Source organism: Achroia grisella, unplaced genomic scaffold (genome assembly GCF_030625045.1).
Source record: "Achroia grisella isolate CSIRO2021 unplaced genomic scaffold, CSIRO_AGI_Agris_v1 utg2183, whole genome shotgun sequence".
Lineage (NCBI taxonomy): Eukaryota > Metazoa > Arthropoda > Insecta > Lepidoptera > Pyralidae > Achroia > Achroia grisella.
In genome coordinates, this window is record NW_026712719.1 from 709,721 (window position 1) to 781,809 (window position 72,089).

A 72,089-nucleotide genomic window follows, 5' to 3' on the forward strand; every position below is an offset into this window, starting at 1 on the left:
AACACTGAAGTGGCAATAACTCGTAGGACAGATGGCCGTTGGGTCAATAAAGTCAAGGGAAGGCCTTCAACAAGGTGGACCGAGGATCTGGTCAAGATCACTGGATGGCGATGGATGCGAACAGCGCAGGACCGACCATCTTGGAGATCTTTGGGGGAGGCCTATGTCCAGCAGTGGACATTTTCGGGGCTGAGATGATGATGATGAAGACGAACCATCGTTTATGATTACACTATTTATTTATTTTACTTCAATGCATACAATACAAAAGGTAGTAGGTAGTAGGTAGTGGTTGACTGTGTAAATATAATTAATGACAAACAAAATGCAACAAAATACACACAATTCGAAAAGTAAAATATATACCTAAGAGATGCTATAATATGTTTCATAAATATATACTAAGCAGTCTGATAGTCAAAGTACTATAGAGAGTAGAATAGAAAAATGTAAGAAAAATAGACTATACAACTGGTACAGGTAAAGAATTGCATGTGAATTTGCCGCTTTTCACAGCGGACAAGATCTGAGGTGCTACATATTTGGCTAGATTGTCAGCATACACGTAGTCGACATGCCCAAATGTCTTATCTGCTAAGATGCACATCTCGGCGTCAGAGTGAGTTAAAGCTGAAACTAGTGTCTCGACGTCTTTCACATCTGATACATAATCGTTTTCACTCACAATGAATACCCATCTCATCGTCACTGGACTTAGATCTATCAAGGGAGGTTTTTCTTGTCCATACAATTTCAAATTCTCTGTAGCACCGTAGTCATATTCGGCAAAGCCATTTGTCACCATTTGGCCCCATCTTAGGAAGTTTTTCAATGAACTACCTGCTGGAAAATGTCCTACAGCAACGGGTAAAACATCGATTGTGATTTGGAATTCGTTAAAGCCTAGAAGTAAGAAGATAAGAGCAGAACAGGCCGCATATGATATTTTACTTCCACATAACAATTTACCCGTTGTTTGAATAAGTCCACCGTGTGCCAGAATTTCCATGTTAGTTTCATTATTTGCTGTTTTAAGAATTTCACTAGCTGCTCCTTGAACTTTTACATCTATAAATCTAGAGTGTTCTAACCACGCAGTGGGTGACATACCAAAGCCTATTTTAATTTTGCTGTTATACTCTGGCTGTTTAGCACACAGCAGTAGCAGTATGCCAGCACCTTGACTGTGAGACACATAATAAAGTTGTTTCTTATTTGTCTTTTGCAGTACAAAATCTATTATGGCTGGCAAATCGTAGGCAGCCATTTCGTCAATAGAAAAGTTCCAATATTTAGGGTCTTTGTCGGGGTTTAGCGATATATGTTTTCTGCTGTACCTGTTGCCTCTATTATTTGCTACCCACACGTCGTAGCAGGCATCAGCATATATGTAACAATGCGCTTTACCAGGTCCTGGTATAATGCAGTCATCTCCACTTAAATATAGACCATGCACAAAGATGATAGGTTCCAAATTAGTGTTATCCTTGCACGATTCTTTTACTGGTATGCGGAATATGGAGAGTATGTAGCCATCCACAGTAGTAACTGTATAACTCTCGCTAGTGTATCCATCGTAATCCACTAATTCGGTGAAGTTTCTATCTCTTCTTTCCGATATAGAATTATCTCCCAAATTTGTTATTACATCAGGTATATTCAAATCAATAGAGTGTGCATATTGAATGGACGTATAGGCTACTATAACAGCTATTAATATCTGCATCACTGGTGAATCTGTAAGTGAATTAAAATTTTCTCATTATTATTTGAATTGGTGGTTTTTTGAGCTGTAGTTGAGGTTTATAAATTCATCGGACAAAATAGGGGCGAGTGTAAAGGGCATTTATATCTACAGAAAGGCTTATGAACTAACTAGCTAGACTTAAAAGACTTATGGAGCAGTTTAAAATCCTGTTTAAATACAGAGGGGGTGTAGTCAAAGACATTGTTACTATTTACGGTGTGGTAAATGTAATACTAGACTTTTTCATATATTGGTTATACTTGAAAAGACTGCTAATCAGTATATTTATACTTAAAATTTGTATTATTATGGATAACCAACGCAGTCATGGACTACATTAACATAATCTTAATAAATAGCACCTGTTCTTGAAAGACACGGACGGATCTATCATCATTCAGATCCACAACCTTGGTGGTCTTGCGGTTTAGTACCAATAGAAATGTTTGTACCGAGCGAGGAGTCCAACACGGTGTCGGTGTGTGAACGTCGGTGTGTTCTTACGGATGATATGGAATGGTGTACCCTTCTGCACTGACGGATTACGCTGATGCAGCAACAGTGGAGGATGATCAAATGAGCATGAGGTCTGGTCACCTTGACAAATTCTCCAAGAATTAGTTATTATGGTTTTCAGGTGCAATTGAGTAGAGGTCAACCCGAGATGGTACATTGCTAACAATGGTGTCAAAAGTCCATATTACTGACAATCCACTTTTTCCCAATAGTATATACTATTTATTATATGTTATCGCAGCCGTATATGTTATACTTGGTTTTCAATTAAAAGTAGTTAAAATAATAATAACCCGAGTGGATTTTGTCGAAAATCATCAGCAAAGAACTTCGATTTCGTCAATTTCTACTCTAATTTTTCCTCTTTCTACAATCAACTCCTACTTGTTAATAGCAATTTTCCCTCACGTCGATCCCCCGTCCAATTCAAACGGGGATTGAAATTACGACGCCATGAGTCCTGGTTTGAACTCCTAGCGGTGCCTTCAGACTAAAGTCGTATCCGTCAGGCGGGAGTTGGCCTTCAGCCGCTCCATGAGTCCTTCCGCGGGTTCGGAGTGCCATCTGCACTCGCCCCCTATCGTCATGTGAAGCTGTAAAGGCCAACTGTGGCCAACAGCATTATAGTAATAAGAAAAAAAGCTGAAGTTAGCCTTCAGCCGCTCCATAAGTCCTTCCGCGGGTTCGGAGCGCAATCTGCCTCCTACCATCCGGTAAACTGTAAAGGCCAGCTGCGGTCTACAGCATTAGAGTAGTACGAAAAATGTTAATAACAATATTAATTTGCTATACGCATATTTTGAACTAAGAACATTTGCCGGGTACATTAAGTTATAGAGACTTACCAAAATATACTTACATGAATATTACTTTAAAAAAAAATAACTTTATTCGTCACTTGTAGATTAAGTGACATTTGGAAACAGCAGTTGACTGCTATTGACTAACTTTACAAATTTTGTCCAGACGTAAATATTATGTACGTATAGTATATATTTGGAAACACAATATAACACAATAATTACCGTCATAAATGGAAATATAGTGTAAATACAGTATACATTTGCTCATAAGCACTAGAGAAGATCTCCCTTATCGTTGTTGTTCTAATTAATTGCGGCACTGCCACTGCAATGGGGGAATTGCAGTGGCAGTAACTCGCTGCTCGCGCCAGCGTGTGGTGCTGTTAAGTCCATACTTGTTTTATTCATTGCGCTTTGCTTTAAATGCTATTTTTCCAATTATATATAATTTGTAACCGCTCTCCGCTGCTGTTGCTTTTCCATATGAAGAAATTCATATGGACAAATAAACATACAACAAACATAGCAAAATGAATAGCACTGGAGAAGCGGACGGGTTTCCGGGATCGACGCGACGCGCTATAACATTGTATCCATTTGTTGCGATATATTTATGTTTTACTAACATTATATTTAAGAAATTGTAACTAATACAATATAATAATCCGAATAAAACATTATTATTATAACCCCTCACACAGCGCCATCTAGGTATCTTCTCAATTAAGCTGACAGTGATAAAGACTGAGCATTTTCTCTATGAGTATTAAGTACCTGACGCGTCTATGTAGAATTAGTTTCAGACATATTTTGAGCATCAAATATAACAATTGTACATTATTAACATTGTATTTACGTCAATTTCGCACATAAGTAAGTATACATTATTGAATGATCAAATAAGCTATAGACTTTATAAAAAGTCGTCTGTCTGATGAGTCACAGCAAATTCAGCCGGCATCTTGTTTTGTACAATTGAAATAATATTACTAGCTGTCCCGGTAAAATTTTTGCCATATAAATTAATAACGCTATAAAAAATAGGGGTTGATAATAGAAGGTTGAAAATTTAGGGTTACGTGTCTTTTTTTTTGCCACATAATAAAAAAATTAAAATAAAAAAATGTCGAATAGATGAAAAAAAATTTTTGGTAACACTTATGGATATGAAAATTAGTTATAAACATATTCTCAGACCTTTACAATTGTGGAATCACCTTCCAGCAATGATATTTGCGATCTTACGATATTGAAACCTTAAAAAAAAACTTATTCCTTCTTAAAAGACCAGCAAAGCACTTACATTTTCCCTGGTGTTGCCATACGGTGAGCCGCAAGGTCATTTGTACCATATGTATATAAGAAACAATACTTATTGAGATTGTAATTTTTTAAGAAATAGAAATAATCTTTATTCAAATAAACGCATTATAAGCACTTTTGAATAGTTATATTTTTGAATCCACCACTCATTCGGAACGCAGATTCATAACAAGAAGAATGAGCAAGAAACTTGTGTGTTGCTCTTTTGAATAGATCTTTTGTTTTATATAAATAATTACACAATAACAAGAAAGAGGCATGCGATAATCAACATAGAAACCGCTACGCACTCATTCTTAGTGCAAACAAATCATCTCATGGTATTATAATAGAATAGAAAATGATTTATTCAAATAAACTCAATTTAAGCATTTTTGAAAAGTCATAACAATTTTTTTTTATCTACCGCTCGTTCGGAAATAGAAAGAAAGAATAGAATAGAATAGAAAATCATTTATTCAAATAAACTTACATTGAAGCACTTTTGAATAGTCATAACATTTTTTTTTAATCTACCGCTCATTCGGAATGCTGTCTCATCACAAGAAGAACAAGCAAGAAACTTGTGTGTTGCTCTTTTAAATAATTTATTCTTACTTACAATTTAAGTTTAAGTGTGTGAATACAAACCACCGATTAGCACTAATTCAATTAAATACTCAAAAACAAAAAATATTGAATACATAACTAACTGGTTAAACAATTAATAAGAGGAAATCAGTCATAGTGATTAGAGCAGACCAGTCCCTACAAGCAGCACCCGTTCACGAGTATGACGGATGAGCCAGCCATCACTGCGCTCGACCATATTTTAGGGAGCCCAATGACCCGGCCCACCACGCCGCCACAAGTCTGGACATTTTAGTGAGCATGACTACTCAAAACACCAGACCACGTCATAGCTACTCACAATTGCCATCTGATGTTTATAGTATTCACATTTCACATAAGAATGCATGCGGCAATTAATACAAAACCCGCTACGCTTTCATATTTCTAAAATAATTGAATCAAGAAAGCAATGAGATAAACAAATTATAACGTTGTATGCTAATAAACTAATTATTTACTTGATATGTTGTCTTCTATGAATTCGTCTATCCTGTAATAGGCTTTCTTACACAAAAATTGTTTAATATAAGATTTGAATTGCCTCTCTGTCAGATTTAGTGCAGATTCTGGCAGTTTATTATAAAATCTTACGCAATTACCATAAAATCTGTCTCATCACAAGAAGAACGAGCAAGAAACTTGTGTGTTGCTCTTTTAAATAATACTTGTAAGTTTACATTTACAAATCGAAACGTGTGAATACAAACTACCAACCAGCACTGTTTTTTTGGGTCAAATATAAAATACACTAAGATTAAATCAGTAGTAGTGATAAGAGCAGACCAGTCCCTACAAGCAGCACTCGTCCACGAGTATGACGGATTTATTGTAAGCGTTAGATAATCATACAAATATTTCTTTAAAGAGTATTTCAATGTCGCTATTGATTATCTATATGTTGGATTACGAATCCTTAGAAAGTAACATATAAAATAGAGAGTGGACTGTATTTCTTAAAAATAAAATAATTCATGGAAAAGGAAGTAGAAATATGATTTCGATCTGGAAGAACGTCTTCCATACTGATAGAGATATTCAGTGGATTACGTATACAGTTGTAAATATAATTTATTTCGTTCCAATTGCAGTTGCACGTTACACACAAACTGTTACTTAGCAACAATACTTATTTTAAATGTGATGGATTATACTTTTTCTACTTCAATCAATGTGCCTAATACGGTCCCTTAATCCATTACATTTAAGACATTCTACATCTCTACATTTAAATAACATACATAATATAAAACAATATACAGAAGAGTAAACAATAGAACTACTAGCAAAAAACATATCCAAAATTAAATCTGTTAAAATACTAACAATTTCTGTTGGACCTATACCGCCCCCTTGATAGAGATATTCAGTGGATTACGTATACAGTTGTAAATATAATTTACTTCGTTCCGATTGCAGTTGCACGTTACACACAAACTGTTACTTAGCAACAATACTTATTTTAAATGTGATGGATTATACTTTTTCTACTTCAATCAATGTGCCTAATACATACTCCGAACACCCCAAAGTAAGCAATGTAACACCAAACTTTCTCACCTTTGTTCAGGAACGTCCCGATGTGTAGTACTGTTTAGCGGCCATGCGCTCTAGAGTGTATATTTTCATAAAAACAATTATATTATGTTAAATAAATTATTAATTATCTTGTTTTATATAGTTATACGGAGCGTCCATTTTAATTCCAGTTCTTATTTTCAATTGTTTTTATTCTTTTTTCGAAATTTAAGTGGCCACATGTTTTTATATGTGGCCAGTATTACCGAGCGCCATTTGCTCCAGTAAGCAAGCCGGTGATACAATCTGCTTAGTCTAAGGAGGTTCGGAATACGGAACACTATACATATAAATAAAATTGGAATGTCTGTTTGTAATACTGAAATAACATGCATATGAATATAAATACGATACATACACCAAAATAACATTTTTTACAATTTTTCTCTGTCTGTCTGTTCGTTGCGGCTAATCTCTGAAATGACTGGACCGATTTTGACGGGCTTTTTTTGGCAGGAAAATTTCTTTTATTTTATATATTTATTTGTACACATTACATCAATGCTTGTAGACAAGACAATTAACAGCAATCCCTGCACTGAACTCAAGGTTTGTGTTGCAGGAATCAGAAATCCTTAATTACAAAAACATTAACTTAAAACAGGATCCATTTCAACGAGGTAAGAAAAATGGAGAAAGAGGTTTAGAAAAATAAATTTAAATTCTACGCGGAATAAGTCGCGGGAACAGCTAGCGAACAATAAAATACATCTATCTCATTGAACTATACAATTCCTATTCATTAATTCCATAAATGGATACCGCTTATAGAATAAGAGAAGAAATAACTCAACGGTCTAGCAGCTACAGTTCACCCCGAAATGGTGACAGTCAATTTAGATGGCCGACAAGATATAAAGGGGCATTAAAAATCAATTATAATACCGCGCCGCGAGAGAGATGAAACTCCAGATATAACGACGCTCTGTCTTCAGACTTTAGACTTCAGTTTTCAATTTATTTGAAGTACGCAAATGCATCGTGGATTACTTATTTACGTAAATTTATTACTGTGCTAGCTGTACTCGCGACTTCGTGCGCGTCGATTATTAACTTTATTTATCTAAAATAAAGTAGCCTAAGTTACTCTTTACTACATCAGCTACATGCAAAAAAAGTCCCGTCAAAATCGGTCCAGCCATTTCAGAGTTTAGCCGGAACAAACAGACAGAGAAAAATTGTAAAAAAAAATATTTTGGTGTGTACCGTATTTATATTCATATGCATGTAGTCAAAAACGGTTATTTCAATATTACAAACAGACACTCCAATTTTATTTATATGTATAGATTATTTGATGTTTAACGGCTATGATGGGGCCGCTATTCCATTTGTTTATTTTATTTATTTAAATTGAAGTTTAAATAAATAAAATAAATAATAAGCACAAAATTTAAAAATATGGCGGATTTAACACCATGCGGCTTTCTCTACCAGGCAATCATGGATGTACAGAGTAGAGAGGTAAGAGAATAATTATTTGGGGTGGAAATATAAATATATGAAACGATACACATATATAAATTATTTATGTATTGTGTTGTGTGTTCACGATGCAGCAGCACCAGGAAGAGGGAGGAGATGAAATGATGAGTCCAGTGGTAACTATTTACATTATGTATATTGATGAAATATTTTCAATAGATGTCGACCATTAGTTTTGTTTATTTCTAACATTAAAATGTAAGACCACAAATATTCAGCTCAGGACGATACACATATATAAATTATTTATGTATTGTGTTGTGTGTTCACGTTGCAGCAGCACCAAGAAGAGGGAGGAGATGAAATGATGAGTCTAGTGGTAACTATTTACATTATGTATATTGATGAAATATTTTCAATAGATGTCGACCACTAGTTTTGTTTATTTCTGACATTAAAATCTGAGACCACAAATATTCAGCTCGGAAACCTGACCATCGCTGACTGGTCCTGGACGTCGTTGTGTCAAAAATGATTGTCTTAAATTGCAAATGAAATGAATAGGGTTATTACTTTCCTGGAAGATGGATTGCAAGTCAGCGGGAGAAAGGGGAGGTCGTCATGTCGCCCGGTGCTTGGCGGCCGGTAATGAATCTACGTTCTCATAGATATAAATGGAACTAGTTGTATTTTGACCGAAATTTAAATTAGATGTAGATTGACAGTTGTTTTAAATAAAAATAATGTATAAACGATAATATAAAATGTTCCGGACGTCCGGGCGTACCAGCGACTCGGTGCCTGCCGACGCGCCTTCCGACTCCCGGGGGCAGCGGCCAGCACATAAAATAAAAATAATAAATAGTTACATATAAACGTATTAAATAAAAATCGCTAAAAAGGAATTTTAGAAGCCGAGTAAAAATAAAAAGTTTTAAGGAATAGTAAGAATAATCGTAGCTATATCATGTGAAGGCAATGTTATGCAATGGAGGCCGAAGGTGGGTGCCCAACCAGAATCGAGAAATATTATATGTAATGATAGTTCGACAGTTGAAAATGAGAAATAGTTTATTCTGTTTCGTTTATGTATATACTACGAGTGTTATGTACTCCACGGAGTCAGAGTACGCGTACCATCGCATTTAGTACTCTTGCTATTACGCTAATCAGGTGCGGTGGTGAAACTGGAATGGTATACTCTAGAGCATAATGGATTACGTAAAAACTCAAAATAATTAGCTCGAACGATGGTCTCCAGGGTGACTACATGGAGGTTGAACTGAATTTGAACTGAAACTTCTATGTGCTAGAATTTTCGGTATGGAAAAAGCGTTACTGTCACGTGTGTAGAGGGGGGGGGATGATGATATATTGCGTAGTGAAAGAAAGAGACTTGACCGTTGAAGATTCACTTTTACTATGTGACCCAGCAGTCATTCCATTTTTTATGGTTCATCATCATCATAATCATCGCAGCCCGGAAGACGTCCACTGCTGGACATAGGCCTTTTTTTATGGTTGATAATGGAATATCGCCCCTGTCTGGGCTAACTCAGATTTACGCTAACTTGGCACCAATGGGGGATGATAAGATGAACTTGAGGCCAGGTCAGTTGGCCATCGTGGTAAACTGACCAGGAAATTGAGTAATGTCTTTTCTACCAAAATGGTCGCGTTGAAAGTTCAATTAACGAACCTATAAGTCGGGGGAGAGGGGATTGTTAGTAATGTGGACCCATGACCCCATTACCAGCAATGTACACTGTCAGGTTGACCTCCACGCGGTTCCCACTGGAAACCATCGTGATACATTCTTGGTGAATTTGTCACGATGGGCTAACTGACCTGACCTCATGTTCATCTTATCATCCTCCACTGGTGCCCCGCCAGCGTAAACCGTTAGCGCAGGCGGGTGCACCATTCCATTATCATAAAAAAAAACCTATTGGTCGTAGGTATCTACTGCGCAAATGGTTTACCTCAGTTTAATATTGTTTTCACGAAAGGCATTAAAAGTCTGTTGTTTTCCAACCTTGTCCGGAGTTGTTGCGGTCAATAAAAATATGAGGGGTGGTAGAGTAGCTAGCGGCTACGTGACGGGAATGATTCAGGACTGTCCGAACCAGGTGCGGCCACGATACAAGCGGAGACTGTGAATGAAATATTATATACGTATAATTAGTAAAATTCACGGGATCTTACCACGTTTTATGGCGCTCCCAGGCGCCCCTCTGATCGATCCCCCGTCCAATTCAAACGGGGATCGAAATTACGACGGCCTGAGCCGAGGTTCGAACCCCTAGTGGTGCCCTCAGACTAATGTCGTATCCGTCAGGCAGGAGTTGGCCTTCAGCCGCTCCATAAGTCCTTCCGCGGGTTTGGGAGTGCCATCTGCACTCGCCCCCTATCGTCCGGTGAAGCTGTAAAGGCCAGCTGCGGCGAACAGCATTAGAGTAGTCGGAAAAAAAAAATACCACGTTTTATATTTATTTGCTGAGTTCCCGTGATCGTGGTGGTTGAAACGCTGCCGAAATATCGGGAACTCAGCAAATATATATACAACGTGGTAAGATCCCGTGATTTTTACTGATTATACGTATAAATAATGACCGCGTCAAGTTTAAAACAATATTATATACTGTGTTAAGTTTGACGGGATCATTATTTATAAATATCGGTAATATCGGAAACTCAATAAAAAAACGTGGGAACATCCCGTCATTTACTAATTATACTTATGAATGAAATATTAGTTTTACGCTACACAAGTTTTTTACATATTGTGCTATTACTTTACAAATTAAAAACAACGAAATAAAAACTTAATTATTATATTTACTAAAAATACTTTTATTTAAGAAAAACTCTTATTTTGGAAAAATAAAGTTAAATTCCACGTGGACGAAGTCGCGGGAACAGCTAGTGTTTAATATACATAAATCACGTGTGTTAAATACCAGTTTAATACTAAACTAAAAATAAAGGTACAATATTGATTAATCTTAAAGTGGTAAAATTAAATTGTGATAAATCAATTTGTTCAAAAGAAACGAAATTGAGCCTTTAATTTAACATGTATCAGCGAAATATAAAAGCAAAATCGCTTGTGTGTAAAAATGTCATCTATTAAACTCCCTGATCGGTCTACTTCATTTGCTCCATCCCTGTAGATTTCCATTATGAATAAATTTGAAAATTATTGTATGAGCATCTAAGGCTGGATTTCACCAATCGCAGTATAAACAAGTTCAAGGAAACTGAGTTCAGCATAAACTCGAAAAAGATCGACGTTGATCTCGTTTTACTTTAAATGGAATTCACCAGCATTATATAGATTGCGTTTAACAAAACTAAGTTTAGATTTCCATTCGCTGACAGTGTTACACACTCATAATTGTAAATAAACTGGCTTTTAAAAAAAGTAATTCAATTGAGTTTCTTACCAGTTCTTCTCAATTGGATCTCTATACCGAACTGGACGGTAGGGAAAAAAAAAATAATGCAAAAACTTGACGTTCATAAGCGGCTAAAATGCCCTACATGAATCAATGATTTTTGAATTTGAATTTAATTTAATATAATATTTGATGCAATTTAACAAAAATAATTTTAAGAAATATTTGTGATACTGTTATGTGATAATAAGGATAACTTTATTGATAGTTTAACAACAACCTTTAACTGTAAACAAGGTAAAAACAATATTTTATTGGGATTTTTTTTACACTACTGACAATTTTCATTTTATTCCCGATATTACAGTGTCAAAAATTTTATTGATGACTATTTGACAAGTGACAGCTGATTTAAATACGTTTTAAGAGGTAACCGTAGGAAATCAGGCGTTCAGAATTTGTAAACGTGTTTAGCGAAAACTAGTTCAGATTGTAGCGGTGAAATTGCAAAATGAAGCTTTAATAAAGCTGTGTGAGTCTCTTGTATTATCCAAGTTGAATTATGCAGATGGAACTTGGACCTTGTCTTCTTGCAAGATCAGAGTGCTTAATACAGCGTGTACAGAATGCTTGCGCACGTTTTTGCTATCATGTTCCTCCACGTGCATATGTCACACCTTATCTCAACAAAGGAAATATGTCGAAGATGAATTTTAGTAGACAGTTACATTTTATCATGACAGTTAGTTGTCATGGCATATGCTGAGTGTCAGCCATGTTGCCAACCATATATATATAAATAATATAAGATGATTTTTTTGTAATTGTTTTATGGGTATATGTATATGAGTGTGTGTGTGCATATGTATATATAAATATATATATATGTAAAATGTACCGTTGCCAAATGTGTAAATGTAATAATGGTTGTTAATAAATGTTTTTCTTTCTTTGAAATCGTTTAAACGTTTCAACTTTGTTTAGTTCGAACTAAACGCGATTAGTTTCATTGGTGAAACCTGCCTAAATTAGCTTCGCCGAAGAACATTCTCGAGCGTCTCCCATCGTACGATCGCTGTCTTCGGAGACACAGTAAAAGGTTAGTCCATTAGTACGGGGTGGTCGCCTATGTGACATTCCACTTCATTTTTTACGAATCCCATTACTTTATTTCGTTTAATATCGTCATTTTTTTCTTTTATAAGAACCTTTAGATTTATAATTTTACACGCTTTGAAAGGCATGTGTATTATTTGAGGCTACAAGTCAATTTTGATGGTAATATTCTATTCTATTCTATTCTAATAGTTGTTCATGCAGGGGATATTCATTTAATGTTAGACATAGACATCTATATAAATACACATTGTAAATAAACTGGTTAAAAAAAAAGAAACTCAATTGAGTTGTCTTGCCAGTTCTTCTAAATTCAATCTGTATATTGAACTGGACGGTAGGAAAAAAATATTAATTAAAAAAACTCGACGTTCATAAGTGCATAGTGTCCTACGTGAATAAATGATTTTTGATTTGTCTTGATTTGATGATGGAATGCTTTGAAAATCTTTGTAGTAGCGCATATAATATACTATAGAATATGTTTAAAAATCATAATCGAGATATAATCACATGCTGGTTTAAAAAAAAACATTCGATTCTGTATAAAGATAATAACGTAGTTGACAGTAATCTAAAAAAAAAGTACTAATAATAATATCTCAGGATAATTCACACTGCGCCATCTAGTTCCAAGAGAGCTTACGTTATAGGTACTAGACAATTGATACAATAATTTAAATATTGTTTTATATACATAGAAAACACCCAAGCCATTTCAAATAATCATACTCATGAAAAATATTTGTACCGTGCGCGAAATCGAACTCGCGACCAATCGGAAGTAATGCGCAGTGCTAAACCGCTAGACCACCGAGGCTGTCTATTGCACAGACCATTGCTCCGCTAATAATATGTAGACAAATGTTGCGTGCAATTGATTGTAAAAAGCAGGGGGAATGGGATTCTCAGTAATGTGGACTAATAACCTAATGTTGTAATGTACCATATCAGGTTGGCTTTCACGTGGTTCCCCCTCATGGTTAATGGAAATCATGGTGATAAATTAATGGTAAATTTATTACGATGGCTTAACTCACCTGATCTCATGTTCTTGTCATCCTCCACTGGTGCCCCGCCAGAGTAGACCGTTGGCGCAGGCACTACTGGGTGCACTATTCCGTTATCTATACATCTATACATATAAATAAATAACAATATTTAGCTTTAAAAATAACAAATTTCCTTATAATTCTCCTTTAAATTCTTAACAACCCATTTTTCTATATTTATATTTAATCAACAGCCTAAAAATCAGTTTCTGGCTTAGCCTAATTAATTTTTCTACTAAACAATAATAATGTATTATGTTAGTTCGACCTCCACGTCGTGGTTAATTCCTGAGAAACTGACCTGACCTCATACTCATCGTAACATCTTCCACTGGTGCCCTGTTAGAGTAAACCGCTAGTAGAAAAAAATTATCACTAATTACAGTTCAAAAGTTCTACCTGGAAACCATCGTGATAAATTACTGGTGAATTTGTCATCTAACCTCACCAAGTGACCTAACCATGCTCATCTTATTATCTTCCACTGGTGCCCCGCCTGTGTAAACCGTTAGCTTATCGCAGTCGTGAGAGCGGGCCGAGCAGGATGGACACCGCTCAACAAGGGTGGCTCCATCCAAAGCGATCCGAGGTGGAGAGGGGCATGGGCGCCTCAGATCGCCGCAAGGGCCTGAGGTGTGACCGCGGGGGCCCCATCTCCAAGAATAGCCCGAGAAGATGGCGCGCGTATCCCCGCGTGCCTTCTCAAGAGGTGGGGTGGACCCCCAAAATAGCGAAGGAGCTCGTAAACTAAAGCGGACTGACGCCGCCGGAGTTGCGGTGGACTGACATTCGATCACGCGATTCCGGCAATAGGCGCTTCGTCGGGATATCTTGGAGTTTTTAGTGAGTAGGAGTCTCACAGTACCGGCTTGCCACCCCCGGGCGGGCGAGTCTCCATGAGTGATTTTCTCCAAGTAAAAAAAAAATAGGCGGGGAAAAATGTTGGGGCACTTGATACGACACGACGAACTAATTAACAACATTATAGAAAGAAAAATAGATGGAAAGAGAGGAAGGGGAAGACCAAGACACAGCTATATCAAGCAAGTTAAAGAAAAAGCTGGAGTCGTGTCGTATCAACAGCTAAAGGGACTGATAGAAGATCGTGGAAGGTGGCGGGAGCTCCACCGACAAGAGCACAGCTCTTAAATTATGAATGAATGAAAAAAAAAGTACCATTCTACTATCATTCATTGTTAATAGTTAAGAATCTTTTCCAAAAATTCAATCATAAAAAAACAATGCACACCACAATCGCCCAGGTACATTATTTATGTCGTCCACATATACGACAGTTATATAAGTCCTTTCCTGAGACGGCTAGCTGTTTCCCATTTCCTGTACCGAACGTCGTATTCCCGCACGACGGCTCTTATTTCCTTCACTTTCATAAAATAAAATATTTAGTCGAGCCTTAACTAAAGTGTCATATCATATGAAGGTGTTATAACGGTACACGGGAGCGCGGCGTGAACACAATGGCTTCCCCTTATAATCGCTTATAGGAAAAAATTTAAACGAAAATATCATCTATTGAGGGGAAGCAACCGGTGTGAAATAACACATTCATGAGGCGGTTCTAAGTGCCCGTGTACATTGTACACGTCATCTCAATCTATATATACTGTTCAAAATCTACCCTGTACCATCGTAAGCACAGATTATTGTATTAGAGTCCGTTAGTTTCTGTTCCCGCGCTTTTCATTCCCCTCCCTTACCTAGTACAGAACTGACCGTACGGCGGACATGACGCGCGCGCGCCTTTATTGTGAATTAAAATAAATTAGAACTGTGTTAAACCTACTGTGAAACTGGAAAGCTAGCGAAGAGACCTTCGAGACCCTGAAGCCCAAGAAATCCGCAGAACCATACAGGTACGTGACAGACGCTTCCAAATATTTTTCCCTATATATATACATAGTAAATTCCCTAACATTTTGGTAGCAGAGAGTAATTTCCCTAACACATACAAATAAAATTGGAGTGACTGTTTGTAATATTGAAATAACAGTTTTTTACTATTATTTATATTCATATGCATATATGAATATAAATAATATACATAGAAAGATTTCTATGTTCTCTGGTTGGCGTCTTCATCATTGCGACATATAAACCTACCTGCATTTTTAGTTTGTAACATTTATATTTCTGCATTATTAATTTTATAAACTTTATTTCTATTTATAAAACGTATCTCATGTATGCCATATAATTGTTGAATAATGCATTTATCTATCTATCTAAAGGCCCCATGAATCGGGAAATTATATGAATTATTGTCGAATATAGTGGAAGTAAAAGATATGAATCGGAGCATTCGGCGTTCAGCAGTCTCTGCATACCCCAAAACGATATAGGAGTGTGGATATATCCTATCCTTACTATTTCTTTATACAGTTTTCCTTCATAGTTCGCTTATTCGAAGTAGTGTTTAAAATTTTATATTAGTTACTAGCTACTCGCCCCTTTTTCGCCCGGGTGTACATGTATTGTGTATATAAACCTTCCTCTAGAATCACTCTATCTATTAATAAAAGCCGCTTCAAAATCCGTTGCGTAGTTTTAAAGATTTAAGCATACATAGGGACAGACAGCGACAGCGACTTTATTTTACACTATGTAATGATGTACCTACATGTATATCCATTACGCAGGTTCCTTTAGCAGCTGTCCCTTTAAATGATCGTTATACGAGGCAAGAAGCTTTCGCGAAGCTTATACAAAAAGTCGTGAGTCCTCATCGTTGGTCAAGGATACAGCTTTTTACACGAGCACCCTCCATTGTCACTAAAAGCTTAACATTATCTAAATATCTCTAGACCATTGTTTCTCAACCTTTCTAATGACGTTTAATGTCAGCAAAAAGTGGTTGTTGAGTGTTCACCATAATACATTTTTTTATAGCATGGAGGACAAACGAGCTCGCGGATCGCCCATGAACATTTGAAACACCATGGGAATTGCAAGTGTTTTGCCGGCCTTTTAAGAAGGAATAAGCTCTTTTCTTGAAGGTTTCGGAAATACCATTGCTGGAATGTGATTCTACAAGATTCTAGAAAAATGCACGGTAGAGAACCGACATGTTATATACCATCTGGAAATTAAAGGTCCTGAAGTTATAACTATATATTAAACCAGCGGTATGTTCAGCATAGAACATGCCCCTGGTATTTCAGGCGTTCATAGGCTACTGTAACCATTAACCATCAGACGGGCCGTATGCTTGTTTGGCATCTATGTGGTATAAAAAATACAGTATTTATAATATACTATTACACAGTATTTACTGTATTATACAGTATTTATAATACTAGGACATGAGTGATACAAATGATATTCTGATTTATTTTTAATTAAAATACAATTCCGCAGTTAATATAAAATTTTGCACGCCTGTGTAAGATTATAGCCTTGTGTCATGTTATACATTACGTAGATAGTGTCATTCTACGACAACAGACACTGCCAGTCTCCAGTCAATCACGCCGTCAGTATATCTGTCGTGAACAAAGTCTGTTATTGGGAGTTGTTGGTTTTGCCTGACTCGACCACTAGCTGCTAAAGGGAAGTAACGTTTGTTATATTTTAATTATTAAATCATGAATTATCTAGGCTACGGTAATCATTTACCATCAGATGGGCCGTATGCTTGATTGCCACCATCATAGTATAAAAAAAATCAATAAAAAAAGTACCCGATAATGACCTCTAGTCAAAGTTTACTGATCAGTTACTAATGATAGTCCCAACTTTCAATCAGGCGGACAGATATCTTGTTTGTCATTGTACGTAGTATAAGAAATGTTAACTGATCAGCTTGACCTCCATCAATCGGCCGCATGACTGTCTTCCAGATGAAGGTCAACCAGTTGACATCGGTCCATGGAGTAGGTGGATGACGTAGCGATCTTGTAACTAGATAGATAAATAGATAATTGATTTATTTAAAAGTCAATCTTTTTCAAAACAATACTTAATTATAATAACTTAAATAAAAAAAAATCTCCAAGACATATTTAATCATTACAATGATAAATCAGCTTCATGTCAAGCTGACCTTCGTTCCCCCAACAATGGATAATGATTTCTTACTTGATTCTGCAATAGCAATATACTTTTCGGACTCTTATCTAGATAAGATTGACGGCCCCGGTGATCTAGCGGTTTAGACACCACTTTACTTCCGATGGTCGTGGGTTAGATTCCTCGCATAGTACAAACATTTGTATTCTTGAGTATGATTGTTTGTAACGGTCTGGGTATTTTTTTTTTGTGGATGATAATGGAATGGTGCACCCGCCTGCGCTAACGGTTTACGCTGGCGGGGCACCAGTGGAGGATGATAAGATGAGCATGAGGTCAGGTCAGTTAGCTCATCGTGATAAATTCACCAGGAATTTAACACGATGGTTTCCAGGGAAACCGCGTGGAGGTCGTCCTGACAAGGTACATTGCTAGCAATGGGGTTATTAATCCACATTACTAAGAATTTTCTTCCCCCCACGGTCTGGGTATTGTTTTATATATTACGTATGTATTTACAAAAAAAAATATATCAGTTGTCCAGTACCCATAACATAGGCTTTGCTTACCGTGGGACTAGATGGCGCTGTGTTAATTGTCCAGGGTTATTTATTTATTACTAGCAGACCCACGCGTTGCAGTGGTTAAGGTTCTTGAATAAAATAATATTGCGACTATAAATTGAGATGTAAGCTTTCCTTGCTTTCAAGTTGGCTTAAATTGCACACAATATCCAAATCAAATTCGCAATCGGTTCTGTAGTTTAGGAGACCATCGCGGACAATCAACGTGAAACGAAATTTTTATATAAAAATTATATATATAACTAGCTACTCGCTGCTTCGCACCGGTGTACATGTATTATATATATAAACCTTCCGCTTGAATCACTCTATCTATAAAATAACCGCTTCAAAATCCGTTGCGTAGTTTTAAAGATTTGAGCATACATTGGGACGGACAGACAGCGACAGCGACTAACAAAGTCGCTGTTATACTATGTAATGAAGGTTTCCATCAGTCGTCTAGTACCCATAACACAAGCTCAGCTTAACTTGGGACTAGATGGCGCTGTGTTAATAGTGCAGGGTAACAACCCTAATGTATATATAATAATGTAACAACATTATTAATAATTATTATTAATGTGTTTGTTCCTTTTTACTATAAGTCGTTGTAACTGTGAGCGTTGTGTTTCTAAGTATCCACCGAATAAATACTACTTCGTTTCATTAAAAACAATTGAAGAGTGCTTACATTAAGTTTACTTGAATAAAAATGATTTCTATTCTGGAAATTAGATGTTGTCTGAAGTGAGATAAGTCATCGTTATAATGAAGCTTGTCTGTTACAGATAATACACGTCAAAATTTTCATTTTTATGACATTATAATAATATACTTATTTAGTACTAGTAACTTTAATTTTCTAAAATGAAAGTAGCTTAAATTACTTCTCGTTACATCAGCTGTCTGCCAATAAAAGTCCCGTCAAAATCGGTCTAGCCATTTCAGAGATTAGCCGGAACAAACAGACAGAGAGACAAAAATTGTAAAAAATGTAAATTTGGTGTAAATACTGTATTTATATTCATAGTAAAAAATGGTTGTGTCAATATTACAAACAGACACTCCAATTTTATTTATATGTATAGATTAGAGAGCAGAGGTTTAGTGGTTTTTTTACTCCGATTTGGACCTAGAGATATTTAGTTCGAATCTGGATGAAACCAAACACGTTGGATGAACGAATGATAAGGCATCCGCATCTCCCTAAGAGTGGAAATCGGATCTAACATCGGTCAAGTGATACCATTAATCTATGCATATAAAGTATATACTGAAAATTGGTTAAATATACAACAGTTTTCAAGTTTCTATATCGGTACCTACAAGAGATAAACATTTTTGAAATAGAATAATCTAAAAAAAAATTTGTTAAATTGGGTTTTTCAAGTTACGATAATTTCGCTTTCTTCCGTCGATATGTACGTGTGTATATACGTATACATGCTGCCAATTTAATCTAAATATATATAACTCAAAGGTGACTGACATAGTCATCTATCAACGCACATCCCAAACCACGGGACGGATCGGGCTGGAATTTGGCATGCACGTAGATGTTATGACGTAGGCATCCGCTAAGAAAGGATTTTAATTAATTCTACCCCCAAGGGGACAAAATAGGGGATGAAAGTTTGTATGAAACTTTGTCAATTTTAAACCTGAGACTTTGCATAAAGCTACTATGACGTAGGCATCCCCTAAGAAAGGATTTTGATAAATTCCACCCCTAAGGGGATAAATTAACGAGTGAAGCCGCGGGAAAAAGCTAGTTTAATATATATTTACATGCATGTTATTGGCAATAATAGTTGAATAGATTAGACTTATTTCATATTTCATATTATTTCATATTACTTTATTCACAAATGTAACAAATCTCGTTACACAACAGCATGTCAATAGTTTACATTTTCAAGATAATTATGTCACAATTACAATTTTAAGTATACAAAATAATAAATTAAATAATATATAACATAGTAATAAAAGTTACTTAATGGAAAATGTCAGAATTGTACATTGGAATTCAGATATTCCGTCACATTGTAAAAAGGATGTTGTTCGAAAAATGATTTTATTTTGTTCTTAAATTCTGTTGATGTTAATTGCATTGTTTTATTTGATAGTTTATTGTACATTTTTATTTTTAAGTAAACTTTTAAGTAGACTTCTGTTTTTAACAAAATTGCAATAGCACAGGCTTTATTGCCATATGCCATATTTTTTCTCCCCAATTAGAATTAAAAAATTAATCTGTATTATAATAAATATATAAAACTTTATTTAAAAAGAATACGAGCTGTGTTTCTTGTCAGTTTTTCTCAGTTCGAAATCATTCCGAACTGACGGTACCATAAGACTCTGTAATAGACCTACATGAATTAAGATATTTTAATTTTGATTTAGAAAATAAACGTATGTTACTATTATTATTATATTTGAATATAGTAATAATAATAATTCATTTATTATCAGGCTTACTTTCCCATTTTGTTAGTATTACAGATTTCTTATAATTAACGTTAGTACATACAAACACAAAATACACACACACAAATAAAATACAAATAATATCAATAATTAATATTAAATTAAATACACTCACATTTTTTTTATAACACAGGGGACAAACGAGCATGCGGCTCACCTGATGGTATGTAAGTGATTACCGCCGCCCATGAGCACCCGCAACACCAGGGGAATAGCAAGTACGTTGTCGGCCTTTTAAAAAGGAATAAGCTCTTTTATTGAAGGTTTCGATATCGTATTGGTTCAGAAATACCATTGCTGGAAGGTGATTCCATAATGTGGTTGTGCGAGGCAAGAAGTTTCTAGAAAACTGCACTGTGGAAGACCGCCATTCACCCAGATGATCAGGATGGTATTTCAGTTTCTGGCGGGTGGTACGGTGATGAAACTCAGCAGCTGGTATTAATCCGAACAATTCCTCAGAACACTCCCCGTATATATGCGGTAGAAAATGCACAGAGATGCAATATCTCGCCGCAAAGCCAATGGGTCGAGTCTGTCACATAGACGTTGATTACCAATGATTCATACATATAATAAAAAATATTTTTCTTTAAAGCGTAAATTGTGGTAATTCTATTCCAGCATGTAACTCTTCTATTATGTAGAATAATTTTCCATTTTATATTTTTGTGAGACTCATTGTTATTTGTACATCTTTTCTATGTTATAGTTGCTGAATTTGTTTTTTTTTGTTATGTTCTATCTGCTGTTGCTATTTCATTGTCAGACTATTAAGTATGTTATATGATATGTATATGGTATATTTAGGTATGTATTTTATTCATATTCATCTATAGCTTTATATATATTGTATGTATTTGTATATGTATGTTTACATGTACTTACGTTTAGTAAATATATATTATTTATTACATAGGTATTAGTTTTCTTATTGATTACATTTGCACCGCCTACAGTTTCTCTGCACATCCTGTGGTTGACTGGTAGAAAATGCCGTAAGGCGTTAAGTCTGCCATATGTACTTTTACCTTTTTTTTTATTGGATTGTTTGGGCTATTGTCAGATGTGTAGCACCTGTAGCACTGCGACCTACATAGATCTATTGTGCTCGCTACTTTTACCTTGGTATTTTGTGCATTGAAGTTATATAAATAAATAATATAATATAATACCCATATTTTAATTTACCAACTTATATAAGACAAACTAATATAAATGTTAGATCAAATATCATATTTACCTTAGCAGTATATAGGCAGCACTGCCGACGACATGAAGTCGAAAACCGATATATGCAACAACTTGTTGCAAATTTAAATAGTCAACAGACCTCATAAAAACAACCTTACGTATACGGAATAAGGTTATCATACATGCACGTATAAATTAGTTTAGCTTTAATGGATTTAGTTGAACCGAGCGCATAGATCTCGTCGGATAAATTAAGCTTATTACCACGGGAAAGTTTTTCAGATGGAAATATAATGCGAGTGAAATAAACGGTGCATAGTTATTAATTATTTTCGTGACTCTACAAACAAAAGATTTATATTGAATTGGAAAACAACTCTGAGCCAACTGCCCTGTACAAATAAATAGAACTGAAATGACTTTTGTATTTACAAATTAATAGTTATAAAAGTCTACAGCCGAAGGGCGCAAAAAAAAAAACAAAAAATACTCGTATTATACATTAAATTCGCTCGCGTTAATTTGTTTTGATTGATAAATTCCACCCCTTTTGGGGTGCAATTTATCAGTCCCGAACTCCCGACCGACCCGATCGGTTTAAAAATTATTCATTATAATTTTTAAACCGATCGGGCTGAGATTTTGCTTGCATAAAGCTACTACGTACACTAAGAAAAGATTTTGATAAATTCCACCCCACATAAAGGGGATAAATTAACGTGAGCAAAGCCGCGGGCAAAAGCTAGTTTGAAAGTTAGTATTAATATTATAAACGTGAAAGTTTGTGAGTATAGATGGATGTTTGTCACACACAAAGACTAGTGAACGGATTTTTATGAAACTTTACAGTAATGTAGCTTATACATCAGAATAACATATAGGCTATAAATTTCACGCGGAAAACCGCAGGCAGAGCTAGTGTACTATATAAAGAAAATCTTTGTATCTTTTCATATTAAGTGTTTTACTGTACAATACAAAAAATACAAAACAACTACATAACTAAGCAAACAAGTAGCATATTTTTTTATGTATAAGTATAGTTTAAAAACGACCGACGGTAGGGAAACAAAATTATAATGTAAAAACTTGACGTTCATAAGCGGCTAAAATGACCTACATGAATAAATGATATTTGAATATTTTTTTTTTAAAGTATAAGTAGGGCCACAAGGACAAGCTAAGTAAGCAAAAAATAGTATATTTTTAATGTAATTAACATAAGTAGGGCCACAAGGACAAGCTAAGTAAGCAAAAAATAGTATATTTTTAATGTAATTAACATAAGTAGGGCCACAAGGACAAACTAAGTAAGCAAAAAATAGTATATTTTTAATGTAATTAGCACAAGTAGGGCCACAAGGACAAACTAAATAAGAAAAAAATAGCATATTTTTTAATGTAATTAGCACAAGTAGGGCCACAAGGACAAACTAAATAAGAAAAAAATAGCATATTTTTTAATGTAATTAGCACAAGTAGGGCCACAAGAGTACAGCTCTTGCCGTAGGGCGGTAGTATTATTTATTAGTTGTACAGCGTTACGGAATTCGAGATCACACGTTATATCGGCAAGAGGAGCCTGCAACTATTCGTCCCGGAGGTACAGTATATCATTATTAATTGAGCCGGCCGCTCCGTTGCGACCATCCGCCTCGATATTTCATCGTTTGCTACTAACGTATAAGGTTGCGCAACGAATCGTAAAAGTTGGTTGTTAACTTTTATAGTTCTGGGTTCTTACAGCTTATTTTCCACTAGTTTTTTACTCTGGCATACCACGGGTGATATTATTATGTGTTCACTATTCACAATAATACGCACGGCAACATTATCGCGATATCCAATGCCGTAAATAATAAAAAAAAGTAAAAAAATAAAAAGAGATTACGAGGGTGGGAGTCGTTTTCGCTTTTTGTCGTTGTCGAAAAGAGTGTTCTGATGATCGCTGTCGTAATTGTCGTAATTGTCGATATTTTATATAGATTTCTTAACTAAATTATTTTATATAGATTTCTTAACTAAATATTCTTAACGAAATAATAAAGGAACGCAAGTTGATACTGGAAAACACCTATTGTCGGTTTTGGCGGTAAACAGGTAACCCGTTCAAAAGGTAAGTTCGGACAAGCCCGGAGTTCTGGGAAGCCTTGCTGAAACCGAACCGGCAATCCTCGCAGTACAAGGTGAGTGCCTTCCAAATTATCAATCTTGCTCAAATCCAATTGTCATAAATACAGTCCACTAAAGACAGCTGAATTCAAAATTTTACGTTAGCTGTTTTCATAACATTTTTTGGCCCTTCAGCCGGATAGTTTTGATAGGCGACATAATAATTATTGTTGTTAATTTGTTTTACACATTTTGTCGAGTAAAATAAATTATTATTGCGTTCGTTTTAATATAATTCAATAAAAGTCATTGTAGTTGAAGGTAGATAATTTATTATAGTGTAACTTAACTTTTTTTAATAATTTGAATTTTCGTGAGGCATAGACCAGCCACATACAGCCATATCGATTATATTAAATTTAAATCGATCGATTTTGTTTTCGTTGCGTATTATTGGGTAAAAATATCTAATTGTAAATTATTTCACGTAATTATCGTTTTATTGATTTTAATTAATTTTTTTTTATTAATTTGGAGTATTTATACCATGGCAACTAATAAAGACATTGAATCTGATACTGGTGATATAAACCGAATTTCTCGTGATTATGCGGTAATGAGATTGGAAATTATGGAGCAATCTGATTTGTTAGGGCTCTCTGAAGTAGATTTTAGGGATTTATCTAACGAATTTCACTCATCGCAGCGAAAATTGTTGTTATCGTTGAACCGTTTAGAGCGTACCAATGAACTTGAAATTACAGTTAAGTTTGATACAAAGATGAAACAAATTAAACAAAGATTTGTAGAAATGAATTCTATAGATAAAAAATCTATTTCTAATATAAATGTTAATAACAGTGAACCACAAGTTTCCGTAAAATTACCCAAAATCAATATAAAACCGTTTGATAGTAATTTGGATAATTGGATTTCCTTTATTCAATTATATAATTCGATTATTCATAATAGGACGAATATATCAAATGTGGAGAAGTTACATTATTTATTGTCAAGTGTACAGGGTAAAGCTTACGATTTGATTAAGAATTATCCTCTCACTAATGAAAATTATCTAAATGCTTATGAAACTCTTTTGAAATATTATAACAGACAGCGACAAATCGCTCCAGCTTATTATGAGAAGTTGCTATATTGTGAACCCATTAAATTTAAGACCAGTTCAGAACTTGAACGCATTTATCGTACATTTTCAGAAAATTTGGCTATTCTAGATAAATATAAATTGCCAGATAAGAATTTTATGTTGTTCCATTTGTTGTGGTCAAAATTGGATAAATCTACAAGGGAAGCATTCCAACTTGAACAGAATACAGAAGATGTTCACAGTATACCTAAGTTTGAACATCTACAAAATTTTATTGAAAAACACTATAGGGCTTTAGAGTTAAGTAGTGTTAATTCGTTGTCATTGGGTTCAAAGTTTAATCCGAATTTGTACAAAGTTGGTAATCAATTAAAATTTAAGGCAAAATCATCTCTTTTAGTGTCTAATACAGCTTGTGTATTTTGTAAAGGACAGCATGTTCTGGCTAAATGTGAAAATTTTATAAGCTTGAGTGTTAAATCACGTTTCGATTTTGTTAAAGAAAATCGTTTATGTTTATTGTGTTTCTCGAATAATCACACCCTAAAACAGTGTCGTGCTACTTATCGTTGTGAAGCCTGTAATTATTCTCACCATACATTGTTGCATTTTGATAAACCTAAGCCTGAAGCTCCTGTTGTCGATGAAAAAGCCTCAAGTAGTACTGTTTTGACTTCAATAGCAAATATTAGTCATAGCAAAACAGTTTTATTCTCTACAGCTAAAGTTTTAATAAAAGATGGACAGGGTAATTATCAAACCGTTCGTGTATTATTAGACTGCGCAAGTGCTTGTAATTTTATTTCGGAGTCCTGTGCCAAGAGGTTACAATTGCCTATAACTAAAACAAATCAGTCAATCAGTGGTATTGGTCATTCTTTAGCAAAACCACTTGGATCATCTGTTTGTGAAATAAAGCCGACGAATTCCTTCTCATCAAGTGAACTTAAATTCAAAGCTTTGGTGTTGTCGTCAATTTGTGCCGATCAACCAAGTCAGCATATTAATGCCTCAAATTGGTACCATATAAAAAAATTGCCACTTGCTGACCCTGATTTCGATTGCCCAGGACCAATTGATATTTTATTGAACGCTAGTATTTTTGTATCATCTTTACTACCTGGTTTGAAAAGAGGTGTCGCAGGGCAGCCGTGTGCATTGCAGACGGTCTTCGGCTGGATTTTAATGGGTGAATGTAACGGCACTGATAGTTTTCACCATACACGTGGGGATTGTTTCCTTATAACAGATACTTCCCAATGTAATATATCGAATTTGTCATTAGATAATTGTATTAGAAGGTTTTGGGAGATGGAAAGTATCGCATCGTTACCAAAGATTTTATCTAGGGAAGACAATCGATGCGAGAAATATTTTGTTGAAAAGTCTTGTCGTAATCGGGAAGGTAGGTTTGTTGTTCCATTACCTTTTGTCGATCCTAATAGCAAACCTATATTTTCTAATTCTCGAGATATAGCCCTGAAAAGGTTTTTGTCGTTGCAAAATAAATTAAAGAGAAATTGTGAGTTTCGCCAGCAATATAGTTCTTTCATGCAAGATTATAAAGATTGTGGGCATCTTTTGGAAGTGAAACCTCCATCTGAAAATCTTGGTAAGTTTTACTACATTCCCCACCATGGTATATTGCGGCCTGAATCCGTGACTACTCCTCTTCGTGTTGTATTTGACGCCAGCGCTAAGGATACTAATGGTATCTCCTTAAATGACACTCTTTTATCTGGTCCTAAGCTTCAGTTAAATATTACTGATTTATTGTTGCGTTTCCGTTGTCACGCTGTAGTGTTTACAGGTGACATTAAACAAATGTATCGTCAAATTTTGATTTCTGATGAGGATTCGGAGTATCAACGTGTGTTGTGGCGATCGTCTCCTGATGAGCCTATTCGTGACTATAAACTCCTTACAGTCACATATGGCGTATCTTCTGCTCCTTATCAAGCACTCCGCACTATTGCTCAAATCGCTGAGGATGCCGCTGCTGAGTTTCCAACGGGATCAGCTGTGCTTAGCCGTGATATTTATGTTGACGATGTTGTGTCAGGAGCTGATTCCATCGAAAAGTGTTTAGTCATAAGATCAGAACTAACTAAAATATTGTCGTTGAATGGGTTCCATTTACGAAAATGGACTTCTAATCACAAAGCTTTCTTGAATGATCTCGATTCATCTGATTTGTATTCAGAGGAATTTAAGAGCTTCGAAGAGACTTCGGATATCACACTTAAAATTTTAGGGCTTTTGTGGATACCAAATTTAGATTGTTTTACTTTTAGGGTTGCTGAATTTGAAGAGAGGCGGCTCACGAAACGTGTCATACTATCAGATATTGCGCGTATTTATGATCCGTTGGGTTTTCTCGGTCCTGTAACATTTTATGCTAAGTTTCTTATGCAATTACTCTGGACTTCAGGTGTTTCTTGGGACAGCGATGTGCCACTGGAAATAGCTAAGCAGTGGTCGAAATTTAAATCACAACTTTCGTCTTTGTCGTCTATTTCAATTACCCGTCGTATGATAGGTTCTTTCGTCTCCGTACAACTCCATGGATTCTGTGATGCTTCAGAACGTGGATATTGTGCTGTTATTTACTGTCGGTCTGTCGATACAAATGGTCATTATTCTGTTGAATTTTGTTGTGCAAAAACTAAGGTCGCACCACTTCGTAAATTATCGTTACCTCGGCTGGAATTGCAAGCTGCAGTTTTGTTAGCAGATTTAATGAGTTCGGTGTTAAGTGCTTTAAAACCTCTGTGTGAAATAAAAGATATCGTTGCTTGGTCTGACTCTAGTGTTGCTTTGTCGTGGATAAAATCCTGCCCGTCCAGATGGCATACATTTGTTGCTAATAGAGTTAGTCACATTCAGGAACTTATCTCTCCTGATTGTTGGCGACATGTCAGTACCTATTTTAATCCTGCGGATGTCGGATCACGTGGCATTTATCCAGCTGAGCTAGCTAAAAATGGGAATTGGTGGAATGGACCTAAATGGCTTTCGGAACCAGACGAAAACTGGCCGGAGTCTACATTAATTCCATCTTCTGCTGATGTGCAAGCAGAGCAGAAGATTATGTGTCTTCATACTTCTTCTGAAGTCCATTTTATTGACTGCTTAATAAATAGATTCTCGTCGTTATCAAAGTGAAACGTGTATTGTCGTTTACTTTTCGATTCCTTCATAATTCTCGTAAAAACAATTTTGATAAAATTTTTGTTGGTCCTTTATTGTCGTTAGAAATAAACAAATCTTTAATGTTTTTGATTAAACACGTGCAGTTACATACATTTTCTAAGGAAATTGATATGATTAGGAATGGTCGGTTAAATTCTCTACCCAAAAACTTTCGTAAGTTGTCGCCATTTCTGGATGATGCGGGTTTCGTCAGGGTGGGCGGACGCTTGGCAAATGCTAAAGTAGATTATAGTATCAAACATCCCCTTCTATTACCTCGCAATCATCGTCTCACACAACTTATAATTGAAGATTGTCACCAGAGATTTATGCACCCTGGTGCACAGACTCTCCTTAATATTCTCGCGCAAAGTTTTTGGATTTTGTCGCCGAAGAGAGCGATTCGTTCTGTGATCGCTAATTGTGTAAATTGTTTTCGTGTTAAACCTCAACCAGCTCCAACTCCTCTTATGGGAAATCTGCCTACATATCGTGTTAATCAGTTAAAACCCTTTTCGAACGTTGTGGTTGATTACGGGGGTCCTTTTGATATTGCATTAGGTCGGGGTCGTGGCGTAAAAACGTATAAAGGTTACATTTGTGTTTTTATTTGTGCTGCCACAAAAGCTATCCACATCGAGTTGGCGTCGGAACTTTCTACTGAAGCCTTTTTAGCTGTGTTGAAGCGGTTTATCGCGCGAAGAGGTCGTTGTAGCCATATTGTGTCGGATCAGGGGAGAAATTTCGTTGGGGCTAGCAATTATCTTGACTCGGTTATGAAAAAGGTAACAGAAACTCAGGAAATTAAATTCTCGTTAAGCCCTCCTGGTAGTCCACACTTTAATGGGTTAGCAGAAGCGGGTATAAAATCGGTGAAAACTCATCTAGCTCGAGTTATTGGTCTTCAAAGATTAACCTTTGAAGAGTTCTATACAGTTTTAACACAAATAGAATCTATGTTGAATTCTCGACCTCTATCGCCTATTAGCTGTGACGCTAATGATCTGTCGGTTTTGACACCAGGTCACTTTCTGACATTAGAACCCTTGTCGTCCCTTCCAGAAGAGAATATTACTAATCAATCTATTAGCGTTCTCCAACGATGGAAGTTAGTTCAGAAAATGCATCAGGACTTTTGGCGCCGTTATCAACGTGAATATATTCATACGCTTAATCAAAGAGCTAAATGGAACAAAAATTACACTAATATAACTATTGGCACATTAGTACTAATCATAAATGAACAATCGAGTCCTTTAAAATGGACTATGGGTCGCATTGTCGCTCTACACCCAGGAATTGATGGTGTTTGTAGGGTAGTGACAGTTAAAACTGCGACTTGTCAATACAAACGACCAGTTGTTAAAATTTGTCCTTTACCTATGGCTAATTAAAATGTGTAATTCTTTTTTTTGTTTGTTATTATTGTTTTTCTTTTCCCGCACTAGTTAGTTAAAATTAGTTTAAAAATATGTCAATCAATATTAGGATCCATAGTTTTTATTTTGTTGTCACATTTAATTTTTGTTTATTTCGCTTTAAATACGTTGCATTTAGGTGGGCGGAATGTTCACTATTCACAATAATACGCACGGCAACATTATCGCGATATCCAATGCCGTAAATAATAAAAAAAAGTAAAAAAATAAAAAGAGATTACGAGGGTGGGAGTCGTTTTCGCTTTTTGTCGTTGTCGAAAAGAGTGTTCTGATGATCGCTGTCGTAATTGTCGTAATTGTCGATATTTTATATAGATTTCTTAACTAAATTATTTTATATAGATTTCTTAACTAAATATTCTTAACGAAATAATAAAGGAACGCAAGTTGATACTGGAAAACACCTATTGTCGGTTTTGGCGGTAAACAGGTAACCCGTTCAAAAGGTAAGTTCGGACAAGCCCGGAGTTCTGGGAAGCCTTGCTGAAACCGAACCGGCAATCCTCGCAGTACAAGGTGAGTGCCTTCCAAATTATCAATCTTGCTCAAATCCAATTGTCATAAATACAGTCCACTAAAGACAGCTGAATTCAAAATTTTACGTTAGCTGTTTTCATAACATTATGGTTCTCTCATTTTTATACAAAACTAGCTGTTGTCTGCGAATTCTTACTATACTATTACTTAATTTTTCTAAAATAAAAGTAGCCTAAATTACTCCTTATTACATTAGCTTATTACGTCGAGAATAAAAGTTCCGTCAAAATCGGTCTAGCCATTTCAGAGATTAGCCGGAACAAACAAACAGAGAGACAAAAATTGTAAAAATGTTTTAAAGATTTAAGCATACATAGGGACAGACAGGGACAGTGACTTTATGATATTATGTAATTATGATGATGTATTACTTGATTATTTATGTTATTTATTGATTGATTTTAAAAATTTGGAAAATCAATCCTTGAAAATCAATGAGTATAAAAATATTAAATACCAACTGACCCGCGCAATTCTGTCAGCATCACACTTACTTGACATTTATCATTATATTTTGGCAATTTGCATAAGTAATATTACTATAAAGTTTCATCAAAATTCGTTCAGTAGTTTTTCCGTGAAAGAGTAACAAACATCCATCCATTCGTACTCAAAAACTTTTCCGTTTATAATATTAAATATTCTCTTTTTTTCGATTACTCTAATGTTGGCCGCAGCTGGCCTTTACAGCTTCACCGGACGATAGGGGGCGAGTGCAGATGGCACTCCAAACCCGCGGAAGGACTTATAGACCGGTTAAGCCCAACTCCCGCCTGACGGATCCGACTTTAGTTTGAGGGCACCGCTAGGGGTTCGAACCTCGGCTCAGGCCGTCGTAACATCAGTCCCCGTTTGAATTGGTCGGGGGATCGATCGGAGGGGGACCCCTCCGATCGATCCGAGTTATTAATCGCGCGTTCCTTTACGCCTTTTTGTAATAATTATCGTTTCAAAATGGCGGATATCTAACTATGAAGCAAAGATATAATTATAGAGCTGCCACTAACTGTGCCCGCGACTTCGTCCGCTTTTATAGCAGGATTTTTTATAGATGACAATGGAATGGTGCACCCGCCTTCGCTAACGGTTTACACTGGCGAAGCACCTGTAGAGGATGATAAGATGAACACAAGGTCAGGTCAGTTAGCCCATCGTGACAAATTCACCAAGAATTTATCACAGTGGTTTCCAGGGGGAACCGCGTGGTGGTAGTTTGTTTGTAATACTTTATTGTACAATAATATTATAAATAAAAGGACACAATTGACATAGAAAAAAAAAACATGCGTACAATGGCGGACTTATCCCAGAAGAGGGATTTATGTAGTAATGGGGTTATGAGTCCACATTACTAACAATTCCCTTCCCCCACCACTAGTCTCCTTCCCCCACCACTAGTCCCCTACCCCCATCGAGTTCGAACAGGCTTAGGCAAAATCTTAGAACATAGAGTTGGTGCAGAATCTTAAAGACGTCATACCGGTCAGAACGGCGTAATATTGTAAAGACGACATAAGTACTTATATATTGTATTATCTGTACACGCGACTTCGTCCGCGTGGGATTTAACTTTATTTTTATAACGTAAAACTAGCCAAGTTACTCCTTATTACATTAGTTACCTGCCAAAAAAAGTTCTGTCAAAATCGGTGCAGCCATTTCCGAGATTAGTCAGAACAAACAGACAGACAAAATTTTGAAAAAAAATTATTTTGGTGTATGTACCGTATTTATATTCATATCATCATCTCAGCCCGGAAGACGTCCACTGCTGAACAAAGATCCCCAAAGATCTCCACAACGATCAGCCCTGCGCTGCTCACATTCGATACCTATATGCATATGCATGTAGTAAAAAACGGTTATTTCAATATTACAAACATACACTTCAATTTTATTTATATGTATAGATGTAGTTAGTATATACGGAGAAAATGTAGCGATTTGCCGGTACCTGATCTCCTACAATACAATAAGTAGACACATATACTTTAGGTATTGTATTCCTAAGACGCTTTCAGGTGGTATGGGATACGAACCAGATGTTTAAAAGCAAGGCTACTAGAATTATCTTAAACACTAGTTAATTTTCACGACTTTGTCTACGTAGTCTGTTAATTTCAGTTACCGAAGAAAATTAGGAGATTAATTTTCTGACGAAGCTTTAATTTATATATGATAGATTTTGTTATTATTAAATTATATTATATTTTAATAATATGAATGATCCAGGCCAAATCATACATAGTATGAACATTGATAGCAATATATAAATTCATTTTTTCTGCAAATACATGATAAAAAGCAATACAAGCAAACCGTCATGCTAGTGAACGAGTGATGTTTGTAGGGACTGGTCTGCTTTAATCACTACGACTGATTTAATCTTATTGTGTATTTAATATTTGACCCTAATAAATTAGTTTGTATTCACACGTTTCGACTTAAAAATGTAAAGTTACAACGATTATTTAAAAGACAGCTTTCTGAATGAGCGGTAGTTTAAAAAAATGCTCAAATTAAGTTTATTTGAATAAAGGATTTATACAAAAAAACATCCTCTTGAATGTAATTGATCATGCGAGAAATCGAATCCGCTACCTCAAGTAGAGTGGGGTGCTAAACCGCTAGACCACAAGACCTACATCTATAATATTGTTTGTTGTATTTATTTAGGTGTTTTTAATAAATACAACAAACTATTGGCATTTACTAATAAAATATACCAATAATATATTAGAAATATTAAAGTGAAATATTAAACAACAATCAACTCTATGTCAATAGTTATAAAGGTCACAATGATGTTGAAGACGTATATGCAAAATTGAGAAGTAAGTTGTCCGTATCGAGGGTCAGCGATCGGATCAACCCTTTTTGATTAAACGACCTTGTTATACGTCTAGTTCTTTATGGTGACCACATCCGATTTTTTATAACATTCATTATTTTCTAGGACACATATTTATCACGCAAAACTTAATTCAGCTTGTCATATAAGGAAATCATCATACTTACTTCCTTATTAATCATCATCTGCTTCTTCCTTATCCCATTTATTTGGGGTCGCCGTAATATGTTTTTCTCTTCCATTCATCTCTGTTCGCAGTCATTCCGTTATTTACTCCCTTTCTCACCATATCATCTTTCACACAGTCCATAATTGTTAATATTATAAATTAGTAAGAAAGCGAAAGTAACTCTGTCTGTCTCGCTTTCACGCCAGAACTACTGAACAGATATAAATGAAATTTGGTACACACATAGTCTAGAATTTGAGAAAGGATATAGGCTACTTTTTAATCCGAAAAAATGTTTGTAAGGGGTTGAAAGAGGAGATGAAAGGTTATGTGGAAGTATCAACAGTTTACGTGGACGTGGGCACATCTAGTTATCCATCAATTGCGTTACACTTGAGGTTTTAGGGGTAGGTGTTGACGAAGCGTGATATTGTAATGGTTTATTAATTTTTTTTTAATCTACTATGGTAATTTTTTTTAATCTACTATGGTAGTTTTTTTTAATCTACTATGGTAATTTTTTTTTAATCTACTATGGTAGTTTCTTTTAATCTACTATGGTAATTTTTTTTTAATCTACTATGGTGGCATACAAGCATACACCCCATCTGATGGTAAACGGTTACCGTAGCCTATGGACGCCTGAAACACCAGGGGTGTGTTACCGATCCTTAAGAAACCTTAATACAATACCTTCTACCTAAATACCCTTCTTGAAAAACCCCATGCTGTAGTCTCGTGAGAAAATGGATTGGTACACCCGCCTGCGCTAGCGGTTTAAGCATGATAAGTTGAGCATGAGGTCAGACCAGCTACAGCGCACCAGTGGAGCATGATAAGTTCAGCATGAGGTCAGACCAGCTAGATTATTGTGTAAAAAAGTCATGAAATCTAAACCCTTCCAGCACCTGGGTTTATATTTTAATGGTTTGATGTTATTATTAAATTTGAGTATAAATATACGAAATTTTGGAATGCAAATAAATTGGCGACGCTCTTGATGTTAAACAAATAAATAAATCATAATCCCTGGACAATTTATACAGCGCCATCTAGTAGCAAACTATGCAGCGTTCTGTAATGGGTACTAGACAATTGATATAAATATTTAGATACATTTGCTTTTGTAAATACATAATATACGTAGAAAGCATCCTGGCCGATACAAACAATCTTACTCATGAATACAAATTTATGTATCTTTCTCGGAACTGAATCCGCGACCACCGTGAGTAAAGCGGTGTGCCAACCGCTAGATCATAACAAAATTATTTCGATTTACTCAACCAGTTGGTTGTATATTTAATATTTTCTCTATTTAAGTATTTAATTGCACTACTGCTAGTTGACAGTTTTTATTCACACAATTCAACTTAAAAAAGTAACAACAAAATTAATTAAAAGAGCAACACGCAAGTTTCTTGCTCATTCTTCTTGTAATGAGGCAGCTTTCCGAATTATGGGTAGATTGAAAAAAATGTGATGACAATTCAAAAGTGCTTAAATGTAGTGATGAGACTTTCCGAATGATCAGTAGATTAAAAAACTGTGATGACAATTCAAAAGTGCTTCAATATACCTAAGTTTATTTGAATAAATGATTTTCTATTCTATGTACATTGGTATGTAGTTGTGTAGTTGTGTAGTTGTGTATTATGTGGCGTCCTGCCAATGTTAACATTCCGCGCAGTTCGGCGACATCCGTAGCAATCGGATTCCAATATGGACTCCAGTACAAACACGCCGACCGCACTCCTATCGGAATTCGATTGGGTCGCGTTCTACACAATTACACAAAATAATCTCTGCGGCGACACGAGAATAATTAAATAGAGAGCGTTTATTGGTTTTTTTTTTGGGTACTTACGTTTGTTTTGTTGTATTTGTAGTCATTTTTATGAAAGACTACGAGTAGCTGTACCCGCGACTTCGTCCGCATGGTATTTACCTTTATATTTCTAAGATAAAGAATTTTTATAAAAGAAAAGTAGCCTAAGTTACTCCTTATTATATCAGCTACCTGCCAATAAAGGTCGCGTCAAAATCGGTCCAGCCATTTCAGATATTAGCCGGAACAAACCGACGGACAGACATAAATTGTAAAAAATGTTATTTGCTTATATGTATATTCATTGTACAGGTTTATCTATACATATAAATAAAACTGGAGTGTCTGTTTGTAATATAGCACTGTACTTCAATATTACAAACAGACACTCCAATTTTTACTACATGCATACGAATATAAATACGGTATATACATCAAAATATTTTTTTTACAATTCTTGTCTGTTTCCGAAATGGTTGGACCGATTTTGACGGGACTTTTTTTGGCAGGTAGATGATGTAATAAGGAGTAACTTAGGCTACTTTTAGTTCAGAAAAATTCTTTTATCTTAGAAAAATAAAGTTAAATTCCACGCGGAGGAAGTCGCTGTACCCGCGACTTCCTCTCGTTCCGCGACTACTCGTCTATCCTGTACATACTATGATGGGTAGACATCTAAGCAATATTGAATAACCTAAAACCGATATTACCAAGTCTAGTTGTGAGTCTGCGAAATGCGGGTAGACAGAAATTATGCAATTACAAGGGTTCTATTTGGTTACATCTAAAAATGTATGTGTCAAGACTGAACCATATTATAACATCAGCAGACCTCGGTTGCCATGCCGGGGCGGTGTCAAACACTCCGTGAAATATTCGAATCGCATTTGGTAAGCAGAAACAATGTTAAACGAGCGCCGGCTCGGTTTAATTTCCATAAGAAAATAAAAATGCCCTCTATTTATCTTCTGAATGAGAAAATCTTTAGCTTCAACACGGCCGGTACTATTTTTCGCGTTGAAAATTTACGTACGCAATGGTATTTGGTGTATTGCAATAGTATAGACTTAGTTACTACCATATAGAGTATAATAATATAATAGAGAGAAATTAGCCATCGAGCTGAGATAATCTATACATATGTATATAACTTAAAGGTGACTGACGTAGTGATCTATCAACGCACACCCCAAACCACTGGACGGATCGGGCTGAAATTTGGCATGCAGGTAGATGTTATGACGTAGGCACCCGCTAAGAAAGGATTTTGATTAATTCTACCCCGGGATAAAATAGGGGATGAAAGTTTGTATGAAACTTTGTCAATTTTAAACCGATCGGGCTGATACTTTGCATGCATAAAGCTACTATGATACGTCATCCCCACTCATTACGGCATCCTCTAAAAATTTTGATAAATTACACCCCTAAGGGGATAAATTACCGCGAGCGAAACCGCGGGCAAAAGCTAGTAATAAAATAAAAAAATAGAGTGAAAAAGATCTTCTACTCTGATATGATAATAATATTATAATAACCCTTAACAATTTACACAGCGCCATCTAGTCCCAAGCTTAGCAGAGCTTGTGTTACATACGGGTAGGTACTAGCCAATTTTTTTTTTCTTTTTATTTTTATTTGGGATTTTGGCACACAAAATTTCACGATGTCGTACCTATATTAAATAACAAAAATAATAAAAAATCAACTTAAACTAATGTGATACCATCCAGAACAATAACTTGGCTGCATCTGAAGATGGCTCTGTCAATATTTTATGCAATACTCCTAAAATATATATAGAAATACGTCGACACAATTTTGTTTGAAAAAGCGATTTCAATCGCAATATTTATCAATCAATGTGACCACACGGGAAGCATTAACTTTCATAAAAAAAATCGGTTCACCTAGAAACTAGTTTCGTGGTAATACAAATAAAAACATGCAGTTGAATTGACAATTTCTCCTTTTTTGTAGTCGGTTTATAATGTACTAGCTACCCTGTTTCGCACGGGTGTACATGCATGGATACATATAAAACTTCCTCTTGAATCACTCAATCTATTCCTAAAAACTACATTAAAATCCGTTGTGTATAATTTACAAGATCTAAGTGTACAGACAGCGGAACTGACTTTCTTTTATACAATGTAAAGATAAATAACATATATGTACGATAAGTGTGTAGAAACTAATAATTTCAAAGTCGTTTATAAGTCATATTCGTAATTCGTAATAGAATTTATTAGAAATAATGAACACTTAGTAGGGGACTTCAGGACGCCATAATATCAAAGTTGTTATTTCGAAGTTTCTCTCAGTGGACTTTCCCTGAAGATTTTCACTACCAAAGGTTGGGCTTGCATTTAAAATATTTAAAGATAAATACGAGACTACTCGGAAACTTTATCCGTAGCGATTTATATAAAAAAAATACTCTTTCCCGCAATGAGATGCTTATTTCATTATTTCGTTTTCATTTTAACTCGTTTGTGAAGTGTTTTAACATTTATCATTTATTTTTACGCAGAATACAGCTAATCAAACTACAGTCCAATGTATTCAGCTTGCATTATACAGGCGAGACTCAATTGTCTTATCACAGAAATGAAACAACGATTACTTAGATAATTTATGATAATAATTAAAATATAACAAACGTCATTTCCCTACAGCAGCTCGTGGTCAAGTCACGCAAAACCAATCACTCCCAATTTTTTTTTTTGTTTCGGTTTTTCCCTTTTTAGAGAAAGGCAAAAGGACTCAGCCCATACAGCCATTGTCTTCAGTAATCACTCCCAATAACGGACTTTATTCACGACAGATATACTGACATCGTGATTGACTGGAGACTGACAGTGTCTGTTGTCGTAGAATGACACTATCAACGTAATGTATAACATGACACCAGGCGTGCAAAATTTTATGTTACCCGCAATTTTTAATTATAATGCGGAATTGTATTGTAATTAAAACTAACTTCTAAAAATTTTTAATTAAAACTAACATCATTTGTATCACTGTCCTACTATTATAAGATATATTAGAATAGTATATTATAAATACTGTATTTTTTTATACCACGTAGGTAGCAAACAAGCATACGGCCCATCTGATGGTAAACGGTTACCGTAGCCTATGGACGCCTTAAACACCAGGGGTGTCACATGCGTGTTGCCGACCCTTAAGAAACCTTAATATACCCTTCTTGAAAAAAAAAAGAAAATTAAAGTATTGTAAAACTAAGGTATAGGCTTCCGTAATCTGCACTTTGTTTAGAATAGAATAGAAAATCCTTTATTCAAATAAACTTAAATTCAAGTACTTTTGAATATTCGTGCCTCTTTTTTTATCCACCGCTCATTCGAAAAGCTGTCTCATCACAAGAAGAACGAGCAAGAAACTTGCATGTTACTCTACATACGTGTATATAAAATACTGTAGAACTGGCATCTTCCGTAGTAGAACTTCTTCGGAAGTCGGTTAAAACAACACGTGACATGACAATATTAAGTAAGTGCCGCGAGAAGTCGTGCCGTCGCTCAAAAACTTACTTCCCTTGATGGATGCCAGCCATTAGCACCGACGAGATTTTGTCGCTACTCTCGTTAGTGTTAGGCACTTATTTCATTATTATAAGTTTACACATTACGCCGACAACGATCATACAAAGTAGATTATGAAATATAAAATTAATAAATATTATTAGTTTTATATTTCCTTTGACGACCTTGGTGGTTTAGCGGTCTAGCACACCGCTTTGCGTCCTATGGTCGCGGGTTCGATTCCTTGCACGGCACAAACATTTGTATTCATGAGTATGATTGTTTGTATTGGTCTGGGTGTTTTCTATGTATAATATGTATGTATTGACGAAAAAATCATTATCTATGTACTTGTATCAGTTGTCTAGTATCCGTGTTAGGGAAAATACTCTCTGCTACCAAAATGTTAGGGAATTTACTATGTATATATATAGGGAAAATTAAGTGTGGAAACGTCTGTCACGTACCTGTATGGTTCTGCGGATTTCTTGGGCTTCAGGGTCTCGAAGATATCTTCGCTAGCTTTCCAGTTTCACAGTAGGTTTCACAGTTCTAATTTATTTTAATTCACAACACAATGCGCGCGCGTCATGGCCGCCGTACAGTCGGTTCAGTACTAGGTAAGAGAGGGGAACGAAAGGCGCGGGAACACAAACTAACGGACTCTAATATAATAATCTGTGCTTACGATGATACAGGGTAGATTTTGAACAATCCGTAATACAAGCTTTAGATAGCTTAACTCGGGTCTAGATGGCGCTGTGTGAATTGTCCTGAGATTATTATTATTATTGGCTAAGTTAATAGAAATGATACGTCGATGCAGCGGCACTTGATTTTTATTACTCTATGAAATTACGGTCCACTTAAATTCCGTTTCTGCAATCCACGTCTAGTCATCTCGGTTGCCTCGACTAGAAAGAAGGTCGCTGTCATTTTTTTGGACTACTCTAATCAACAGCATTGAGTTGAGATGAGCTGCTGTTGGTCTTTGCAGCTTCACTGTTGTGATAGATGAACGGAAAACGCCTATCATCCGTTTTACTAATAGTAGTTTCTGTAATATAACGATGTGACAGATGGACAGAAAAAACACCTATCTTCCGTTTTACTAATAGTAATTTCTGTAATATAACGATGTGACAGATGGATGAAAAAACACCTATCTTCCGTTTTACTAATAGTAATTTCTGTAATATAACGATGTGACAGATGGATGAAAAAACACCTATCTTCCGTTTTACTAATAGTGGTTTCTGTGATATAGTGATATAACGCTGAATAGTAGTTTCTGTAACAGATGGATGGAAAAACATCTATTTTCTGTTTAATTAGTAGTAGTTTCTGTACTATAACGACGTGACATCCGTTTTACTAAAAATAACACTGTGAGAGATGGACGAAAAAACACCTATAATCCGTTTTACTAATAGTAGTTTCTGTGATATAACGCTGAATAGTAGTTTCTTTGTTTTACTAAAAATAACACTGTAAGAGATGGACGAAAAAACACCTATCTTTCGTTTTACTAATAGTAGTTTCTGTGATATAACGATGAATAGTAGTTTTTGTACTATAACGATGTGACATCCGTTTTACTAATAGTAGTTCCAAGGTACCCTAAAAGGGCAAACAAGCTACGAACCTGAATGGTACTTGTTGAGAACGCGCTAGTCCATTATCCTCTTATCACCAAGACAACTAATTAGTATTCATTAAAAGGGAATTATTACATAAATAAAGTAAAAAAAATGTTTGGAGAACACCAAGGACGTCAGAATCGCAGCCTTATAAGGGTCAAGGACATGGAGTTTTTCCACGTTTATAGCGGATGAAGTTATAAGATATAGCGATTTTTTATATAAATAGAATAGAATAGAAATCATTTATTCAAATAAACTTAATTTAAGCCCGTTTGAATAGTCATAACAATTTGTTTTTTATCTACCACTCGTTCGGAAAGCTGTCTCATCACAAGAAGAACGAGCAAGAAACTTGTGTGTTGCTCTTTTAAATAATCCTTGTAAGTTTACATTTACAAGTCGAAACGTGTGAATACAAACTACTAACCAGCACTAATTTTTTGGGTCAAATATAAATATACAATAAGATTAAATCAGTCGTAGTGATAAGAGCAGACCAGTCCCTACAAGCAGCACTCGTTCACGAGTATGACGGATGGGCCAGTCATCACTGCGCTCGACCATATTTTAGGGAGCCCAATGACCCGGCCCACCACGCCGTCACATGCCTGGACATTTTAGTGAGCCTGACTACCCATTCCACTCGACCACGTCACAGCTACAAAAATTACTACTATTATACTATTTTCTATTATTATTTTTTCTATAATTGGTGCAATAAAGAGTATAAATAAATAAATAACGACCTCGCCTGTTTAGTAATCTAGCACAATACTTTATACAGTCATAAGTTTGATTCCCGTAGATTATGATTTTTGTTTTCTTATTGCTCAGGGTATATGTATGTATATATATATATACAAAACAAAGTTTTTAAGTATACGCGAATGGTCGTACATGACGATAGGCGACAGTTAGCACATTCAACAACTTAGTTCACATAAAATAAAACTAGAGAACTAGTTAATTGAATATTTACCAAACAAATGACTTGCCCTAACGACTTGTAGCACACGTCTACTTCTCCATTTATGATACTATCTTGTATAAATACTATACTAAAGATATTTTTATTTGATACTATCTGTAACATGTAATTTCATTTGCTTTTTTTTCGATAAACGATAGCGTATGTCCGTCCTTGTGATACAATATTCATTCGTATCATTTCAGCCGTTTAGGTAGTATTTCATTAAAATATTAGTGTGAATAGATTGAAAATGAACTGAAAATCAGCGCTGGAAACCATGTTTCTAGCATTCAGTTAATCCTATATTATAATGTGTGTAAATTGTTGTCTGTTTAATGTCATTATTGTTGTGTATGAGTCAATAAATTGTATTCTATTCTAAACTAGCTGTTCCCACGACTTCGTCCGCGTGGAGTTTAACTTTATTTTTCTAAAATAAAAGTAGCCTAAGTTACTCCTTCTTCCATCAGCTATCTGCGAAAAAAGTCCCGTCAAAATCGGTTAAGCCATTTCAGAGATTAGCCGGAACAAACAGACAGACAGATAAAATTTGTAAAAAATGTTATTTTGGTGTATGCACCGTATTTATATTCATATGCATGTAGTAAAAAACGGTTATTTCAATATCACAGACACTCCAATTTTATTTATATGTATAAATTCTAGTAAGAAACGCTCGCTCCTGTGAATTAAGGCACGCGTCTACTAACCAATCTGTAATGCCATCCTCTAGCTACCCTTGGATGCTACATCTCTTGAATTCCAATGCCGTCGCGTTGTAAGTGGATCGTCTCATAATATATGCATGAACTTAATGATATATTAAAATGTTCAGAAGGTGCGAATCGACCTCATACAAAGTAAATTATGTTTTATATTAGCCATAAGGTTTTTTAAATATTCTTTATTGCACTTAAATATATTTGTAAGATTTAGGAGATTCAGGTGTCTCACAACAACATTTCTCTGTCAATGAGGTGAACCGCTCCATGTTGTAATTTCCCAACTCTATTAATTTATCCAGTGATTTACTATAATTATTAATTTCAAGTTGAGCACACTCATATTTATTTGTTAAATTATATAATAAAGATTCTAACTCTTGAATTTTACTCTTTAATTTATTTTGTTCCAAATCTTTATCATGTAAATTTGTTTTACAATTTTGAAGTTCTTGTAACAGGTCTAATTTTTGTCTTCTAATATTTATAGATTTTAAACATCTAGTATGAGTTCTCACTAACTTTTCTGACTTTTTAATAAATTTGTTTATTTTTATATATTTTTTTAATTTATTGACACTATTAATTTGCGATTGTAAGTATATTAATTACGACTAATGTTAACAAAGGAGGACTTATCTCTAAAAGAGATCTCTTCCAGTCAACCCAATAGAGCGTGGCATAGGAAGTGTTGAGTGGAGTTGATCAAAATGTGAAAATAATAATTTAATAAAAAATGGCATAAATAATTAAAACTAAACATAAAAATATAATGTCCGAAATACAGATACTAATACAACATACATAAAGATACAAAATATTAATACATATGGGATTAATTAAATATGGGAATACAATTTTTACTGCAATTATTAATGAGCGTTATATTAAAAAAAAAGTAATCATTTTTTTTTATTCTTTCTTTGGTAAGTTAAATCTTGAATTCACTATTAGTTCTTATTTCAAAAATAAATAAATATGATGTTCATTCTGTAATGTCTATTCAGTAATGACTATTCAAAAGTATTTCAATGTAAGTTTATTTGAATAAAGATTTTTTTTATTCTATTCTGTTATTTAATATATGTGCCCGCGATTTCAACCGCGTTAAATATCAATATACATATTTCAATGAAAAACTATAGCCTACACGTTATTCTGATGCATAAGCTATATTACTGTAAAGTTTCATCAAAATCAATTCAGTAGTATTTCATGAATGAGTAACAAACATCTATACTTAATAAAATCCAAGACTTCTATTGTAAATTACCAATACTTTGACAGTTGGCGGTCCCAAAAATTTTGTAACGTAGATTTTTGTCACAAAGAAATCACAGATTTGCACACCAACAATAATCGACGTTACTTATGCCCAAAACTCACTGATTATATACACTAGTATCGTTATTTTACAAGTAATAAATTAAAAACAATAAATAAATAAGAGCCAACTGACAAAGACTGTTATCGGCAGTGTTGCCAGAGAGAAAAAAAAACTCTAGCTATTAAAAAAAACCGCTTCAAAATCCGTTGCGTAGTTTTAAAGATTTAAGCATACATAGGGACAGACAGCGACGGCGACTTTGTTTTTTATACTATGTAATTATGATTAAGATTTTCTTATTAACAATGAGATGTGTTATAGATTTCTATATTGTACCAAAGTAGTCTTAGAAACATGTATTAAGCTCCTAAATAAATAAAGATACAGAGAAAACGGTGTTATTTTCTTGAAGTCTATTTCATTACTCATAAGAACTATATTAGATTGTTTATTCATCTACCCTTGGTGTATGTATGTGTGCCATAGATTTGTAAGGTCAGAACGGAATGTAAATGTTTATGCTGTGCGAGGAATCGAACCCGCGACTATCGGAATTAAGGCGGTGTGTTAACCGCTAGACCACCGAGGCCGACAATATAAATAAGGATATATATAGATCTCAAAATATTTGGTACTAGCCATGCCACCCGTTAACCATTTCACCCGTGTGAAATTTGTAGGTTATGTGTTATTCTGATGTATAAGCTATATAATTGTAAAGTTACATCAAAATCTGTCCAGCAGTGCTTCTAGCAATGATTACACATCATTGCTAGAAGCACTGCTGGATGTTTGTTATTTTTTCACGCAAAAACTACTGAACAAATTTTGATGTGACTTTACAATAACGTCAGCTTAATAGGTATGGATGATGGTATTCTGTTGGATTTACATGGTATTAACCAGATAACATCATTACATAGTATAAAACAAAGTCGCTGTCGCTGTCTGTCCGTCCTTATGTATGCTTAAATCTTTAAAATTTTGAAGCAGTTTTTTTTAATAGATAGAGTGACTCAAGAGGAATGTTTATGTGTATAATACACGTACACCAGGACGAAGCCGGGGCAAGTAGCTCAAGTAAATAGCGTACAATTAATACGTTTAACAGATAATCCCAGTGAGATAAGGGCCCGAGTGTCTGCCCACAGACCACTGGCTGTCAGTAGCCGTCTTTATTATTGATACACGATTATCCCTTTCGTATTTGAAACAAATGGATCAGCTTTGGTATTCTGTAAATGTTTTATCAACTCACTTCACTTACAGCTTCACTCAAGGCACTCTTTTTTTTTGGACTACTCTAATGCTGTTGGCCGTATCTGGCCTTTACAGCTTCACCGGACGTTAGGGGCGAGTGCAGATGGCACTCCAAATCCGCGGAAGGACTTATGGAGCCGCTGAAGGCCAACTCCTGCCTGACGGATACGACTTTAGTCTGAGGGCACCACTAGGGGTTCGAACCTCGGCTCAGGCCCGTTTGAATTGGACGAGGGATCGATTGGAGGGCTAGGCACTCGTATCACTTGCCAAATATAAAGCAAAGCTTTACTAAACGATTACTTGAATGACGAGCGTGCATGGCAAAAGTTGTTCATGCACGGGATTTTCATTTAATGTTAGACACAGACACCTATATAAATATACATTGTAAATATACTGGCTTTTAAAAAATAAAAGAAAATGTTCAATTGAGTTTCTTGCCAGTTTTTCTCAATTGGATCTATATACTGAACTGGACGGTAAGGAAAAAAAATATAATGTAAAACATTTGACGTTCATAAGCGGCTATTATGTCCTACATAAATAAATTATTTTTAAATTTGAAAGTTTCTACTGATCTATCGAGATTTTCGCCTGTATTTCTAAAATCACTGGTGCCTGTTTTACCTCAATCCCGCTCTCGAGCGTGTGGCTTTACGTTTTTGCTTTGAGTTTTACAGGCAACTAATGTATTATCTCACCGTGGATTCCGCTTTCGAATTTATAAGTGATGCTTACAGAATAGCTCTTCAGCTATTACGGTTAGCATCGAACAAACAACGTGACACGTAATTTATATAACGTATGGCCTACGGCGAATGACCAGCCTCCTAGCTGTATAAATTTGAGATTGGAATTCCTAACTAAAGAGGAGATATTTGAGATCAAAGTGGTCAGTACGACAAAACGCCAATTTCATATGTGTTAATAATAGTATGCATTATTATGTTATCTGTGGTAATAAGTATGTTTGTTACTCTTTCACGCAAAAACTACTACAAATTTTGATGGAACTTTACAATAATATAGCTTATACATCAGAATAACACATAGGCTATAAATATCACATGGGTAAAATCGCGGGCACAGCTAGTAGAAAATAAATATTTCATCGGAACACTAAAGTATACAAGCTCCTCAATAATTCAAGAGAGAAAAAGGAAATGATTTTCGGTGAATCGAATTTCATTACTAAATACTTGAATCGGATTCCAAAGAAAGTTGTCCAATAATATCTGACGGGTGCATATTTACTCGGCTCGGATAGAGGCGGACGAACGTTTCGCTACTCGCTAAGTTTTAATTAAAGAAAACTTCGCACAGACACTGGCCACCTGACGTGAATTTTGATTAAAAAAACTCTGTAATCTTTGATTGTTTTGTGTTATTAGCAAAAAATGAAAGACACAACGACCTCTGGGATTTGAAAAGGTTTACTACTCTACTCCCTTTTTAAATCTCAGAGGTCGCCAAATCGCATTTTTTGCCAGATGGGGTGATCAGAGGTGTTGCAATGTACTTACTTATTTTTGAACTGTCTGAACAAATAGGTACCGTGAGGTTAAAAAGCTACTATTGAGGGTTTCAAATGAAACTACCATTCAATAGGGTTGATAGGAATTTTTAATAATTTAAATGTGAAGTGAAAGAAAGAAAAATATATTTATTTGGCGCAACAAAACAATCATACAACATATTACAAAAATTATAACTAATTATTTAAAAAATACAGCCCCGACCAAATTCGTTTCCACTCAGCTTTGTGTCTGGGCTGTAATGATCAAACGCTGACTTTCAAGATTTTTGAAAGCGAGACAGACAGACAGACAGACAGAGTTACTTTCACATTTATAATATTAGTACGGATTATTTGGGTATTTTTTTTATTTAATACATTGATTATTATTAAGCATTATTATAAAAAAATAACGAATGCAATGAATATTTTTTCTGCCTTTTCTAAGCTATGAGCTGTGTAAAACGTGTAAACAAACGATTAAAATATGTATACTATATTTTCGCGTAACTCACTAATTAGACAAAAAATCAACATCTATTATCCAAAATCGATGGTATTAATGGAAAATGTGAAAGGATTATCACGAATTTTATGAGAAAAGGCTTGAAAAATAAACTCTATTATACAACTTGTTTACATTTTTGTTTATAAACGTGTTACGAGTACAAACTCCCTAAGTCCATATAACTATCTACCTGTAATTACACAATCAGCATGGATACATCGATTGTTCTTGGAAAGTATGTCCCAATACATTCCGACAGTTGCTGACTCAAATGAGCGGCATCCAAGAAGCAGGGGAACAAAGGAAGGCAGGTGGACGGTCACTCTAGTTTTAGTCGCGAACGCGAATAGGTTAATTTTAGTATAAGACGAATGAATTGCGATTCCTAAATTATAAGCTAGAATTAAATAAATTAATTAAATGAACTTTCTTTGTTTTAAAAAAACCTATCACCGACCGTCAGAACGTAATTAACGTTTCAAAATACAAAACAACTGTTAGATCTCATTATATGTAACAGTAATAATACCTTAGGACAATTTGCACAGCGCCATCTAGTCCAAAGTTAAGAAGAGATTGTGTTATGGGTACTAGTTAACTGACATAAACACATAAATACATTTTTTTTTGTAAATGCATAGAAAAGCAGACCAATATAAACAATCATACTCATGAATACAAACTTTTGTACGGTACAAGGAATCGAACCGCCGACCATCGCAAGTGAAAGTCGACTGATAAAAATTTAGTTATCTTAAAACTTTCGTGTTTAATATACATTATTAAAATTATTAACTGGGTCTTAACACGAATAATTTTATGGCAAATAAAGGTATTTACTTCTCTCGACGTTTCGACTAGGTTGCACTAGCCGTGGTCACGAGCTGACTGGAGCAGGTGACAGCAGTTTTTTTCATATACCGTCGTAAACGCCAAGAGAGGTAAATACCTTTATTTGCCATCAAATTATCCGTGTTAAGACTTGGTTAATAATTAAATAAGATTAAATTTACTTTGAAAATAATATTTATTAGTGTTTACGGCTATTGGTGAGAAGAGGGTGTTGATGTTGTAATTAAACTCGAAAATTCCAGGCTAGGTTTTTAATGTACTTGATAGTGGTTTACAATGGTTGCGTATGATAATGCGCATATGTTCGTTGACGAATTTCGAATATCGAACTGTAACAGTCGTAATTTTGTCTCTGGCCCGCTGAAACCCGACGATGCAGTGTTGCTATATAAAAAATAATATTTAGGCCACTTATAGTACAACCGCGCATAAACAATTAGAAAATAATTATTATTTCTGGACGATGAAGATTATTTATTTTTATAATCGTACAATCTATACATATAAATAAAATTGCAGTGTCTGTTTGTAATATTGAAATAACCGTTTTTTACTACATGTATATGAATATAAATATGGTACATACACCAATATAATTTTTTTTACAATTTTTGTTTGTCCGTCTGTCTAGTCCGTCTAATCTCTAAAATGGCTGGACTGATTTTGACAGGACTTTTATTGGCAGATAGCTGATGTAATAAGCAGTAACTTAGGGTACTTTTATTTTAGAAAAAACCTTTTATGTTAGAAAAATAAAGTTAAATTCCACGCGGACGAAGTCACGGGTACAGCTAGTAATAACACATACAAATATTATTGAAAACAAAATATATGTATTTTGTTTTTAATAATATTTGTATGTGTAATTGCATAAGACAGTCAACCTTACAAGTTATAGAATAACCTGTACTTCACAAATAATTAATTTGAATTTCAAAATAAATAAAAATTTGAATAACCCCATATCTGAATAAGAGTAATCTTCTTAAAATGAAGTCACGAATGCAGTTGCATTTTGCTGTTTTACTTTTTGGCGTTATAAAGTCGAAATCTCCTGATTATCTGTATGAGAAGCTATCGTGGGCTAGTGGTTATAATAGATATCATACAAGGGCTTCGCCATTTCTTCTTGTAACGCCAATTCATAAAACTACTCTTTGCCGGGGATCATTTAAAATAGCGGCCTCAAAAACATGGAATGTTCTACCACCACCTATGCGTGAAGTGAAAACAAAATATACTTTCCGAAAGCATTTTAAAGAACATTTGCTACAAGTTCAAAAAAATAATTGATAATAACGATAAAGAATTCACTAAAGGCGCGTGGGTGGCGACATTTTCCTTGGCTGAAACTATTTGCTGGTACCAGAGAGCGAGTGTTATGGATATTTTTATTTTAATACTGCGATACCGTTATTAGAATACGTAAAATGCACCGTACGCATCACTGTGGGTATATATATATATATTTTTTAATTTGATTTCTTTGTAATTGTTTATTTTTTCTTTTATCCATTACGTATATAATGTTTTAGGATTATTATTTAAGATTATTAATATATAATTTTACTTTTTATTATTTATATACTTTTCTCTTGATATTATTATTTTTATTTTAATTGCATAGTATCTGATTTATTAAGTTAATGTATACGTATTTTTTAATTGTAATATTTGCGCGTCCGTACTGGGGGCCCAACTGAAAATCAGCGCTGGAAAATATTTCCAGCATTATGCTGAGTTGTGGCCCACATTGACTCCGTTTTTTTAATGTGTAAATTATTCTTGTATTTCTTATGTTATTACTGTAAAAACGAGTTAATAAAAAAAAATTCTAAATTCTAAAAATAATGAAATGTGCTAAACCTCTAGACAAAGAGTCAAATATATAATATAGGGAGAGGGGATTGTTAGAAATGTGGACTCATGATCCTATAACTAGCAATGTACCATGTCAGGTTGATCTCCACGCGGTTCACCCTGGAAACCATCGTGATAAATTCCTGGTGAATTTGTCACGATGGTCTAACTGACCTGACCTCATGCTCATCTTATCATCCTCCACTGGTGCCCCGCCAGCGTGAACCGTTAGCGCAGGCGGGGCACCATTCCATTATCATCATCCACTATATAGAACTCAAAGGTGACTGACATAGTGATCTATCAACGCACCGGCCAAACCACTGGACGGATCGGGCTGAAATTTGGCATGCAGGTAGATGTTATGACGTAGGCATCCGCTAAGAAAGGATTTTGAATAATTGTACCCCCAAGGGGATAAAATAGGGTTAGAAAGTTTGTATGAAAATTTGTCAATTTTAAACCGATCAGGCTGAGACTTTGCATGCATAAAGCTACTATGACGTAGGCATCCTCTAAGAAAGGATTTTGATTAATTTTACCCCCAAGGGGATAAAATAGGGGATGAAAGTTTGTATGAAACTTTGTCAATTTTAAACCGATCAGGCTGAGAGTTTGCATGCATAATGCTACTATGACGTAGGCATCTCCTAAGAAAGGATTTTGATAAATTCCACCCCTATGGGGATAAATTAACGCAAGCGAAGCTACGGGCAAAAGCTAGTCATCCACTATAAGGTATAATATATATATATTTATTTAATTACACAATATTATATTCTAATAAATTAAACATCACTTAAGTCACAAATTGTGTACGATTAAACAACAAATGAGAAGTCGCTAAACAAACAAACACCATCCCAATTATTTATCTGATCGCTTTCACTTACTTGAAAGCTTCGGTATTCTAAGAAACCACTAACAAACCACAATATAGAAGCTGATACAATAACCTTAATGATCGGAGATAAAGCCTAAATTTCTTAGAGTCATATACAGATTACTACTATAATACATTGATCATTGATTAAGAATTGTGAACAGTTATAATGGAATAAAATAAGATTAAAATTACGATGGCCTGAGTCGAGGTTCGAACCCCTAGCGGTGCCCTCATACTACAGTCTTATCCGTCAGGCGGGATTTAGTTTTCAGCCGCTTCAAAAGTCCTTCCGCGGGTTGGGAGTGCCAACTGCACTCGCCCCCTATCGTCCGGTCTGTCAGTCTGAAAAAAAAATAGGTTCTTATATGGTTGTATAAGTGTTGTCGTATAGGTATAATTTTTTTTTATAACACAGGGGACAAACGAGCATGCGGCTCACCTGATGGTAAGTGATTACCGCCGCCCATGAGCACCCGCAACACCAGGGGAATTGCAAGTACGTTGTCGGCCTTTTAAAAAGGAATAAGCTCTTTTCTTGAAGGTTTCAATATCGGTTCGGAAATACCATTGCTGGAAGGTGATTCCATAATGTGTAAAAATATTATATGTTGATATAATTTGTGACATAAAGGGAAATTAAAAACTTGTATACATGAACATACTAGTTATTTGTACGTAAGGGTCGTTACGCTATTGCTGCGGACTGACGTTAATTGGCAAAAGCCTTTGTAAGCCGATCTATGGAACTTCTTCTAAGGATTGGTGATTGTTATATTCATTGTTATATTTCCATCAAATATTATGCGAATTAATATTTAATACTAGCTGTGCCCGTGACTTCGTTCGAGTGGAATAGGCGATGAATGACGAATTTCCATACAAACTTTCATCCCCTATTTTATTTTAACAAGGGTTAAAAAAAATTACCCTTAAGGAAGGGTAATTTTTTTTTATTATATTTATTTTTAACCAACAACCTAACAGATAAGCTTCAAACTTATAGTTTTAAATAGAAATAGAAATAATCTTTATTCAAATAAACTTAATATAAGCACTTTTGAATAGTCAAGTTTTTTTTATTCTACCGCTTATTCGGAATGCAGATTCATCACAAGAAGCATAAGCAAGAAACTTGTGTGTTGCTCTTTTAAATAAATATTGAATTACTTATATTTAATTAACAACAAGGATTAGGCATGCGACAATCAAAATAGAAACCGCTACGCACTTAATCTCTGTTCAATCAGATAACATTGTCAGCGCTATGAATTTTATGTTAGATATTTTCTACAAAAACATTATTATCATTTATAAATTCTTCAATTTTATAATAAGCTTTTTTACAAAGAAAATATTTTATGACACATTTGAATTTTTTTTCTGGCAAATTGACTACAGGCTTTGTTGTAAAACCTTACGCAATTTCCATAAAACGAATTACTGACTTTCGTCAAACGGCACTTAGGTAAAACTAGTTTGTTGACATTACGTAATATTATATATACATACGTTTTATTAGTGTAATCACCTACTTTTTTAAAACTGTTAATGTTTTTCCTGGCATACATAATATTTTCGTAGATGTATTGAGAAGCAACGGTGAGGATATTTGAAATAGGATGAGGATATTAAAGATGACGATACTTCCATACAACCTTTTATCTACCCTTTTAACCATCAACAAAATTTTTTTCGCATTAAAAAGTAGCCTATGTTCTTTCTCAGGATCTAGACCTGGATATGCGAACCTTCATGCATCAACGTGCCATTTTTTCCAAAAAATGTTTAATGCTGACCCCACATTTTTGACGTGCCATCAAATAATTTTGACATTCTGATTGTTTGGAAAATAATAATAAGTAATACTATCAAAACTCTCTATAAAATAAAGTAAACAAAAGAGGTACATTTTGGATTGTTTTCATTACACGCATAAATTAAATTACTGTAAAATTATTGTGACTTCTGTTGCTGCAGGTTAGATGACAAATAATTTATGTCAGGCTTGTACAATGTTACTTTTAGCAAAATGCATGCTGAACTGGATTCATCTGTCAAACGGTTTCTAACCGAGTTTTTAATGTTATTCATCTCTGAAAATAATGACTCGCAGACATAGGTAGGTGAAAATATTGTTAAAATAGCATGAGCCAGCTTCTTCAAACAGTTTTATGATCGACGACGTGCCCAAAATATTTTGTCGCGTGCAGTCAATGACACGCGTGCCATTGGTTCGCCTACCCTGGTCTAAACTATCTGTATACCAAATTTAAGTTAAATCGGTTCAGTCGTTTTGACAGACAGACAGAGTTACTTTCGCATTTATAATATTAGTAAGGAAATAACGATAATAAATTCAAAATGATTCATTCGTGTAGGACATTTTAACCGCTTACGAACGTCGAGTTTTTTGTACATCAAAATTTTTTCTCTACCGCCCAGTTTAGTAAGATTTGAGAATAATTGGCAAGAAACTCAACTGAATTTCTTTAAAAGCTAGAGTATTTAGATTGTGTACGTATGTAGGTATCTATATCTGACATTAAATGAAAATCCCGTGAATTAACAGCTATTGCCATGCACATTTGTCATTTAAGTAATCGTTTAGCGAGCTTTTCTCCATAAATATGATTTAACAGATGTTTTAAATTTATTTAAAGGTAATTTCAGTATACCCTTTGGTTTTATTGTAAAATTTTGTAGCCATGTCTATAAAAGACCTATTTATTGACTTTTTCTAAACGATACTTAGGAAATAAAATGAAATTTTATTTGCGTATTATACAGTTAGATATTCGGTAATATGTCTAAGTAACAATATTATTGTTTAATAACCCCAATTTATAGGGACGCAAATTTTGAATATATTAAAGTTCAATAATCTATAATGTCATAATTTAAAGTTAATCTCTTATACACTCTTATAATTATACAATAAAAGTAACAATTATACAATATAAAAAAAAATGTCATCAATCATCAGATAAATATTCTCTGATGTCATAAAAACACTTGTCCAGTAGCCAGTAATGAAATAAAATAAACACCCTTAAATAAATTAAAAAATCAATTGATTTTTTAATTTATTTAAGGGCCTTTTCCTAAAGTCCGGCGGTAATTTATTAAAAAAACATATTCCATAAATGATACGTTCTTTTGGTGAAGCGTAAATACGTTATAGGAACAGTATAAATTAAGAAAGAAAATTTTATTCTTCAATTGTCTACCCGTCTTATGGTTCTAACTATGCGTAAATAATAAATTGTAGTGCTCGATATAAATTAACATCATTACATAGTATAAAATAAAGTCGCTGTCGCTGTCTGTCCCTATGTATGCTTAAATCTTTAAAACTACGACTTTCTTTTAATAGATAGAGTGATTCTAGAGGAAGGTTTATATATACAATATATGTATACCCGTGCAAAGCCGGGGCGAGTAGCTAGTTACTATATAATCATCTTCCACCATTCGTAGGTTCGAATCCTGCTCAAAAATTAAAATTATGATGACAGGTTTAGAAGATATCGATATTAAGATATTGAAATTTCCGCTTTGGATAAAATTATCGTGTAAAAGTTGTTTCAATAATAAAACGAAGGCAGTCAGCAGCGAGAGGGTTAAAGTGCATTTTCATGTCTTTCAGTACAGTTCAATTAGATAACGGTCTATATCTAGATTTGAGACCTTATATAATACTAGAGATAAGATAATATTACATAATAATACTGACTGTACCTACGACTTTGTCGGTTCATGTAAAGTTTCATTGAAATATATTGTAACTGGCAAAACACAAGTGTCTCTCTATTTTCCTGGCGACAAGATGGCGCTGTGTGAATTGTCCAGAGATTATTATGGTAAAAAATAAGATCGGGGGCTGAGTGTGTGTGTGTATGTTTATGAGTGTTATTATTATTATAAGCATGTAGTATTTTTTTTAGTTTAGTCTAGTTTTGTTTATTTTATAGTTTCCTGCCTCGAAAAACTTGAAGATCGGGGGCTGTGTATATTTATGTGTGGTATTTTTATTATAAGCATCTAGTAATTTTTTTTTGGTTTAGTCTAGTTTAAATTATTTTATTAGTTTCTCGCTTCTAAAAAAATGAAGATCGGGGGCTGAGTGTGTGTGTGTATGTTTTGTGTGTAGTAAATGTTTAAAATAATGTTTCATGAAATTTACTACATGCTTCATATATTTTGGCGATCCATAAGTTGACGTGGTATCCTAGTAATTGATTCGAGTTCCGTATCTGTCGAGCGGAGTTCCACTTTTTCCGCCACACTAGCACCCTCGTCGCAATGTCCACATGTCACCCGACTTAATACTACTTCGTATAATTTTAGTTGAATTAATTTTAGCCAACTATGTGTGAATTGGAAAATGTATTATTAATATAGTTAAACGGGTTTTAACACGAATAATTTTATGGTAAATAAACACCTCTCTCGATGTTTACATTAGGTTGTACTAGCCGTTAGGAAAGATATTTACATCTCTTGACGTTTATACTAGATTGCACTAGCCGTGGTCACGAGCTGACTGAAAACGATGTCAATGTGGATAGGTGCCAGCAGTTTCTTTTTAAATAGAAATATATTCATATAAGCACTTTTGATAATCATATATTTTGATTTTCCAACTCATTCAGAACACAGACTCATAAAAAGAAGGATTAACAATAAATTTGCGTGTTGCTCTTTTAAATATATTTCTTTAGGAAATTTAGAATAAATGTTAAAAAAATATATAGCGCTTGATCTCTATATATAAGTGTACGTTCTCTATATATCCTGCTCTTGTTTATGTATTTATTTATTATTTTGCACACAAAATTGTATACATGGCGGACTACATGCCTGATGGCATTCTCTACCAGTCAACAGTCGCGTTAATCAGAGATAGTAAGGCGGTGCAATTTTACTGCTCTTACGTCCGCCACATTTTCGTAAAATAGTGTTCAAAGTTTTTCTCTCGTATTAATATAATGTTGTAAATGTAGTTTATAATTATAATGTCTAACAGGATGCAATGAAGCACAGCCTGCCACAATTTAATTTATTGTTTATTTTATTTGTTTTGTTTATTGTCTTTGTGATGTAAGACTAGGCTAAGATTTGTTCCTGGATCTAAAAGTTATTATATTAATATGTTCTCTAAGTAGTAGTGTAATTGTTACACTATCTCGTATATACAATATATATTGATTATAATTAGACTTGTCATAAGTGTCTGTTACGGACCTACATGAATATATTTTTTTTTTTAATTTAAGGACATTCTGTAGTAGGTAGGTATTTAGTATCAGAATTGCACCTGTGCGAAGCCGGGGCGGGTCAGTAGTTACTTATAAACTAAAGTTGTGCTATAAGCTGAAATAGCCTGTACTTAGTATCGCACAATGGCTTCACCTTCCTCATAACAAAATTCTCTTCCTAGTCATAGCGTGTAACTATCCCTGGAAAGTGCAATATTTCCTTTCCAGTGCAATACCAAGCAATATTTCTGTTATTTACCTTTGCTTTTCCGTATTTTCCTATTCAACATAGTTATTCAAATGGGATTTACTCGGGGAATAATAAAACTATTCATACAACACACGGGAGTGTAAAATGGTAGCTAAGGCTGTAGCAAACACTCTGAGAGGGATGAGCGGTGTTTGCTCTGAACCCAACGGATCGTTCAGTTCACGTCTGTCTCCAAGAATTTGCGCGGGATAATTTCAATAAAAGCTTTTGTGGTTCGTGTACTTTGGATTTACATGTCCCTGTATATTTATTAGATGCATATCGACAATAATAATCTATACATATAAATAAAATTGGAGTGTCTGTTTGTAATATTGAAAGAATCGTTTTTTACTGCATGCATATGAATATAAATACGGTACAGACACCAAAATATATTTTTTATAACTTTTGTCAGTCTGTTTGTTCCGGCTAATCTCTGAAATCACTGAACCGATTTTGATGGGACTTTTTTTGGCAGGTAGCTGATGTAATAAGGAGTCACTTAGGCTACTTTATTTTAGAAAAATAATGTTGCAAAATTCCACGCTGACGTAGTTGCGCGTACAGCTAGTATATTATAAATCTCTGGACAATTTACTTTAAAATTCTAGTCCCAAGCTATACCGAGCTGTTATGGGAACTAAACAAACGACAGTAAGCTATCACGATTTAAGCTGAATGTGAGCCATATTGACCATCAATCTATATATATAAAAATGAATTGCTATTCATTAGTCTCGCTAAAACTCGAGAACGGCTGAACCGATTTGGCTGATTTTAGTCTTGAAATATTCGTGGAAGTCCAAGGAAGGTATAAACGTTGATAAAATATGAAAAAATTGCATAGAAAATAATAAATACAACAATTTTATTTGCCCATACAAACTGTTGGTATCAGTAAAACAGGGTTCGTTCCGAAATTTATTGGTTTACTACTTCAAAAACCTATGACATGGTACTTAATTCTGAAGCACAACGGACACAATGCAGTTTGCGAGGTTAGTTAGTAACATATACATAGGTATAATCTCGTATAGATCGTATAGTTTTATTACTATGTGATTTTTGTAATAATGTTATTAACTAAAAAAAAATTACTTCTTTTCTTCTTTTTCTTCTTCTAAATCTCAATTTTCTGTGTTCAATTATGCTATAAATAATGAAATTACAAAATAGATAGTTACCACAACGATGTCATTAAAACATTTTAGCACTAGTGTAGCAAAACATCGCAATATTAATGCAATAACAACCTTAATAACATAACTATGTTGCAGAACGAGGTATGAAATATAACATAAGTAGTTAAAATGAAAATACGTTTCATTTTTCAGCGACAGAAAGTACGTCGGTTCCAACTTTGAAGCCGCTGTCTGGATGTTTCATACAACTCCGTTTAATACGAGCGAATGAACTGATTACACTGTTTTTTAAATGTCTACTATTGCCTTTGATGTGTTTGATGGAATTAGACAGCTATTAGATTAGAGATGTGTTGTTTTTTCGTTATTCACGACCCGTATTACTTGTAACATTATTTGTTAATTATAATTTATTTTGTATAAAACATACATATATTTAAAATAGATATTTATTCGATTAATACAATCTGTAATGTTGAATCTTACCTTTTAAAGATGTACGTCAATTTGACATACATATTTAGAGGTCAATGTCATTCAAATCGTCAGATGTCAAAGTCATTCTTTTAAATAAAACTTTATGATCAAAACGGGAAAATAACGATGGTCAAAAATTTTGTCGGTTGATATATGAACGAAGTGAGGAATAACGAAAAACAAATAAAGACAAAGCAATTTATATTATTTATTATTAAACAGCTGTTTTATACTGGTCCATTAAACACTTGAGGCTCGAAAGGAGGAGGGCAGGTAGGGGGTTCAAAAATCACGAAATATCACAATGGCAGATGGGGGAAGGCAGGGGGTCAAAAGTCCAAATGTCTTTATTCATGTAAGTCTATTATAGACGTTTATTATATGTCAAATCTACCGTCAGTTCGGAATGATTTCGATATGAGTAGAACTGACAAGGAACTCAGCTCGTATTCTCTTCAAATAAATGTTGTATATGTTTACAATAATACAGATTCATATTAATTTTTTTTGTAATCATGTACGAGCTCATTTGAAAATAATAAGAGCTGAGTCTTTTGTTAGTTCTTCTCAGCTCGAAAGCACTCTGAACTGACGGTAGATTTGACATATCATAAGAGTTTGTAATAGACCTACATGAATAAAGATATGTTGATTTGATTGATCGTTTGATTAGTTGTTACTGAAAAATAGTAACTATAGTACCTACTTTCATTCATTCGTTCATAATTTAAGAGCTACAGCTATATATAAAAAATAACATCCGACGTATTCCGGGCTGCGATGATGATGATGATGATGAGGACCGATCGTCGTGGAGATATTTGGGGGAGGCCTATGTCCAGCAGTGGACGTCTTCCGGGCTGCGATGATGATGAGGACCGATCGTCGTGGAGATCTTTGGGGGAGGCCTATATCCAGCAGTGGACGTCTTCCGGGCTGCGATGATGATGATGAGGACCGATCGTGGTGGAGATCTTTGGGGTAGGCCTATGTCCAGCAGTGGACGTCTTCCGGGCTGCGATGATGATGATGATGAGTAGGTACTTTGATGAAAAAACTTATATAAGTATACATTTTATAGTGATTACAAAAAATAAAATACAGTATACAGGTTAAGTTGTCGTAGGAAAGCTAGCGCAATATAGTGGAAGGTATAAAATAAGTCTCCAATATCGTGCTTGCTACCTTCACAATTGTATATATTCCACATTGCAATATGAGCCTTGGTGTTCGGGAATAGAATTGAAAAATATCTCCATCATACTTCCTAGGTAGATCACTGAAAATTGAACTTTATGCGGTCTAAATAAAAGTTATTGGAATTGATATAGCTATGGTGGATTTACAACGTGTGTCAACGTGCCAGCGTTGTATGAATTTTATTATACGATCATGATTCTCGTATAAATTTGACGGCCGCGGTGGTATAGCGGTTTAACTCGCCTTACTTCCGATGATCGCGGGTTCGATATCCCGCACAGTGCAAATATTATTTATGAGTACGATTGTTTGTATCTGTCTGGGTGTTTTATTATATATGTATATTATGTATGTATTTACACAAAAAATATGTATTTATATCAGTTGCCTAGAACCTATAACACAAGCTCAGATTAACTTAGGACTAGATGGCGTTGTGTGAGTCCAGAAATACTATAATCTTATTGATATTATAAACGCCTAAGTTTGCGAGTATGGATGGATGTTTGTTTCTCTTTCACGCAAAAACTACCGAACGGATTTTGATGAAACTTCACAGTAAATTTCATGCGAGTAAAACCGTGGGCGCAGTTAGTTACTTATTATATAATCTGAAACAGAAATCACGTTATGTATGAGGTTGAAATCAAAACATATTATTATATAACTATATCTCCCTCCAGTACTTTACTGAAATCCAAATCTGGATTGAAACACAAAGAAATATATATTTACGTGAATCGAAAACATACCGAGTGCCGGCCCTTCGAGCAGAGTGTCTCAAAGTGTGCTATAATTTGACACTGTATTTGTTACCTTTTATTGAAATACAAGCTGACCTGAAAGTTGTTTTGCCATATAAATTTGTACAGGAGGCTTTTGCTTGGAAGAAAGCAGATGACCAAGAACTACTAGATATGGTATAAACAGCAAAAAAAAAATGGGTCGCTGTTATCTGAATCTTTAACAGCGGTTCGTGGCGGCTAAACTTTGAGAAACCGTGCCTTATAGAAAAGATCTGAACGAATAAAAGTGCGAACTTCATAGCTACGTATATATAAATGGTCGCCCGGCTTATACCTCGTCGATATCGTGGAAAGGATAAATGGAGCAAGGTCATAACTACTTAGTACCCAAGACAAGTATAAATAAAAAGGGGACGACCAAATAGAAGATGGAAAGGTGAAATAGAACAGCAGGGAAGCTATGGACTAGAATCAGCCAAGACAGAATAGAGTGGAAAAGATTAGAGGAGGCCATTGCTTGGAAGCAAGAAGGCGACCAAGAAATATAGTATGAATAGCAAAAAAAATGGTTCGCTGTCATCTGAATCTTTAACAGCGGTTCGTGGTGGATAAACTTTGAGAAACCCTGCCTTTTAGAAATGATCTGAACGAATCAAAGTGCGGGCTTCATAGCTACGTATATATAAATAGTCCCCCGTTATTTGGTTTTCCACTTTCAAGAACTTGGCAACGTACCATGGAAAGAAATATAACAGGAAAAAGAAAAATAGAAAAGATAAACTACTAAAACATTAGAAATATAACTAAAACACAGGATATAAATGTCAAAACGAGGCAGCTGAAATGGCGCTGGGTTCGCAACACATTACGTGGAAAGAATAAATGGAGCTAGGTCATAACTGCTTAGTACCCAAGACAAGGATAAAGAAAAAGAGGACGACTAAATAGAAGATGGAAAGACGAAATAGAACAGCAGGGAAGCTATGAACTAGAATCAGCCAAGACAGAATAGAGTGGAAAAGATTAGAGGAGGCTTTTGCTTGGAAGCAAGAAGGTGACCAAGAACTAATAGATATGGTATAATCAGCAAAAAAAAATGGTTCGCTGGCATCTGAATCTTTAATAGCGATTCGAGGCGGCTAAACTTTGAGAAACCGTGCCTTATAGAAAAGATCTGAACGAATCAAAGTGCGGACTTCATAGCTACGTATATATAAATGGTCGCCCGGCTTATACCTCGTCGATATCGTGGAAAGGATAAATGGAGCAACATTTTACTTGGTACCCAAGACAAGGACAAAGAAAAAGGGGACGACCAAATAGAAGATGCAAAGGTGAAATAGAACAGCAGGGAAGCTATGGACTAGAATCAGCCAAGACAGAATAGAGTGGAAAAGATTAGAGGAGGCCTTTGCTTGGAAGCAAGAAGGCGACCAAGAAATATACTATGAACAGCAAAAAAAAAATGGTTCGCCGGCATCTGAATCTTTAACAGCGATTCGTGGCGGCTAAACTTTGAGAAACCGTGCCTTATAGAACAGATCTGAACGAATCAAAGTGCGGACTTCATAGCTACGTATATATAAATGGTCGCCCGGCTTATACCTCGTCGATATCTCATAATGTGCAATCTTATTTGGTTTTCCACTTTCACGGCCGAGTTATTCGGTCGATCTCCATAAAATTGCTTTAACAGTTGACCGTAAAAGATTCTTGACTAGTTTATATGTTACGAGCAACATGCCCCGGCTTCGCACGGGGCTGGAAGGAATTTGATTACCATAAAAAAAGGTTAATATAATAAAGTGAGTTAACTTTAAAAGATAGACATATGTTGTTGCGGATTTTTTAGAACTTTTTTTAGACGAGAACAATATTTTTGCGTAACTATTACCGCTTTCGCTGCGCACGTAGAGAGAGCTGCGTAGAGGAAACACGCAACTGAATATATCTGCCACATTTTCATTGCTGCTTCACTCTTATTTGGCCGTAGCGTGATGTTTCACGAGTGCTGTAGGCTTTATAACAATAAAAGCTATAGCACTCGAGGTTAATAGACCTTTCTAACTGTGAAAGAATTTTTAAAATCGAATCAGTAGAACCGGAAATTATCCCAAACAAACAATCATACAAACTTTACCTTTTTTAATATAAGTAGAGAATATGGAATTACTATATGTCATGTCGTATTATCATAATATTAATACATGAAGCAAAAACTTTGTACCCGTTTTTACGAAAATTGCGAAATTCAGACTCCTCCGGTATGAAATTTCGCACATTTATAATTTACTAAGTCCTCGTCCTGGCTTCGCCCGGGTGTACATGTATTATACATATAAACCTTCCTCTTGAATCACTATCTAATAAAAAAATGCTTAAAATAAGCGTAGTCTTAAAGATTTAAGCATACATAGGGACGAATAGACAGCGACAGCGACTTTGTTTTATACTCTGTAATGATAAAAAGAAGAAGTGCAGAATGCTAATCTTTTTAAAAATTGTGCATATGAATTATTATAAATCAATAAAAAATTACAGACACAATCATGTGTTTGACACATACATGCATAGAAGATGCATGCAACTTTAGTAATGTTGATACTTATAATTTAAATTAATTATGGTCCAATTACTACAGTTGGGTGTACTTTCGAGCTAAGAGGAACTGACGAGAAACTCAGCTCTTATTTAATGATCATACCTGCTCATTTGAAAAGAATAAGAGCTGAGCTATGTTTACAAAAATACAGATTCATTTGGAGAATACCGTAGAAATAGAAATAGAAATAATCTTTATTCAAATAAGCTCATTACAAGCACTTTTGAATAGTCATATTTTGATTCTACCACTCATTCGGAATGCAGATTCATCACAAGAAGAATGAGCAAGAAACTTGTGTGTTGCTCTTTTGAATAGATGATTTTTATATAAATAACCGTGTCTACTAGCATATCCTATTGTAATTTTGTAAAAAGGAAATAGTTTAATCAGTGGCCGTAACCTGAACAGACCAGTCCCTAGTATGAATAGTCTAGTACTCATAACACAAGCTCTGCTTAGGACTAGATGGCGCTGTGCGAATTATCCTGAGATATTATTACTTTATCTATATTAAACACACATTTTTGTACAATATTATTCTTCACGTATCGATATAAAATAATGTTACGTATCTATTATTGGTGAAATACCTTCATATTGCAGCGTAGTGAAGCAACAATGATTCCCAACGGACACTATCTCGGATCGGATCGTACCTCACAAAAGTTTATCAATACCATTTAGTTCATTACAAGGTCGGTGTCAGTTGTGTATACACATACATACAACTACATGTATATACCAGAATAATACGCCAACTATAAATTACATGCGGATAAAACTGCGGGTATAGCTAGTGTTGAATAAAAAAAATAGTGTTGGTATGTAAATTTTAAAAATAAGCTACTGAAACTTCGTTATAAATTTTAAAATTAATGGTCTAATATAACAAAAAATTACGATTCAACACATCGGTATAGCAGGCATGAGACCTGTCAATTTAGTCTCTGGGATTAAAAAAATAGACTATAGTTAAAAATTCACTCATACAAGGCACTTGTGATAAGTAATTTTTGATATATACTTTTTCTTATTGTCATCTTAATCTGCATATAGAAATACATAATCTTTAGTCGAAGAAACTTAATATAAGCACATTTGAATTGTACTTTTTTATTCTACCACTCATTCGTAACGCAGACTCATCACAAGAGCGCTAATAAATATTGCGTGTTGCTTTTTTGAATAAATATTATTTTAAATAAATAAATACACCAAAACAAGTACGAGGCTTGCGATAATCAACATAGAAACCGCTAAGCACATATTCCTTGTGCAATCAGATAATATTAAGTGTGAATTCTAACTTAAATTAAACGTCATATAGGTATAACGTAAGCTTTTATTAGTTAAATCTAAGAAACTGTCGCTCACGTAAACCTGGAGGGCATAGCAGTGGTCACACAACGAACACAAATCCTCGGAACGGTGAGGAGGCTGCGTGAAGCCTGTGAAGACTTCAGGAGACTTCTGCGCTTCTAGGAGGAGCTTGGCTGGCTACTTTAGTAGCCTAAGTTCTACACGCACAACGTCCCAAATGAGAGCCTAATTGTGGATAATAGAGTCCACTTTACATTACATAATTAGTTTAATCGCTAACCCTTTTGAAACTTTCTCTAATTTTCCTGACGTGATATTTTCAGAAATATATTGAGAAGTGTTGTAGAAATATGTAGTAAAACTTTTTATGGCTGGAAAATGTATTTAATGGTAAGATGGCAGACAGTGAAGTGATAATTATATAATTATGTTTTTATAATTTTGATTAAAGAATACAAGGAAACTTTAAATATATTAATATCAAAAGAGTTTCTCAACAAGAAGCAACTGTGAAAATATGTTAATTAAGTGAATATGTCGCTGCACGCGATCGCACCACCACTGGGCTGTTACTGAAAATCAGTGTTTTGCTCGTTGAGCAAATTTTTCACTGAGTAGCTCAACCCTTTCGTATCCCTGTGGCACATAATATATATTTTAATGTTTATTTTGTTTTTATTTTATGTGTAAGTTAAAGTGTTACGTGTTTTTTTTTATTATTATTCTTATGTGTTATTTCCTTACATTTGTTAATTGAATTTATACACTCTTTGTTTGTGTTATCTGGATATGAATAAAGATTTATATCTATCTATCTAAAATAACGGATATTTTAAAGGACTCTCAGCAAAATAAAATCTGTTGCAGTTCGAAAAACAACTCAAGTATACTTTCTCGCAATTACTAAACTCCGCTAATGCTCTTTTAATAAGAAAACTTGTTTCCAGTTCCCGGCAAACAGTTCCGTGGTATTCCTGGAAACTGCGCTGCAGTTACAATGATAACGTGATTATACAAATGAAACGTAGGCGGACGTTCTAATTATATCTTCAGTTAACAACAACTAGATGTTAACCGCGGCTGCGTCTGCAAAATATAATATTTTTTTATTATTAACGTAAAAATAAGAGTAGCCTAAGTTACTTCTTATATTATCATTACATAGTATAAAATAAAGTCGCTGTCGCTGTCTGTCCGTCCCTATGAATGCTTAAATCTTTAAAACTACGCAACGGATTTTGAAGCAGTTTTTTTAATAGATAGAGTGATTCAAGAGGAAGGTTTATATGTGTAAATGGCTGTTCCTGAGATTTCGTCCGCGTGGAATTTAACTTTATTTTTCTAAAACAAAAGTAGCCTAAAGAACTAAAAATTATTTTGTTCGTCTTAATTTATTCGTTCCATTTGGTAGGTTCAAACTAATACATTTACATCCTGCATCATCCCTTATTTTATCCCCATGGGGGTTGAATTTATCAAAATTCTATTTAAACGAACGTCTTCATCATAGTAGCTACAATCTTTAATTTCAGTTCAATCAATTGAAAATCTAAAAAGATTTATACAAACTTGTACTTTACTTGTTTGACGACCTCGGTGGTCTAGCGGTCTAGTCTACCGCTTTACGACCGATGGTCGCGGGTTCGATTCCTCGCACGGCACAAACATTTGTATTCATGAGTATGATTGTTTGTATCGGTCTGGGTATTTTCTATGTATAATATGTATGTATTTACGAAAACAAAAATATTATCTATGTATTTGTATCAGTTGTCTAGGACCCATAACACAAGCTTTAGCTGGCTTAACTTGGGTCTAGATGGCGCTGTGTGAATTGTCCTGAGATTATTATTATTATTGTACACCCGGGCGAAGCTGGGACAAGTAGCTAGTCAGCTATATACGAATGATAGTCCCTTAAATACTCATCATATTCTGACAAATAAATATATTATTATTATTAGGTTTTTCAGACATTACAAACAGTCTGACGAAAAAATATTATGTAAATACATTTTCATAGGCATTTAAAGACCTGTGAATTTAAAATTACAAACACAAACTTCAATTTACTTTAATTATATAGATATAGAAATAGATATACCCAAGTATTTTTTTCCAATTTTTTTTTAATATCTTTTTCTAAGTAAACTTAATAGGCACTTTTGACTAGTATTTTCTTTTATTCTGCCACTCATTCGTAAAGCATACTCACTATAAAAAGATGGAGCAAATAAATTTACGCGTTGCTTTTTTAAATAAATGTACAGTGTGTTTAAAAAAAACGTCTACTCATAACACAAACTCTGCTTATATATGTGTGTGTCTAATACATGGTAGTGTAGGTAATTTTTTTTTATTTATTAACCGTATTTTTGTGTAAATTTATAAAATATATTATTGTATATTTTCGTTCTGCACTCCTTTATATAAACTATACTAGTAAGTATGCGTTTACCTACTACCTACGCCCGCGCAATTTTTGTATAAAGTATTTGCTTCACGAATTAATATAGAAATTTTATATAATATATATTTTAGATTATATACAAGACATCATGATATACGTTTCTTGTATAATTAAGGCGTGTAGACTGCTGAAGTTTATTAATTGGATCTCTTTGCAATTTTCGAAAGGCACGTACGATGTTCTAATAAAGTATTATTTTGTGAAACATTAAATAACTCCTCAAAAGAAATTCTGTAGGCACCAAGTATTATCTGATACATTTTCAAGATCTTATTCTATATACGAATATAATAAATGATACAGTGTGTCTGTATATCTGCCTGTTTATTACCTTTTCACTACTAAACGGCTGAACAAATTTTCGTTATTGATATCACGAGAATGGACATGGACTATCTTTTATCAATTTTTTTTTAAACCAAACAACTCCTAAATTTAATAATCAAATAGGATCAATCTGAAAGTATGTTTTCATTTTTTTATAGTACGTATGCTTGGCTATATTTTACGTGGCCTTTCTGATGGTGCCAACGCTTCGTATTGGTGTTTCTCATAAATACATCCAGCGTACCTACTACACCCCTACGGCATATGCGCGGCAGTGCGTTTGAAATCGTCCCGCCGCATGCCGGCCAGTCATTATAACGTTACTTTTATATATTTTGTATTACCTCAATGTACAACCATTTTTAATATATAGCAATTTTATTTAAAACTAGTTTTTGCCTGCGTCTTCGCTCGCGTTAATTTATCCCCTTAGGGGTGGAATTTAACAAAATCCTTTCTTAGGGGATGATTACGTTATAGTAGCGTTATGCATGCAAAGTCTCAGCCTGATCGGTTTAAAATTGACAAAGTTTCATACAAACTTTCATCCGCTATTTTATCCCCTTGGGGGTAGAATTAATCAAAATCCTTTCTTAGCGGAAGCCTACGTCATAACATCTACCTGCATGCCAAATTTCAGCCCGCTGGTGCGGACGCTTACTTTTTTAATCTTTGTCAACATTTACATGCACACGTGAAAGTCGTTCACGCTGGAAAGAGTGTGCAAGAAAGAGCTTCTGTGTGAAGGCAGTTAATAGCAATTAAAATGTTCTAGTCGATTTTTCCTTAACTGTGAAGAATTCTTTGATTAATTTGTTTGCTTTGTTCAAATACGCCGAGATCTGTGGTCCACGTGTAAATGTGTTATAAGTAATAAATAAATTAACAATTGAGAAATTAATTATTATTTAATTAAATTTATAAAGGTTATATCACCTCATATGTTCTGGAGCTGAGTTAGTATCACATCTTATTATATTTATCATCTATTTTATTTATTTATCTATTTTCTTTATTGCACCAGAAGTATATTACAAAGAACATAAATAGATAGTTAGTAACTCACTGACTGGGTCGTCCGCTGGTCCATTTACTGGACCGTTGGGTGCGGGACTCGAGCCTTACCTCCTTGCCCGAGCATCCTACTACTTTTCAGCAGCCGGCTGTGGGCGTCGTGTGGCGGGATTCACTTGTCGCTCGCCGAGCTGGCTTAACGCCGCCACGTCACTTAACTGACGCGATCACCTGGTGGAGACCTCGAGACGTCGTCCGATTAACGCGCGTCAATCAGACGACGAACTGCTCCATCGTTGGGACCTTGAGGTCGCGGGCGATCACGTCATTGCGGACGTACCGTAAGTCATTTATGCACAGACGGAGGGCGGCGTTCTGTTGGACCTGCAGTCTCCGCCGCTGTGAAGCCGAGCACAGTGCGTACCATGCGGGGGCGGATATGTGTGCGGACGAATGTAGGTCTTATAAATGTCTACTTTCGTCTGCAGCTGCAGCATGGATTGTAAGATCGATTGCAGCATAGCGCGCGAGGCCTTGGCTTGGGTAACGGCCCGGTCCACCTGCGGCGTCATACGCGACCGGTCGATTTCTACCCCTAAGTAACGCACTGTGGGTTCCCATTGGATGAGCTGTCCTTTTAGCGTGGGGAGCGGCAGAAACAACCTCTGGCGGCGGGTCAGCAGCGCCACTGTTTTAAACGTATGTAAGTAATAAGGCACAAAAGGCGGTCTTAGCGCGTAAGCAATCTCTTCCAGACAACCTTTGGGTAGAGGAGAGAAAATAGAACGTTGTAGATGGCACAGGAATCATCACTATTTTTTAGATATTTTGAATAAATAACAGAATATTTTTTTTTGTTGTAGGTATTAACTTATTTATGAATACTCTAATTCGACTTCAATAAAATTAACGAGCGATTTGAATTAAATATGTAATAACTCGCAAAATTAATTGCGCATACTTTTTAAATTCCAGTTGTAAATAATAAAATATGGAATTTGTGTTGAATTCTTAATGAATGCCGATCTATTTAATATTTATCTAAAGTATTTAATATATGTATATATATTAAATACTTTAGATAAGCGGGTATTGATACCAGACGACTCATCGTTACGATTGTAAGAAGTAATAATTAATGATGAGGACTTAGGCTTTGCAACTACTACAAGGGAAACTCCAAGTAGCGCCCGTGACTTGTGACACGGGTGTAGGTTTAAAAGGCCCTTTTGGAATGCATTAACACTCACCTTCACTACTTACAGTTTCCTCTCAGGCCCAACTAAGACCGGGATAAACCCATTTCTAATACAATTCATTTCAATATCCAAAATACAAGCGGCACGCTCTGCTTTCGTCGACTGAATGCCGCGGCTCACCCAACAAAAGAAGACTATTCAATTTTTTTTTCGGACTACTCTAATGCTGTTGGCCGCAGCTGGCCTTTACAGCCTCACCGGACGTTAGGGGGCGAGTGCAGATGGCACTTCTTATTTATATTATAATTATAGTATAGCTGGAGCATTAGGACAGTTGATTGTTTTTTTATTCTACTTTATATTGCACAATATTAATTAAAAATCATTTATTTATATAGGATAATTAAGCTGCTTATGAAAGTTAAGTTTCTTGTAATAATGTTTGTTCGCTATTTTCCAGTTTAGTAAACACATTGAATTGAGAAGAACTGTCAAGAAACTCAACTGATTTTCTTCTTTTTTTAAAGTCAGATTATTTAAATTGTACACTTAAATAGTTGTCTATGTCTAACATTAAATGAAAATCCCGAACATGAAAACTATTGCCATGCACACTCGTCATTCAAGTAATCGTTTAGTGAGTAATAGGCCTTGCTCAGTAAATATGATTTAACAGATGTTTTGAGGGTAATTCCAATATATCCTTTGGTATTTTGACAATAATAAAGTCACTTGCACATTATTAGCGGGAATAAAAATATTGTTCGTAGAGAGAAAAGAAAATGCCTGATAACGTTTTATTCGTACAACCGAGATGATATATTCTACAAAAATATTGCTTTTGAAAGGTCGTGTTACGTTTCAGATTACATATATAATGTCGGTAACAAGGAGTCACGGCGGAATCGGCTTGTACAACACGATGTTGTGACGACATATTTTGTTTCTTTTTTTTTATTTATTTAGGACTAACAAACAGTAATCTTATATATAAAATTCTCGTGTCACAGTTTTCGTTCCCATACTCCTCCGAAACGGCTTGACCGATTCTCATGAAATTTTGTGAGCGTATTGAGTAGGTCTGAGAATCGGCCAATATCTATTTTTCATCCCCCTAAATGTTAGGGGTAGTCCACCCCTAATTTTTTTTATTTTAAGGCAAAACGTTTGCCGGGACAGCTAGTACAATATATATGCATACAATGTGTGATGAGATGAAATATAAATGTATCACCAACGCCGTTAATCACAGTTTACTTAAGACAATAATTGTATAATAATGCAAATTTTTTTAGAGTAGTGGTGAATTTTATAGAAAGTTACAAATATTGACTTAAAATGCAACTTATTTATTAGTATAAAGAAAGCGTAAAATGATATAAAATAAAATAATAATAATAAAAAAAAAGGAATTACTAAAGTTTTGTTTTATTGTTTTTCGCTTTCGTAAATATCGTACACATTTTTCAGAACCACTAAATATACTTTAACGTTATTAAAATAGTCAATCGCGTTCTGAGTATGACGAAATATTTTGTTTGTCTTTATTGTTTTTTAGTTAACGGGTCTACGAGTATGACGAGATGTTTTGTTTTACGCCGTTGTAAATATTATAAACATATTTTTCTACAGTACCAAATATAATGTATCGTGATGATGCAGCTCGAATGCTCAGATGGTGATGTTGGCTTCTGCAGATTACGGGTTGTAGAAAATGATAGAATTGCTTATAGTCTTGAATTTAATGGTAAATATGGGATTCTACTCTGCTACCAAAATGTTAGGGAAACGTCAGTCACGTACCTGTATGGTTCTGCGGATTTCTTGGGCTTCAGGGTCTCGAAGATATCTTCGCTAGCTTTCCAGTTTCACAGTAGGTTTCACAGTTCCAATTTATTTCAATTCACAACACAATGCGCGCGCGCGTCAAGGCCGCTGTACGGTCTATTTCTTACTTGGTAAGGGAGGGGAGGCAAAGGCGCGGGAACAGAAAACTAACGGACTCTAATATAATAATCTGTGCTTATGATGTTACGGGGTAGATTTTGAACATATACTATTAATTACAAAATTGGTGGAGTGAACAAAATGTACGTTAGATCGATCGGTTAATTTTTGTGTCGTACGTTACTTTGCGTATTTAAAATTGGATGGGTGTGCGGTCCAATCAGAACGCTCCCGTTGTATTGCGTTTTGTTACTGCTTGATACGCGACATTCTACAAAAATATATGCTTTTCAAAGGTCGTGTTACGTTTCAGATTACATATATAATGTCGGTAACAAGGAGTCACGGCGGAATCGGCTTGTACAACACGATGTTTTGATGACATATTTTGTTTTGTTTTATTGCTTTTCCGCCGTCGTAAATATTGTACACATTGTTTTCTACACTAACTAAATATACATATACATATATATCGACGACCTCGCTGGTCTAGCGGTCTAGCACGCCGCTTTACGACCGATGGTCGCGGGTTCGATTCCTCGCACGGCACAAACATTTGTATTCATGAGTATGATTGTTTGTATCGATCTTGGTGTTTTCTATGTATAATATGTATGTATTTACGAAAAAAAATTGCCTATGTATTTGTATCAGTTATCTAGTACCCATAACACAAGCTTTAGTTAGCTTAACTTGGGTCTAGATGGCGCTGTGTGAATTGTCCTGAGATTATTATTATTATTATTTTACCTTTAACGGGTCTACGAGTATGACGAGATATTTTTTTGCTTAATTGTTTTTCGTCTTCGGAAATATTGTACATATTTATGTAGTTTATGGTATAGGGACACTTTTATATTTTTTTTTTAGTGTACACAAAAGTGATGGGCAAAGACTGTGGCTCGGTTGTTTAGCGGTTTAGCACATCGTTTTACTTTCATTGGTTGCGGGTTCGACTCCTCGTACGGTACCAACATTAATTTGTATTCATGAGTATCATTATTTGTCAGTCGGGGTGTGTGAATAGGTCCTCTACCTATAGGTTTAGACGTCCTGAAGCAGCGACCTAACACGGGTGAAGAATAGGCGACGAACTCATTAAAATACCATAGAATATCATCATTACATCAATTATTATCCGGTAAATGTGTGCTGGTACGCGATGATGCAGCTCGAATGAACAGATCGTACTTGATGCTGGCTTCAGCAGATTACGAGTTGTAGAAATGATAGATTTCTCTTACATTCTTCAATATAATGGGTAAATTATTTATAATAGTTTATTAATTACAAATATTATTATTAATAATAATAGTACGTATATATATTCACCTCAAAATATAACATTGCTATGTATCTACTTGACTTAGACCCGTACATACCAAAATAAACGGTGAAAATCGAGAAAAAAATTATAAAAAATAATATAAATAATAATAATTATAATAATAGTGATTTTTACCCGCAATAATAAGTCTATGATCTATAGATATGTAATTACTTCTTTGAGTATTTTATTATATTATATAGAGTAATAAAATACTGAAAAAAGTAATTAAATATACTTGTATTTCGATAAAATTTTACAGTATGCAAGTTTCGCGACTAAGTGAATTTGACGAGTGAATATAATTTTGTAACGGGTAGTAAAAAAATAAATCAATGTAACGCCTCGGTAAAATGTAATATTAAAAATAGTTAGACGGTTTTGCTATTGATGTATATCAGACTTTAACAATGTTTTTTTACCGAAATTAATTATATATATATATAGTTATATATAATGTGTATAATAAGTGAAGGAAAAAAAAAACCGGCAAATACGCACAGTGTGAATCACCTGGATTATTATTTGTCGAAATAATTAGTAATTTATTTTTCAATCCATGTACCTATATACACGTGCAAAACTAGGGCATATCGCTAATGTATATTCCTATTTTATTCGCCACGT

At 34.7% G+C, this 72,089-nt stretch overlaps 3 protein-coding genes across 3 annotated transcripts; 2 read left to right on the plus strand and 1 right to left on the minus strand.

The window, feature by feature from the left end:
* Window positions 1-463: 463 nt before the first annotated feature.
* On the minus strand, window positions 464-1,726 carry LOC131842432 (lipase member K-like). Its single transcript, XM_059190963.1, has one exon. The coding sequence runs from the start codon at window positions 1,724-1,726 to the stop codon at window positions 464-466; it is 1,263 nt and encodes a 420-aa protein (XP_059046946.1).
* Window positions 1,727-24,505: 22,779 nt separating this feature from the next.
* LOC131842433 (uncharacterized) lies at window positions 24,506-28,231 on the plus strand. The gene has a single exon (XM_059190964.1). The coding sequence runs from the start codon at window positions 24,506-24,508 to the stop codon at window positions 28,229-28,231; it is 3,726 nt and encodes a 1,241-aa protein (XP_059046947.1).
* Window positions 28,232-28,389: 158 nt separating this feature from the next.
* LOC131842434 (uncharacterized) lies at window positions 28,390-29,652 on the plus strand. The gene has a single exon (XM_059190966.1). The coding sequence runs from the start codon at window positions 28,390-28,392 to the stop codon at window positions 29,650-29,652; it is 1,263 nt and encodes a 420-aa protein (XP_059046949.1).
* Window positions 29,653-72,089: the final 42,437 nt, after the last annotated feature.

Excerpts from the sequence above, each read along its gene's own strand:
- LOC131842432 (XM_059190963.1), bottom strand. The coding sequence starts at position 1,726 with ATGCAGATATTAATAGCTGTTATAGTAGCCTATACGTCCATTCAATAT.
- LOC131842434 (XM_059190966.1), top strand. The coding sequence starts at position 28,390 with ATGATTAGGAATGGTCGGTTAAATTCTCTACCCAAAAACTTTCGTAAG.
- LOC131842433 (XM_059190964.1), top strand. The coding sequence starts at position 24,506 with ATGGCAACTAATAAAGACATTGAATCTGATACTGGTGATATAAACCGA.